Source organism: Lolium perenne, chromosome 3, assembly GCF_019359855.2.
Source record: "Lolium perenne isolate Kyuss_39 chromosome 3, Kyuss_2.0, whole genome shotgun sequence".
NCBI classification, from domain to species: domain Eukaryota; kingdom Viridiplantae; phylum Streptophyta; class Magnoliopsida; order Poales; family Poaceae; genus Lolium; species Lolium perenne.
The window spans coordinates 271,627,523-271,690,147 of NC_067246.2; the positions used below are offsets into that span (position 1 = coordinate 271,627,523).

At 45.5% G+C, this 62,625-nt stretch overlaps 4 protein-coding genes across 8 annotated transcripts; 2 read left to right on the forward strand and 2 right to left on the reverse strand.

Annotated features, from left to right (window-relative positions):
• Window positions 1-6,640: 6,640 nt before the first annotated feature.
• Window positions 6,641-13,227, forward strand: LOC127344546 (double-stranded RNA-binding protein 1). 5 transcript variants are annotated; one of them, XM_071828492.1, is made up of 8 exons: window positions 6,641-7,098; window positions 8,161-8,408; window positions 8,761-9,039; window positions 9,402-9,440; window positions 10,064-10,283; window positions 11,235-11,360; window positions 11,945-12,863; window positions 12,945-13,227. In XM_071828492.1, the coding sequence occupies exons 1-7, from the start codon at window positions 6,849-6,851 to the stop codon at window positions 12,859-12,861; spliced, it is 2,079 nt and encodes a 692-aa protein (XP_071684593.1). In that variant the 5' UTR covers window positions 6,641-6,848; the 3' UTR covers window positions 12,862-12,863; window positions 12,945-13,227. The 5 variants fall into 5 exon arrangements, with proteins under 5 accessions (XP_071684593.1, XP_051226804.1, XP_071684591.1 ...); XM_051370844.2 differs by having other exon boundaries at window positions 6,643-7,098; window positions 9,402-9,680; XM_071828490.1 differs by having other exon boundaries at window positions 6,643-7,098; window positions 9,402-9,680; window positions 11,238-11,360.
• A 1,757-nt stretch (window positions 13,228-14,984) lies between these two features.
• Window positions 14,985-20,824, forward strand: LOC127344545 (uncharacterized). Its single transcript, XM_051370843.2, has 11 exons — window positions 14,985-15,185; window positions 15,703-15,961; window positions 16,223-16,427; window positions 16,700-16,790; window positions 16,906-17,051; window positions 18,468-18,711; window positions 18,790-18,894; window positions 19,267-19,449; window positions 19,536-19,737; window positions 19,863-20,346; window positions 20,461-20,824. The coding sequence occupies exons 2-11, from the start codon at window positions 15,742-15,744 to the stop codon at window positions 20,591-20,593; spliced, it is 2,013 nt and encodes a 670-aa protein (XP_051226803.1). The 5' UTR covers window positions 14,985-15,185; window positions 15,703-15,741; the 3' UTR covers window positions 20,594-20,824.
• A 16,373-nt stretch (window positions 20,825-37,197) lies between these two features.
• On the reverse strand, window positions 37,198-37,912 carry LOC127340057 (uncharacterized). Its single transcript, XM_051365836.2, has one exon. It carries the CDS (start codon window positions 37,770-37,772, stop codon window positions 37,233-37,235), a length of 540 nt encoding a protein of 179 aa, XP_051221796.2. The 5' UTR covers window positions 37,773-37,912; the 3' UTR covers window positions 37,198-37,232.
• A 4,138-nt stretch (window positions 37,913-42,050) lies between these two features.
• LOC127340056 (putative protease Do-like 14) lies at window positions 42,051-49,069 on the reverse strand. Its single transcript, XM_071828493.1, has 8 exons — window positions 48,630-49,069; window positions 48,019-48,165; window positions 47,781-47,935; window positions 47,292-47,567; window positions 47,070-47,197; window positions 44,795-44,912; window positions 44,619-44,711; window positions 42,051-42,140 (listed from the first exon to the last, which is right to left on the reverse strand). Exons 4-8 carry the CDS (start codon window positions 47,475-47,477, stop codon window positions 42,066-42,068), a joined length of 600 nt encoding a protein of 199 aa, XP_071684594.1. The 5' UTR covers window positions 47,478-47,567; window positions 47,781-47,935; window positions 48,019-48,165; window positions 48,630-49,069; the 3' UTR covers window positions 42,051-42,065.
• Window positions 49,070-62,625: the final 13,556 nt, after the last annotated feature.

Here is a 62,625-nt window from a genome sequence, read left to right on the forward strand (position 1 = left end):
CTCTATTTGCACCAAACCACAACCCAAACTTTTTGTTGCAAGGAACACCAATGTTTGAGTTAGCTATTTGCATGGAGTACAAACACCCATAGTTAGCTACTTTAATAAATAATTAGACCGCTGGCCCACTGTCAGTAGACATTGCATCACTTATCGCCGAGCCCCGTTGCCTCCATCATTCACATTCAGCCCCGTCGTCTACCAACATAGTTCTTCCGCCTCGGTCACCTACGTGACTGACGAGGGGGCTCCTCGACAATGCCCACCAAGAGGGGCTTAGGGTTGACGGAATCCTGCAGGTTAGTACGAGACATCAGATACCAAACAATAAAAAGGCGAGATTTATCCAAGTTCGAGGCCCTCGATGAGGTAAACCCCCTTACTTCTGCTTGTTTGATCTTGATTATTGGTGAAAAAGGTTACAATGGGGCAGCTGATAGACTGTGTGGTGATGATCTCGCTGGGAGGCAAGGTTTCTGGTGTTTGGTGTATGCGAGGTTGTATGCGATTGTGAGGATATGATCTGATATGCCCTCTCCTAGCCTTTATATAGGAGGCCAGGTCCCTAGAGTCTGCAAGGATTCGACTAGATTACAACAAGATCTAATCTATCTTTTTCTTAATCGACGCCTCCTTGCCTTGCGTCAAAAATCTGCCACCTTCCATCTTTCAACCGCTACAATCGACGTATTGTTCCATCTTGGGTTGCGGTGATCCTCGTGTGCCCCCTGTTGGGCCATGGGAGGTAGGCTAATGTCGGGTACCCGAATGGTAATGCCCACATCAGTAGCCCCCCGAGTGACTGGCCGAAGCGAAACTCGGGCAGTGACTAAAGTTGCCATCATCCGAGTCTACGGGTGTGTGCTTGCAACCGTGCGTAGACTCAAGTTGTACTACTCGGGAAATCTGATGATGATGTTGATGTTTTTGAATCCTTTCCATCCTCTCATACTTTTAAATCTATCGGGTCTTCAAAAAGGTTCATGCTCGAGAGAAGTCGAAGAACTAAACATACGTAAGGGACTGCTGCAGGTCCCGAGTAGAACGGGTCAGGAAGTTGGAGAACGCCACCGGCGCTGATGCTGAGGTGGATGCTCCCGATCACCATGCCCATCCTCCATATTGGCTAGCCCCTCCTCCTCGTCCACTTGATGTATTCGGCCAGTCTGCGGTATCCGTCCATTGTCATGTCGTAGTTCACCGCAGTTCAGCGCCGTCCCCATTTTGCCCTCCTAGTCGCTGGCGCGCAGCTGCCACCGCCACTGCAACCTACCACTATAATGAGGTTATGTTCGTCCAATTGGTTCGTTCAACCACGATGGCTGCCACATATGTCCTGGGCCCAATGAGCTAATTATTTATCTAACAAGCTAATTACACATTTTGTGTTCTGTGCAAATAATTAATTCAAATGTTGGTGTTTTTTGCAACAAGAAGCTAAGGTTGTGGTTCTGTGCAAAACCGGCACCAACATCTGGTGTTATATGCTAAAACCTCATACAGCCACGATGGTGCTGGAGCTTCTTCTTTTTCTTTAACTTACAGAGAGTCACAACAACTGACTCCACGTACCGTTTCGCCTCTCTCCTCTCCCAGGCGACAGGGCAGGCGACTTAGATCCCATCTACACCAACGCCGGCGCTAGCCCCCTCCCCCTCCGCTTGCTGCTCCGGCGGCAGGAGGGGGAGGGGAGCTCGTTCCTCCGTTCTGTAGTTAGGGCTTGTCTGCTATGGTGCGTCGTTGGGTGGTGGGAGCGGCGCCCGGGCAAATAAATCTGCCACAACTCTACTCCCACACCGATGGCCATCTTTACGGTGGCGTCTCGGAGTTGTTGGCAACGTGTGCTTGTCGATCCTTCAGATCGGCGGCTTGGTCTTCTCGTCGATCTTCAGATCTGGCGAGATTAGTTTCTCGGCGTGTCGCTGGCGTTTGTCGTTTTCTACGGCGGCGCCAGGGGCCGGGGCGAGATGGATGCTCTGGAGCGAGGATGTTGGCCCGGAGGTGGTGGGTCTGTCGCATTTCCCCGACTTCATCGGTGGGATGCGGTGGATCTTGGTTCAATGAAGCACGGGGACGTCCCCCGGTCAACGTGCCACAGCGACATGTGTCTTGCTGCTCGCAGCGGGCCTGTTCATTGACTCACAAAGCCTCTTTGGCGATGGTGCTTATTTGGATCTGGCAATGGTGGAGGTTCGGCGTCTCTTCTAACGTCTGTCTAGGCGGCGTTGGAGTTTGGCGGCGGCCGCTGGCTTCGGCGAGTGCAGGAAACCCTAAGAATGATTATGTATTTTTTCATTTTTTAGGGTTTTACTTGCAAAATTTCCAGGACAACTGTTTTCTCCTGGTCTATCTTTCAGTTTCCACATTTGTGTGTTCATGTAACTTGATTTTCAATAATTGAAATATATGTGGTTGCTCTCAAAAAAAAAAAAAAAAAAAACTTACAGAGAGTCCTTATCCTTTGCAAGTAGTCATTATCCTTTTTCTACCAAACTACTCCACGTATGAATTTTGACGGTTTGGGATTCCATTCTTATAGGATCTTTCAGAGTCCAAGTCTAACAAGTTCCTGAAATCTAGTCCACAAGGCACGGAGTATATCCAATTGAGGCGTGCGATGCGATCAGAACTTGCTCTGGAAAACGAGTTTAGCCGAGCATACTAAGTCCGGCGATCCCGTCGTCGATTGCGGCAGCACGTCTTATCATCATCATCATCGCGGATATCCATGGGAGCCGCTGAAGATGAACCAGGGTGGCCGCTGTTGGCGGCGATCGTGTTGCTTCTTGGCGCGTTTTGTACGATCATTTCGTACACCACGGTGTATCCGGAGCACTTACCTGACTTCTGGGTGAAGCTGCCCGCCGTCGAGGGGCTCGACCGAGCCAGCGCCGGCGCGTCGCGCGCACCCACCTTCAACATAACGCTCCGCGTCGACAGCCACGGGGCCCCCTGGCGCTTGAGAGCCAAGCCGAACGGGACGGGCCGCGTGGTGGTGGCGTACCAGGGCGTGCCGCTCGCCCATGCCGACCTCCCTGAGTTCACCGTGTCCGGGGACATCATCGGCTCCGTGCCCATCGTCGCCACGAGCGAGGGGCTGGGGATGCCCGACGAGCTGTACGACCGCATGCAGAGCCAGCGCCGGCGGAAGGAGCGCGTGAAGCTGGCGGTGCACATCTCGCTGGATGGTCATGGCGTGCTGCTGTGGTGCACGGCGATACTGCACGGGCAACCGCGGGGGCCATTTGTCTGCCCGAAACTCTATGGCCCAACATTTTCCACTACGGATCCTCGAGAGTGGAGTTAGCTAGCTTATTTGGTCTTCTTACTACTCCTGATCTACTGCATGTGAGGTGTGTAGTCTTTTGGTTGAGGATGTATGAACTAATAAGTAGCGGATTATTTTTTGAGTTCTGAAATACGGCTATTTGTAGTTTACGAGTTTTACCTTCTTAATATACGTGTGACTTCAAATCTACCTTAACAAGGTAAATATTTTGTATATGTTTTTTCAGGGTTTAGGGTTGTGCAATTTGTTTTGTCAATGGTTGTCCCAAATCCCAATGAAGTCACCGGCGAAAAAAATGTTTCACTCGACCCCCGCGTCGATCCGCTCCGGGGCAACGAACCCTAGTCGCCACTAGCCCCTCCCCTTCCTTTTCCCTCGCCGCCGCCGCGAAAATGGCACGTGGCCGACGAGGATGGTGGTGGCATGGATTTCACTGCTTCACTGCAATCATGAAGAGCTCATGCATCATCCACGAGGGGGGGGGGGGGGGGGGGGCTGCGGTCGCGGCGTGGTTGTGTTGCCCTGTCGGCCTCCGGCTAGATCTGAAGACGACGGCCCATGCCAGGACAGGTCCCATCCTCTGCCTTTGGATTTGGTCTCGCCGGATCAGAAGTGTGGCCGTGGTGGCTGGGGCTCGGGGCTTTGGCTAGAGGGAAACCTTTCCCATCGCTGGCGGTCACTGCGACATTAGCGTTTCGGACGCTTTCCCCTCCTTGGAGGAGACGTCTGGGTCCAACCCCATCCCCTCCATCCATCCTCGCGGAAGAAAAACCCAAAATCCCTTGGATTGGGCGGTAGCAGGGTTTTGGCTTTGTTTCCTCCTTTGAGGCTTCGCCTTGGGATAGCGGGATGTGAACGAGGTGGTTTATGGGCACCTGGCTGTGGCGTTCTACCATGGTTGGCTCTGGCCTACTGATACGCCCAATTTGCATCGCTATTTTATATCATAATTTACTGTTATTCATTGATATATTTCATGTTTAGAGGTAATAATTCTGTCATTCCATCTATTTTTGCATGTTTGATGATTATTGAAGAATTAACCACAAGAGCTAGGAATCTGCTGGAAAAAGGACCGTCAAGGCACCATATTTCTGAAGACCAACAATTCCAACAAAGATACAGAAAATCATATTTTTCCGGATGACGGAAGAAGCCAGTAGGGGAGGCCGAGATGGGCCAGGGGCTCCAAACCACCCCTAGGCGCGGGCACACCCCAGGCCGCGCCTAGGCATGGTCTGGGCGCCCTAGCCCACTTCTGACGATGCCCCCTCGCGTATTTTAACCCCTTAGGAAACCTAAGATCGGGGGTACGACGAGAGAAATATTTCGCCGCCACTACGGGGCGGAGAACCAGAGAGGGAGAAAAGCTCTCCGGCAGGCTGAAATCTACTGGGGAAATTCCTTTCCGGAGAGGGGAGATCGTCGCCATCATCACCGCCATCGAGCTGGGCTTCATCGGGATCATCATCACCATCATCTCCACCACCAGTATCATCATCACCGCCGTCTCCACGCCGTCCCACTGTAACATCGTGGGTTCAATACTTGTCTAGTTCATAGGGGAAATTTTTCGGTGTTGATTACTCCTTGTAGTTGATACTATTGAGTGGAACCATTGAATTAAGGTTTATGTCCAGATTGTTATTCATCATTATATCACCTCTGATTATGATCCATATGATGTCTCGTGAGTAGTTCGTTTAGTTCTTGAGGACATGGAAGAAGTCATGCTGTTAGTAGTGGAACTATGTTGAGTAATATTCAATGATTTGATATTTAAGTTGTGGTGTTATTCTTCTAGTGGTATCATGTGAACGCCGACTACATGATACTTCACTTTTATGGGCCTAGCAGAATGCATCGTATATTTGGCTACTAATTATGGGGTTGCAGGAGCGACAGAAACCCAAACCCCCGTTAGGAAACCGGTGCACGAGGGATCGTAGGATCTCAAAGTTTAAGACTATGATTAGATTTATCTTAAATACTTTCTTGTAGTTGCGGATGCTTGTAAGGGGTATAATTCACAAGTATGCATTAGTCCAAGTATGAGGTAGTGCATTAGCATAGGTTCACCTACACAACACTTACCAAACCAATGAAAATTATTCAGTTATGTGAAACAAAAACACTTAACGAAATTCCCGTGTGTCCTCAGGAACATTTAGCCATCATAAATAAAACAACTGGCTTGTCCTTTGCTCTAAAAAGAACCACTCGTTGCAATTATTATTACTGTTTTTTATTTACTCGTTCTTTATTTACCTGCAATACCAAATAACCCTGCTGCTAGTGTTTATAGTGAATCCTTGATCGAAACTGCTCGTCATCACCTTGTGCTTCTCGTTGGATTCGACACTCTTATTTATCGAAAGTTCTACGATGCACCCCTATACTTGTGGGTCATCAACTAGCGCCAAGCGTCCAATTATTGATAATTATATTAATAGGTGTGTGGATTTTTTAGGAAAAATCCTGAGAATTATTGCCCAGGATTCTTCTTTTAGTACACAAATTATGAAACTAATTATGTAGTACTCCAGAGTAGAACTACCCACCCACGATAAGTTTCTATCTGGGCTCGTCTTTTGGCTTTAACACGATAAGTTTCTATCTATCTACTACACTAAGCTTTGAGAGGGGATATTCCGCAACTAGTTGCGCCCGCACCCCATTTTTGTTCTGACATTTCCAAGCTTCCAAAAAATGCAAACTAAAATTCTAGACATACATTCTATTGTATCTTGTGCATCTGTGAAATTTCATCCAAAAATATGTCAAAATGTGGCCTACACAAAAAGAACAAATGATGTGTAAATAGTACGTGACACTATTTACGTACGTCTTCTCTTTTTTACACAGGTCACATTTTGACATATTTTTGGATGAAACTTCACAGATGCACAAGACACAACACAATGTATGTCTAGAATTTTAGTTTGCATTTTTTGGAAACTTGGAAGTGTCACAACAAAAAATGGGGTGCGGGCGCAACTAGTTGCAAATGAGAGTTTCCCGCTTTACTATGATAAGTTTGCGTGGCTCTAGTCTTTTTGGTCCTCGCTAGGGCCAATGCCATATTTGTAATTTTTATTACTTGTAGAGCTCTTTGTACACTACCTTAGTCTAAAATATATCTAGATTGAGGCAATTTTAGACATCTATTTATAGATGGAGGGAATATTATTGATAATTATTAATAGATGTGTGGATTTTTTTCGAAAAAATCCCGAGAATTATTGCCCAGGATTCTTCTTTAGTACACAAAAAAATTATAAACCTGATTCTGTAGTACTCCAGAGTAGAACACTAGAAGTACCCACCCACCCACAGTTGTGAAATCATTTCGAGTTCCCAACGCAGTGAACCCACGCATGACACGCCACACTGAAACCGTGAAGCACACACGCAAATTCGCCAAAGAGGCACCAGTACTGAACCGAGGACAGCAGGGAAGAAGCGTGAAGCAGCACCACTTCCCTCGGTAGTACAGGAAGCCGTGGAGGCGCAAGATTTCATCCAGCGAGCAGCGGAGCGAGAAATTCCCTCAGCGACAATGTTCAAGTCGCGGCTGCAGGAGCTGTGCCAGCAGCGGCGGTGGGCGCCGCCGACGTACACCGTCCAGCGCGAGGGCCCGTCCCACACGCCCAGGTTCAGCGCCACCGTCGCCGTCAACGGCGCCGAGTTCCACTCGCCCGACGAGGACGCGGGGGCGCTCACGGCCAAGAAGGCCCAGGACCTCGCCGCCATGGTCGCCTTCGACCACCTCTCCGCCCTCCCGCCCCCTCCTCCCCCGCCGCAGCCCGGTGAGTCAGTCACAGATTATTCCCCTACTTTCCTTCCTGCCCTGCCCGCACGGCCGCGTACTTGGGTGTGGTGCTTATCCTTTCAGTTTCCGTTGGAATACTTCCTTCGGAATTGGATGCCGGTTCAGGATTTAGGAAACATCTAGTTCTTGTCCGAATCAGGTGCATTTGCGTTTCTTTCCATTCGGGGACACTGAACAACAAAGTGGCAGCATCAACTGTATACAGGTTTAAGCCATTTTGCTAGCTGTTGAGATTCTAGTAAAAACTGCGCATTTTCTTTGCTGCTGAACCAGGTTTTCGTTAACTCGAAAAAAAGAAAGATTCACTGCTATTATCATTACAAACAATTTGACACGATCCCCAGTTTCATGGAGCACCACGGCAGGGGTACAAAGCATTCACATCAGTAGATAGGCTCACCAGCACACATTGTTCTTTGATTTGGTATTGATGGGGAGTCACTGCTTTCAATATCTCAAGGACACCCAGATCTTTTTGTAGCTAGCTGATTCCCAAGGTACTAATTTTGGTGATGCTATAATGGGCATAGTAAAACTTGCTCGGTGGATCGTGTACTTAGCAAGTTGCGGAGAGACTCTGTTGAACTTCAGTATAGCATTTCCATGTTTGATTTAATGTGGGAACATAACTGCCTGCTTTTCGGGTAAGTTCTCTGGGCTAGTGAGATTCTTATTGTAACTGGTAGAAACATTGATGATGCACAGGCTCACCTGTTAGTACTAATTCAAAGATTTTGTGAAGCCATTCATTCAACCACATAGAAGTGCCAACAAATATTGTCTGTGTTCACCTAACGTGATGAGATGTTTGTTTGCTTAATGGTCGCACATTTGTTGGCACTGGTCGACATGAAATTTCTTAAAAATTGTTCTTTCTGTTATCTTGATTGTCCTTTACTTTACCTAAGCAGTTATATAAATGTCCCTCGTCCCTAAATGCTGTTCTGAAGTTCTTTATTCCTGCCACTAAAAAGGTTTTAATGCTCTTTCATACGTATTGCTTGTATATCTGTCACACTCACTGTTTTATGCATCGCAGAAACCCAACTTGCTTACAAGTCTCAGTTGCAAATTTATACTCAGAAGAGACACAAAGGTCTGCCTTTATATCACACCATTCAGACTGGTACACCTCAGGCAAGTCTGTTCAGGTCGACAGTGACTGTAGATGGGCAAACATTTGAAAGTCCACAAGACTATCGCACAGTAAAGGAAGCAGAATTTTCTGCTGCAAGAGTTGCTCTGATGTCATTACCTCAAGAATCAAAACCACCAGAGAAAATATCGGTTGGTTCCGCCTATTTTTTACTCTTATGGATGGTTTTAATTTGCACCACGTAACATAGTCTATAGATGACCACTAACATCCTTCAGCAGTTGTCTGTATTATTAATAAACATGTTCATCTCTTACCTTGGACTGTCATAATATTCAAGATCTGAGTGAAATAAGTGAATTAAATCACTGAGTTCATTTACATTGTGTGGATATTAAATTGGTGTATTGATGAAGTGTCTTTTATTGCGAGGAAATAACTTAGTACATATAATGGTTATGAAGTGGATACTGTATTTTCTGATTTTTAGCTACTTGATAAACTTCACAAATTTCTTCTGATAAACTGCTTTACCTTTTGTAGGCTGGATCAACTACATGTACTTCTGCGGCTGGAATCCAGGTTAATTATAAGACTCAATTGCAAATTTATGCTCAGAAGAGAGGCAAAGAGCTGCCTTTATATCACACCATTCAGATTGGTCCACCTCAGGCAATGCTGTTCAGGTCAACAGTGACCATAGATGGGCAAACATTTGAAAGTCCGCAAGACTATCGCACAGTAAAGGAAGCAGAATTTGCTGCTGCAAGAGTTGCTCTGATGTCATTACCTCAAGAATTAAAACCACCAGAGAAAATACCGGTTAGTTCCACCTATTGTTTATTCTTATGGATGGTTTTAATTTGCACCACTTCACTTAGTCTATAGATGAGCACTATCATCCTTTAGCATTTATCTGTGTTATCAATAAACACTTTTATCTCTTACCTTGAATTTTTACGATATTCAAGAACTGGGCGAAATAAGTATATTGAATCACTAACTTCATTTACACTGTGGATACAGTTAAATTGGTGTATTGATGAAGTGTCTTTTATATTGAAATCTGTGAAGAAATAACTTGGTACATATAATGGTTATGAAATGGATACCGTACTTTCTGATTTTTAGCTACTTGCTAAACTTGGCAATTTTCTTCTGATAAACTGCTTTACCTTTTGTAGGCTGGATCAACTTCAAGTCTTTCTTTGCCTGGAACTCAGGTTAATTATAAGACTCAATTGCAAATTTATGCTCAGAAGAGAGGCAAAGACCTGCCTTTGTATAGCCGTATCCAGGATGGTCCATCTCATGTAGCTCGGTTTAAGTCAGTAGTGACAATAGATGGGAAAACATTTGAAAGTCCACAATACTTTCCGACAGTTAAGGAGGCGGAATCTGCTGCTGCAAATCTTGCTCTGATGTCCTTAACTCAAGAAGCAAGCTCACAAGAGCAATTGCCGGTTGGTCCAGTATTTTGCTTATGGGAATTTTCTTACCATGGCCTCACCTATTTATGATAACTAATCTAACCATCTTTACTTATTTTTATAAATAATAAATCCGGTCCATTTCTCCCTAATGAATAGATGTTAGGTAACACATAGGAGCAATGCAAAACTTATTGTCACTGCTACATATTGGAACAGTCTACTGGATGACTTGGCTTTTGTATTGAAAGTTTAAGAAAAACAACCTTCTTAACGGGAACATAGGACAATGGATTTACGGAAGGGAATTCTATAGTTTCTAATATCATAAATAGCCCACTCAGCCAGAAATACTTTGTAAGGTATTTGCTGAATTTGGTAAATACTAATTTGATGGACTGCTCTACCTTTGGTAGGTTCAAGCAATGCCCCATAAGAATCCCCGGCATGAATTAGCTGAGAAAGAAGGATCTCCCTTACCTGTCTACAATACTTTGTCAGATCATTCAAATCATTCCTTTGTCTCCAAATCAACCTTGGACACTCGAGGCGGAAGTTTTCAGGGGGAACCTGAGAACTCTAAGAAGCAAAAACAGATGACTACTGCTGAGCTTGCTTTTCAACATTCCACAGAGAGTAAGTAATTTAAACTGCTGAAATCAAATTTCATATTAGGAACAAACTTTCCACGTGTAGTTTGAGTGTTGTATCAGTGGTTGAGTGTGTGTTAGGTATCAGTTTGGCTCAGATATGGTCTAATGGCATATCAGATTATTTACTCCTTTTAAAACAAAATGGAAAATCCGAATCTGGTTGGCAGTGCTCCCCAATAATCCCACCCCTCAAACAGAAATCCCCTAAAATGCCAGCCTATTACCACCAGCCCCTGCATATGATATCATGTTTTGTACGTCCCTCACTGTGCAAATGTTAGCATCACTAATGAGATTGATCTGACTTCTCTAAGCATAACCTCAATAGCATCCCAACTATTCTGTTTCCATCCTTTCGACATTGGGACCGCCAAGGAGTAAGATACCATTCGTCATGTGATTTGTAATTTGACTGAAGAAACTTCAAAGTTATTCTATGGCTAGTTAGGTTCAGCTGGAGCTGTAGGTGGACCCTTTGGTTAATTTGGTTTACAAATTTGGAGAACTGGAGTACACAATTTGGAATAAGCTTATTACTTTGTTAGGGTTTACTGATCATGCTTGGCAATCAGCTCTAACTTTCTGACTTCTTGTCCTCCTATAATGATTGTGGACGCTTTCTGTTCCATTGGGATCCTTCTGAAATGATGATGATAAACATATGTTGTCATCTCCACCATATTTACTTTCCAGTTTTATTCAATAGATGATCACTTCTGTAAATATTTTGGCCTTTTCCATTATTTTGTTGTTATGCCTTTTTGCTATAGTTTTACTCGTAGCTGCTTTAGAATTGTGCTGCGGTTACTGCTTTATGGATTGTATTTGAAGTATATTTTATATTCAATTGTTTCCTTTATATTTTTCCTATTGAATGCACAACCTCTCTTGGAATTCTCGCACATCATCGCCAAATGCATTTTGTTTCTTTTAGTAGGATCACAGATGCAACAAGGAACTGAGAACGTAGCTGAGAAAGAGATCAAGATTGTTGAACCTGATTCTTCATTGCCCCAAGTATCAGTGATAACAAGTAACGAGAAGAATGACTCTAATGGTAGTGAGTTTTCTTAGTACCTTTCCTTTTGAGCTTTCTTTCTTTTTTCTGCATGCTATTACTTAAACTGTTTGACATGTGATGAAACCTCAGTAGACTTCCTCTGAACCAGTTTCTGATCCACATTGCTGTTTTAAAAAGTGATTTTCGATAGAAGCATATGACCCATATAACATAATTTTTATGTGACAAGTAAATTGAAGAAGCTTTACATACTAATAAGATGCAAATTTTATAGTATTACTGACATGCATTTTTCACAAGTTCTCTGTTCTACCATTTGCACAAGCTTAATTTATGCTGATTTAACTTGGAAGTCTTAGGAGTTTGGACAGTCCACTGACCGTGCAATCATAGATCATGTTTTGGACAGGGTAGCAATCTAAATGAACTTTAATTTTGTTTTTGGTTCTCTCTTGGCTGGATAGGGTTCTTTCTGCATCTGATACATCATCTTGTTTATACCGCACATATACATACTGCAATATGAGCTATGCATGCTTTTGATATCGATGACTACGTTGCTTCTGTTTGTACTTATCTTGATTTTTCCATCCATTGGCTCATATAGTTTGTTCGTTTTGCAGTTGATCATGACTCTTGCTCTGTTGGCTCCATTATTCATCCTCCTGTTGCTGAGAAAACACAATCTCTTGATCAACCTATCCAATATGGCTATATGGAAAAGGATAAACCAGCAGGTCCAGAGTCAAGCATCAGGGCTGAAGCAATGGACTTGACTCCCCAATGCAAGTCTCTCCCGATAGCCTCAAAGCCACCAACTAATACTTCCAACCTTGCATCAACAGTGACAAGTACAAGGCATGCCGCTTTACAATCTCCTGTTGAACCTATCCAGCCAGTCAAGATGGAAAATGATGAGCCAGCCACTCCAGAGCTAAACATCAAGGCTGAAGCAATGGACTCGCTCCGGATAGGCTCAAGGCCACCAGCTAATACTTCCAGCCTTGCGACAGCAACAAGTACAACGCATGTCGCTTTACAGTCTCCTGTTGAACCTATCCAGCCCGTGAAGATGGAAAATGATGTGCCATCCATTCCAGAGCCAAGCACTGAAGCTGAAGTCATGGACGTTACAGAACCAAACGCCGAGGCTGAAGTAATAGATGTTTCAGAGCCAAGCATCGAGGCTGAAAAATTGGATGTTCCAGAGAGAAGCATCAAGGGTGAAGCAATGGATGTTCCAAAGCCAAGCATCAAGAAGGAAGTAACGGATGTTTCAGAGCAAAGGGTCGAGGAAGAAGCAATGGACTCAACTCCAGAACACACTTCTCTCCCCATAGCCTCAAGGCCAGCAACCAACCTTGCGGGGACAGCAATTGCAGTGCCTTTTCCTTCTGATGGCTGTGGTCAGTCGATGTCGACTAACCGGATCCAGGTCTACCCACGCCGCCCTGACATGGTATTTCCGGAAGGGGTGACCGTGCTTCCCTTCAGTGATGACCAGTGGGTGGCCGTCAGCATACCTTTCTCTCAACCCTGAAGGTATTATTCTTACATAACCATCTTGTGTTTATCGGTAACCGCTGCTGTCTGCTGGCGACTGAAGCTGTTTTCTGTGTCCAGATGTAGGTAGCAGCATTGCTGGTTAGGTCCCTACATTGAAGCGAAGAGATGGAGCCGGTGTATGTACCTGCCATGTCGTAGGCTGTATGTAGTTTCAGTTAACTTCCTTTCTGTGTTTGCCTAGTAATCAGGCGAAACGTGCCCGTGTTGGAACTATATGACTGCCAGACTGATGTAGCTTTTGCTATCTAGCTTATGGTGCCTGCTGAACCATGTCACTAAAACCTGAACTATGTAGAAGTTGTCACTTTGAATTTAAGAGATTGCAACTTTATTGGGACCATTTACAGTTTTCATCGTTCTGCTACCTTGCTGAATTCCTCTCTTTTTTTGTTCTGATTTGAGACGTCCACAGTGGCGGATCTAGGTTGATAATATTGGGGGTGCCATAGCTCATATGAACATCATACATTGACTCGAATTTTGTGAAGATTACATTACAGGGATTTGGTGCACATGGGGACTAGTGCCCCCTTTGGTTTCAGTTTTTGAAAACTTCAAAATCTCACACTTTTATGTTTTTAAAAGGTATGGTGTTAAATATGTAGATAGATATGTACCTGAGAAATGTATGCAAAAAAATCCCGGTAAAAATACTTTAAATTTTCGGAAATACAATTTTTTTTTTGACAAAAGGATACACTATTGTAATACTACTTTACTACCATTTACTATCAAAAATTTATCTTTTTTATATTTTTCAAAATACAAAATATTTTTAACGGGATTTTTTTTGCATACAACCTACCCGTAGATATCTATTTATATATTTAACGCCATAATTTTTTTAGACTTAGAAATGTGAGGTTTAAAATTTTCAAAAATCTGAAAGTGGAGAGAGCATTGGTGCCCATGTGTCAAAAGACACTTTCCGGTGTATTTTAGAATAATTACCATCACAATTTCAACAAATTATGCTACCTAGTGTATTATAATTGGTGTAGACTATTTTGCTTTTTTTTGGAGGTGGTGCCATGGTACCCCCACTGGATACATGGGCTATACTCAATGGGGGCATCCGCCCCCACTCAATTCTCACTCACCTCCTAATTAGTTAGGACAAGGACTGATTTGCCCCCACTTAGCAAAGATATTTTCATCACTTAGCTAATTTTTGCCCCCACTAAAATTTTATCCTGGGTCCGCCCATGACTGGATATGCCTCTTATGTTAATGATTGTGTTTCGGTGGATCTAGAGAACTTGGGCACTCACAAGTTCTTGGGTCTTCCTTTTATAGATGTCGTATGTTGGTGACATGTCTTTAGGGTTGCATACGGCGCCTGCATAACGTGTCACAGTATAAGAATTACATCAAACCGCCGAATCCATGACTTTAGTGCTCCGTTTTCCTACATGATTTAAGCAGAATTAAAGAAGGATTATAGCAAACTCGTCGTCTCGCATCCCGCCCCCGTTTGCCACCCTCCCCCCTTCGAGTAAGTCTCTTCTTCATGCTATACGAGTAGGACATACGGGTATGTACGAGTAAGACTATTGGTTGGCTTTCTTATCCGGTATACTCTCTGTTTCTACAAGAAAAAACATGTGCTTTCACTATTTTCATGCATGGTCTAAAAATATTATTTAAGATATTCATGTCTCAGTAAGACGTGCTACATAATGTGACCCAGAGGCTGGTCACCAAGTCGCAAAATAACTAATAGAGTACTACTCCCCTCCTTGTAAAGAATAGGAAACTTCATATAAAAAAACAAAGCAAGGAAAAAATGTTGTCTCCCCTCCTTGTAAATTTAAAGTACAGTACATATGTCAAATCTCTACATCATGACGTGGGGTGGCTCTTACGAGAGGGAATCTACAATTTCGTGGGGAAAAGACCAGCTATCCGAAAAGGGCAACCTGGGACGATGCTGGGGCCACCGAGTCAGCGAGTGACAAAAAGGAAAGAGTAAACTGTAAAAGATAAAGAAAAAGAACTACAGCGAGACTGTCCAAAGTGGCCATCGGAGTGGGACAGCCGTCGCGCAGCCAGCGACGACGACCTCCGGTACCACCCCTGTCATTACTCCGCCGTGTGTACTCCGGTGCGCTATCCACTCTCCAGCCCACCCGCAGAATACGCCACCACTCTCGCCCTCGCCCGGCGGCAAGGTAAGCTCGCAGACGACGCTCCAGCGCTCTCGCCCTCCCCAGTACCCAGCAGCTCGTTACTAGAAGGCGGCTGAGCTGAGCTCGGCTCGCAACGGGAAGCAGACGCCACCCGCTTATCCGCGCTAAGGTAGGAAACTCCCAACCTTGCTCTGCCGTTCCCCCTGGCTCTCTACTTAATTACCGGCTTCAGCTGCTGCTGCTGCTCTCCTTGTAGATTAGTAGACCAGTTCTTGTACTCGCCGCGGATCTAAAGTGGAGATTTGGATTCATCTGCACTAGATATTTTATTTGGGGCATTCCTCTTGTTTTGAAAGACCCAAGAAAATGTGTCGGACACTAATGGTATCCTGGTCGTTGAGTGGCTGAGTGCCTGAGTCAATGGACCATGGACCTAGTGTGGACTGTGGAGTAGTACTAGTTTACTTGGTTTGAGTTCTTTTTTTGCACACAGCTGACAACCGAGTGATATCACTAAATCTCTCTTTGACAAACATACCATCAATTCAGATTTTCTTTCCGCTCTACGAATTCATTAGTTATTCAGTTCTTGCCGTGCAAAATCAAATCTGCTCTGTGTTACATCTTGTAAATGCGCTTTACATTTGCTGTCCTCGGTACTCAGGCATTTTCTTCATGATGCGCAGGTTGGCCATTGCGACAGAGATATTAGGAGATTTTCAGAGATGGTACGCCCCAGCATTTCTTGGGGATGCATTCTTCTGCTGCTATGTTTTGCTTCGATGGGAGATGCAGAGTACATGAAGTACAAGGATCCGAAGCAGCCTGTCAACACCAGAATCAAGGACCTTCTTGGTAGAATGACTCTTGCTGAAAAGATCGGCCAAACGACGCAGATCGAGCGCACGGTTGCGTCTGCGGACGTCATGAGAAAATACTTCATAGGTGAGTTCTGTAACAACAGTTCCTGGATCCCTGTAGTAATGGATGTCGTACAGGAGCACACACTTGTTTGCTGTCCTGCATCGAGAGTAGTTGATTGACGACTAGAAACATGAAATCTTTAACACTGCAGAGCTAGAGCTACCACTGCCAAAACTGCCATGTGGGAAGCTGTGATTATTATTTAACCTTTTCTTGGTCCTTACATGAGGCTATGTTGCAGTATGCAACTTCTTAACGCTGAATTTCCATGCTGTTCTGTAGGTAGCATCTTAAGTGGTGGTGGAAGCGTCCCTGCTCCCCAGGCCACTCCTGCAATGTGGGTCAACATGGTAAATGAATTCCAGAAAGGTGCCTTGTCAACACGTCTGGGAATTCCTATGATTTATGGGATTGATGCCGTTCATGGTAATAACAACGTCTACAACGCCACCATATTCCCTCACAACGTTGGGCTTGGAGCTACAAGGCATCTCTCTGACAATATTCATTTTACTTTATGTAATTGTATTTCTATATGTGAAATTACATGTTTGCCTTGCTCGTAAGCTGGCTAAAATGTTTCAGTGAGCTATGAACATTTCATGTCCATTCCGTACAACTCATGTCCACGTGGAAAGTGGAAACTTTAATTTATTAGCATGCATAACATCCAAACAGGATAAATAAATATGTATAGTTTTTTTTGAAACTAATAAATATGTATAGTTATATCATCTGTTCATCTACTTTGTTTATTAGGGATCCTGACCTTGCAAGGAGGATTGGTGAAGCAACTGCTCTTGAAGTACGGGCAACAGGCATTCCATATGCCTTTGCTCCATGTGTTGCAGTAAGCACAATACAGTGTTGTCTTGCTGCTATCATGTTACATCTTCAGTGAACTGTATATTCTTGGTTCACTAAAAATTATGTTGATCAGTAATGCTTCTTGTAATTTTGTTTAGGTTTGCAGAGATCCAAGATGGGGTCGATGCTATGAGAGCTACAGTGAAGACCACAAGATTGTTCAGCAGATGACAGATATTATCCTTGGTCTGCAAGGAGAGATTCCAGTTAATCAAACCAAAGGTGTTCCTTATGTTGCTGGAAAGTAAGATATTCTTTTCTCAGTGCTAATATAGGAGGCTTTTTACGGTACAATTTACTTGTCCCACGGGAGAGTAGTATTGAGCCCGGAGCAATTTAGGCAGTTCACTTTTTTTTTGCCTCAAAAGGCAGCCTGGTCCACGATCAGGGGTTGGTTAGCTTGATCCTCCACGGCGCAAAATTCAGGTGATTGATCATTGGAAGTGCGTACAGTGTCAGCATTGTTCGATCTGACCTAGGCACAACTGCCTATTCCTTCGGTTCTTGCCCTGCATTGCATCCAGATCAGAACTGCCCCTACTCATGTTTGCATCACCCAATCTGTTCTCGGTACCGCAATTGTATCACTACCACTTAGACTTGCAAAGGCAGTGCTGCTCATGGTCCGCGAACCGATGGCAGCGTTCCGTGCCGTATCTGCTAGAGAAGCAGACGCCGGAGTGGCCGCGGTGCTGCGGTGAGGATTGAGGAGCAGGCGCACTCGATGGCGTGCAGCCTAGCCCTGGAACTCGCCCGCGTGCCTGGCTCCAGCAGCCTCGCCGCGGCGGTGTGCAGCGCTAAGGTGGCTCCGCGGCGGCGCATGCGCATGGGAGGGCTGGCGGCATCATCACCACCACTGCCAACACGGGGCCCTCCCACCCAGCTACCTTTCCGCCGCTTCTGTGACCTGGTCGCCGCGGCTGCCACGCTAGTTTAAGGGGCGTCGGTGGGCCACGACTCGAGGCCCATGAGCCGAGTGACGACGCCGGGAGCAGCGGGTGCCCAATCGCCGGTGCCACCGCGGAGAGAGGCGACAGGGCCAGGGACGGCGGCAGGGGAGGGTGTCAACGGGTAGAGCGTGCGCATGAGGAGCGGATGGCCACGCTGCCGCCGCCCATGGTTCCAGAATTCCAGTCGCCACTCTCCATCTGTGTACTAGAGTGGGAGCGCGGTCGCGGTTGCCAGAGTCAGTGGAGTGGGTCGTGTGCCGCCGAGCGATTGTGGTGGATTTCCGCCGGATGGACAAATTTCGACCTCCGGAAAGTACCCTTCGGTTGGCAGCAATATAACTATTTTGCACTTCGGTGGAATAATACTAGTCGTTTGGCTAACAAGTATTGGCCAATGACAGCCCTTAGATCTGAGGTGTTAGACGGTCTGTGCTCCTCCGTCCCTACCGTAAAAGACCCCTAATATAGTGGCATGGTAGGTGTAAGCCTTAAGGCATGTGCATATGATGTAATGAATCAGTGCTTGGAACTGACAGGTATATTTCCTAGATGAACATTATGTCAGTAATTCAACCTTGCATGGCAAGCAGCATTTCTTTTTAGTGAAATATCTAGTACATTGCTTGAGAACAGTTTAGGTATATAATCAGTATCAGTATCTTGCAGCTTGAATGTTTCTATCATATGTCTCAGCTTATGGCTTCTAACAGGGATAAAGTTGCTGCTTGTGCTAAACACTTCGTTGGTGATGGTGGAACGCATAATGGAATCAATGAGAACAACACGATAGTTGACGAGCGTGGACTGCTAGGCATTCACATGCCACCATACTATGACTCCATTATAAAGGGTGTTGCAACTGTTATGGTCTCATATTCAAGCGTGAATGGTGCAAAAATGCATGCCAATCATGATCTAGTCACTGGCTACTTGAAATCCAAACTGCGCTTTAGAGTTAGTGCTAATCTGCAACTTGTTTAACATTTCTCTGCTATGATCTTAAACTGAGTTCTGAATGGTAACTGATTGCAGGGTTTTGTGATATCTGATTGGCTAGGAATAGACCGGATAACCTCACCACCTACTGCAAACTATACTTACTCCGTGCAAGCTGGAATAAATGCTGGTATTGATATGGTATGTTCTTTTGAGAACACACATTCTTATTTCTTGCTAGCTATGGAAAATATGGTTGCTTATTTCTTGTTAAAAAAGTATTTTGGCCATGACTTATCCCTCTACATGGTCTGAATTTGTTGGCATAATTAATTTTGACTGCATATATTACATCTAAAATCTGAAGCCCAAGATCACCTAAATGGCATATATTCAACATGGATTGCGAACCTTAACAGCAAATATCAGCCATTTAAAGCTACTATATCTCTATTGTGGTACTTCAACTTGAAGTGATCAGTACCTATTAAGTAGCAAGGGTTATATTCTTATCAAAATATAATCCAGACAAAAATTGTCACTTGCAATGACTTTCTTTCAATTCCGTTTCAGGTTATGGTGCCATTCAATTTCACCCGTTACATTGATGATGCGACATCTCTTGTTAACAAGAGTATCATCAGCATGAGCAGAATCGATGATGCTGTGAGTCGTATCCTTCGAGTGAAATTTACAATGGGCCTGTTCGAGAACCCTTTAGCTGATCTTAGCTTCGCAGATCAGCTTGGAAAGAAGGTTGATAGGCTAACACCATACTGCATAATGCTTGTATGCCAATTGTGGAAACCTATGTATATAACACGTAGTTTAAAATTTGACAGGAGCACAGGGAATTGGCTAGAGAAGCTGTCAGGAAATCACTCGTTCTATTGAAAAACGGCAACACTCCTAATCAACAATTCCTGCCTCTCCCAAAGAAAGCTAAAAGGATACTTGTAGCTGGAAGTCATGCTAGCAATTTGGGCTACCAGTGTGGTGGGTGGTCAATTGAATGGATGGGTGGCAGTGGAGATATTACCGTTGGTATGTGCTTTCTAATAAACCTTTGATTGCTCTGCTTTTCAAGGTTTTGTGTAGAAGGAATTTTGATATTTCAGATTCTTACTTACCAAAACTATCATACTGTCGTGATTTAATATTGTTTACAGGAACAACAATTCTTGATGCCATAAAGGCCACTGTTGATGATTCAACATCTGTTGTCTACTCTGAGAACCCTGATGACAGCTTCATGAAGAAAAACGATTTTTCGTTTGCTATCGTTGTTGTTGGTGAGCCACCATATGCTGAAACAGTAGGTGATAATAGTGACCTGACTATCCTAGATCCTGGTCCAGACACAATCCGAAACATCTGCTCGAGAGTTAAATGTGCAGTTGTTATCGTCTCTGGACGGCCCGTTGTCATTGAACCATATCTTCCTTTGATGGAAGCGCTTATTGCTGCCTGGCTTCCTGGCACAGAAGGTCAGGGTGTTGCTGATGTCCTTTTTGGGGACTACGGATTCACAGGGAAGCTTTCGCGCACTTGGTTCAAATCAGTTGACCAGCTGCCCATGAATGTCGGAGACCCACACTATGACCCACTCTTCCCTTTCGGCTTCGGATTGACAGTAAATTCATCACAGCCTGGGTAAATATCACTTACACCCATGCAAATTAAACATTTATATGTTTGACAATGATACTATCCTAATTTAAAACACTTCTTAAAATTTGAAAGCTTTGGTGTTGTTTGCTGTTTCAGGTTCTCGGAAGCCAGAAGTCACGGAGACAAGAAGGAAATAACGGTTTGTGTCGCGTTGAGTTTGGTACTGTCAATGGTGCTGACTTTTGATTTGGGCATAGGTATATTTCAGCGTGGAGCCGCACTTTTGTAGCCATAGCATGATTAATCCCCTTTGCTGGTGATCATTAATCCACGTGGATTATTGTTGGATGATATCCCCGCAGAAGGTTTTATGCTAACCTAGATAAGCCATCGATTGGTAGATATGTTCTTTCATTGAATTATCCCTTGCTCGTGTCTTGTATTTGTTTTTAATCTAGTGAGGACAAAGTTAGATTATGCAATTCCTGTTTGGTAATGAAATACTGAAGTACTCTCCCCCTGTCGTTTCTGATATGAAGGAAGAAGGATCTGTGGCATATACACTCAAGATCTACTATACATATCTTGCTTTTCTATAGAGTTTGTTTTTTTGACGAATTCATCAGACAATCATTTAACCCAAGGACATGCTGAATGACCTTCGGTAAGCCACCTATTGGTCCATTACAATTAAGGGGCAAACCTCATGGTTATTTGTTAAGCTTGCGAGTCTCTTCTTATCCTTCTCTTCCGCGCAATAGTGCACCGTACACGGTATGTTACTTTTCGCCCTATATGGTAGTTTCCTCATATGACCCTTAGTCAAATATTACATGGTCGATAGAAAATTAATATCATAGTGCAAAGGTATAAATTATCTTAATTCATATAATAGTACTACTAGGGTTTATCCATCTTCCCCCAAGAACGGAATGAACTACTCACACATGGAGGCAATCAAGAACATCGTCATAAACTTGTGTATGGAAAAAGGACAATGGTATGAATCGAAGTACAAACCCACAATAGTAATTGAGATTACAATCTAATGGGATGAAGAGAATGGAGGTGGTGATTTGTTGTAGATGATGGTGAACGTGATGATGCCTTGTCCTCCAATGATCCGGGTAGCGGTGTGGATGATGTCCCTTCTTGATCTCCCTTCAGATCTCTTCTGCGACGGTGTTCTGGTGTTTCTAATCGCGTACATGCTTGGATCCTAGATCCGTCTGCGAGAGGTGAAAGTATTTGATGATGCGGTGCTTCCGACGGGTGGTACGAGCGGATGGTACGGGCAAATCCTGCCCGTACCGATACCCGTTAAAGCTACTGGAAGTTTCCCTTGCATTGTCCTTTCGCCCAGGCGTATTATTAAGTACAAAAATATTATTTATCACATCAAAATGCTAGAAAATGACTGTTTTCATTATTGACTTATTATTTAGAGATTATGTGTAGACAAGCATAAAAGGACGCGGTAGTGCAGTGAAATACAAAATCCCTACCACTACTTAATGATAATTTAATGAAATAACGGTAAAAAAAACATGCTAAAAATGCACTCATCAGCCATCATTTGATCTTCTTCACTTTTTTCTTCTTTAAGTCTTCAAGTCACCATATATGGTTTAAGCATTGGCATATGGAAAAAACCTTCAAGTATAATTCATTACTTCATAGGGCTTGTAATTAATTACCAAAATGCACTTCCATTTTTTTTTTGAAATGGAGGTTACCGGGCCGTGTGCATCAAAATGATGCACATAAACTTGTTTATGTAGAGTGTGTTTGGTAGGCCAGGACAACACAATTTTTTTGGAGAAACATGTGTTTGTTAGGGTGTGTCAACCCATCTTAGCTATCTCATCTCATGCGGAAAGGGCTCATCTCAGCTAGGCGCCATGCCTCGAAGCTCGTTGAGCTTCACAACTCAGCCTAGCTAAGTTCATCCTGCAAAATCGCACCACGGCCCGCCCCAGACCCCCCAACCCCCCCCCCCCCCACCCCCCACACACCTCTTTCTCATTCATTTGCAAGACAACCGCTCCCCCGAGCCCGAGGCTGCTCCGTCGGCCAGCCTCCGCCTCTCCCATCGCCACCCTCCTCCTGCATCCCCAGCAACCTGCGCCGCCGGCAGCTAGAGCAAGGGTCGCCGCCTCCGAGCATCAGCAAGGGTCGCGCAGGTGCCCTCCTCATCTCGCGACGGGGCGACCTCCAGATCTCCCGTCAGCCGAGCCTGAGGCCCATGCTCCTTCATCGGCCACCCTCATCATCCCGCAGGCCGCCTTCTGCCTCTCCCCTCGGCCGTCCTTCTCCCTCGTACCCAGCCACATGTGCCACCGCCGAGTAGCAGCAACGGTCACGCCGCCGCCCTTTTGATCTCCCGCCGAGCAGCAGCAATAGGAGCACAACCGCTCGCCGACGCACCACCGCCCACCGCCTACCACCTCGCGCCATCAGCGCTCGACCACCCTCTGATGTGTTGTTCCATAGATAGGAACCCGATTGATTTTTTTAATTCTATTTAGGATTTTTTAAATTCTATTTAGGGTCTTCTGTCTAGCGTAGTTAGGTAGTTCCTCGGTGGTTGGTGGTCTTCTATAAGCCATTCTGGTCTGGTGCATTTTCCGTGGAGCACGTCTTGGTGCTTGACGGTGCTAGTGAAGTCACCGGTGTTTAGCTGTAGTGTCGAGTGCCGTCTTGAAACTTGTAGTTCGTTATGAATGTTCTCTTCTTTTTTTAGGCTTTAGCAGTGTTTGTATCTCTCTAACTGGGAGAGGCATTTCTGGTCCCGAGCTCATCTGAGCTCATTTTCTGGACCGTTTATTTGCGCCAAGATCGGTGGTACACAGAGTATTCTGTTTCGTATGTGTGTTACACGCTGCAGAATTGTGGCCCACCTGTGCATCATATTCAATGTGGTTCCATCAGCTGGCACAAACTGGTACAGATTTGGTTGACCCACTGGACCGTGATCTGTGTCTTCTGTTCCTTATGTGGAAGACGGGCAACGCACACGGCATGGTCAAGGTCAAGCCGCCACGGCGGCGTTGGTGGCCAGGAGCGCCTTCTCGTGCAGCATCTCCGGCGTTGCGTGAACCACCGAGAAGATCTCGGCCGGGCGCGTCTCCGGTCCCCCATCCTGGGCGGCGCCATGCGGGGTGGAGGGCGAGCGTCGGGCCTTGCAGCAGCAGTGGCATTCCGGCAGGGACGGCTCGTGGTTGCAGCTGCAGCGCGGGGTGGAGGCCACCTAGCCCGGCCTCGAGCAGAAGCAGAGGTTGAAGATGAGCGGCGCGGGGCCGCCCGACGGCGGGGCTGGTGTCTGCAATTCCCGATCCAGATCAGATGGTTGCGCCGCGGCCGAGACCAGCAAGGCCAAAGTAAAACCCCATAGTAGCTTGGGAGTAGGAGAGGGCCGACAGAGCAGGGGACGCTGGTGCCGGAACGAGAACGATGTGGCCGGCGGCGCGAGAGAGGCCGCCGCCGCGAGCGGGATGAGAAACACACCACCGCAGGCTCCGTCACAACGACGCTGGATGGAAAACGCATGGCCGTCACATCCTGGCCCACCGTAATATACGCGTATCCTCCTATTCTATTAATTTCTACTTGCCGTAGCAACTTAAAGTATCCTGACAGAGGTAGGTCCCAAGACCAAATGGCTGCAAATTGTTGGTCCATAAAAGGAGCTCATCTGAGCTCGGGATCAGTTCTGGTTTTCTGTCTCTAACTGGTATTCTCAGCCTTTTTTCTCTGTCGTTGTAATCGATGTACCCCTGACTGGTTCAGGTTTATCATGGCATTCTGTTTCAGGCTTATCATGGCCTTCTGTTTAAGAGCATCTCCACTCGTCTCCCCGACGAGTACCCCGAGCGCCGTTTTTCCCACCCGGACGGCGAAATTCGGTCCAGTCGCGACTCCGGTTCCTCGTTTTCGTCCAGATTTGGCCCTTCATCCATCCGGCGAGCCCACGCCATCCCCGGTCCCCCGAGGCGCGCTCGGGGACTCCGGACGAAAGAATTTGGTGTGAAACGTCGTGTGGACCCTCGTAGTCGGCGACAGGAAAGCCAAATCCTGTCGATTTCCCTCCAATTTGCTTGCATATCCCCATTCTCTCCCGCCCAATTTGTGGATAGGCATCTCCATTCCCCACCTCGTCTTCTCGTCCACCACCATACCGCCGAAGGCGAGGAAGCCGTGGCCGTCGAAGGAGTGGCCACCGGGTCTGTCCAACGCACAGGGGGCGGCGGACGAGCTCCGACGCCAGATCAAAACAAGCGGCAGGGCGGAGAGGGATAAAAAAACTCTCCGCGAAGAGGGCGGCGGCGTTCGCCCAGGACGAACAAGCGAGGAAGATCTCCATGGCCATGAGCATGGGCCATGCTCGCGACGGCGGCGACGCCGCCATGTTCCCAGGCCAATGGCCGATGCAAGGTACAAGCAGTTCCCCGTCGACTTTCTCCCCTTAGAGCTTCTCGCCGTCGTCGCCTGCCATGTTCCAAGAGGCCACCTATGGCCAAACGTCCAGGTTCACGCTGTCGCCGCCCGAGCTCGCCGTCGGCAACCTGAACGAGAACCAGTACGAGGGCATCTCGCCGGCCCTGCGACGAGGGCCACTCCCATTCGGTGCGATGGCGGCGCCGAACGACGAGGTGATCCACGAGATGATCAACTCCGGCTCCATGGCCGCCGCTGCGAGCCCGGGGTTCTTCACGCAAGAGGAGGCGAGGATTTGGTACGAGGGCCATTGCACCGACATCCTCCGACCCACTCCGGCCAGTTCTTCGTCGTCTCCGGCTCCTACCTCGTCTTCCTCACCGTCGACTGCCGCCGCTGCGACGTCGGCCGCCGCTTCGACCACGGCGTGTGAGGAAACTGGGCCTTCGGACACCGTTGTGCCAGGCGGGACTGCCGACGCCCCTGTTTCAGTGTAATTTTCCTCCGATTGCCGATCTGTGGCTGATCCTTTTGCCGATCAATTGGCCGTATTTGTAGCGGGACGACAATTTGTTTGAATTTCTACTATGTCCGCCCAACTTCGGGTGGACGACTGGAAATATGGTTCTCCCCACGACTTTATTTCGTACAATCCGGCGGTTGTTTCATCCCGATTTCGGCGTGAAGAGGCCAAACGAAGTGGGGATGCTCTAAAAAAGCTTTCATCTAAAGCTTGTGCAGACGAAGGAAGAAGGTTCTGCCAATCGTACATATGAGATCCCTTTGATTCGTAGAAAGCTTTTTTTTCTATAGAACTTAATTTCTTGATGATTTATCAGAAAATCCTTGGACCGGAAAGATATTCTACGGTCCTGCCTCCATTCCAAATTATATATATATGAGACGTTTTGATCGGATCGGAAATATCATATAATTGTTTGGAACAAAGGAAATACTTTATTTTATTCATCGTAATCATAAAGCCGTAGAGAATACCATGGGCAAGATTCCGGCTCCAGCCGAAGTCCGTCCGCCATGACCACCACCTTAGAGCGCATCACCTTGTCACTGGCATAGTCGCCGAAGTAGCCCAGCGTGCCGCGATCGTTGTAGACCGCCACGTCGGCGTCGAGCTCCACCCGCCCGGAACGGCGCCACTCCGCCGCCATGCGCTCGCGGAGGCGCCTGGAGAGCCCCACGCCGTCGGCCCTGGCCACCACCTGTACGTATTCGCGCCAGGGCTCCCGAGAAACGCAGCCGCGCGGCTCCACGCGCGCCCAGCCGAGGGCGACGCCCGAGTAGGTCAGGACCACCTCGGCGCGGTCGAGGCACGTCCTGCTGGTCCGAAGCGTGAGGTTGAACGCCGGCGAGACGACGGTGCCCGGCCGGGCCATGTCGATGCCCTCGTAGCCGGCGAGACCGACGGAGAAAGCCGGCATGTTGGCGCGCGTCATGTATTCGGCGGGCCCAAGCAGGAGCGCCGTCGCTAGAACCGAAACTATTACCAGGGCTAGATAGTCGCGCCAGCCTAGGTTGCTGGAAGTCGTCGCCGGCGGCGCGTTGGCCAGAACTGGCGCTTCATCGTCGCCCGGATCGGCAGGGATGGCGCGGTAGGCTGCGCGTTCTAGGTCGACGCCCATGCTTCGATCTTGGTCTATTTTCCTTGCTGACCACAACAACTTCTTTTCCTGTTTATCTGGAACTCTGGACCGTGAGGAGGTCCTAGAGCTTTGTTTGTTGTGAGGCCAACTGCTGCACCAATATATCAGGACTCAGGATATATCTGGAACCGATTCCAAACTGCTAATAGTCTGCGAGAGTTCGTAAGATAAACTATCGTACGTGATCTATAAACTGACCTTCCGCGCACGCGTACAGATCTCGAGATCCCCTTCTGTTACTGCCTGGTTCTCCCCGCCTTCTACTCCTAGGAGTCCTAGGTACGTTCGAGACGGCGTCCATCAAAACCTGACCCCAGCTAGTTTCATCAAATCATCATATCAACAGGAAAAACAAAGTTCAAATCTTCAATCTAGGGGGTCTCTCTCTCATCATCCAGCCATGGAAGAACGTCTCGAACAGAGGCATGCTCGGCTCTTCACGGTGTTGGTCATATCCTTTGTGTTGCTCGTCTCGGCGGGCATCACCCTCCTCGCGTTCATGCTCGAGTCGAGTCCACCCGAGTTCTCCGCGACCGTTTCGGGCTACGATGGCCTCGTCCGGAGCGCCGGCGCTGGGGCCACGCCGCCCTCCTTCCGCGTCGCCCTGCGCGTCAAGAACGACAACGTGTGGCGGCACTGCTTCGAGGCGCGCGCGACGGTGGAGTACGACGGCGTGCCCCTAGCCTTCGCCGATCTCGACGGGTTCTGCGTGCCGGCGAAGAGCATCGTTGAGGTGCCCGTCGTTGCAACCAGTGAGGGGCTAGGGATGCCGGACCAGCTGTACATGAGCCTGGAGCGCCGGCGCGAGCGGCAGGAGCGCGTGCCGCTGGAGGTGAGGCTGATGCTGGAAGAGAAGGACACGGTTAGGGACATACCGTCCATGCTGCTGCGCTGCACTGCGATGCTGGACGGGATGCCGGACTTGCCGTCTCGCTGCCAGCTTTTCTTCTTGATGGAGCCAGATAGGATGGTGGGATCGGATTGATCGTGGACTTGCTACCTGCTCATTTCTATACTACGGACTACAGGTGATGTGATTACCGTGTGAACTATTACACTCCCTCCCATATATATAACTTGATGCTAAAATGAATATATCTATGAGTAAAATATGTCTAAATAAATATGTATTAGCATCAAGTAATATGGATTGGAGGGAGTAGTAAACTAATGTGATAAAAGAGGGTAATAATGATGGAGTATTTTCTAAAGTAGGCATTAGAATACAACAATCTTTTTAAAGCACACAGTAGAAGTTTCCCTGGTTGAGAGAGGCGACGAACAATCGAGCAATTTTTGCGACATGGTACTGTTAGTACTGTTCGTGCGCGGTGCACCGAAACACGTTGAACAAACGCTCTTGAGAAATTACTGGTGCAAAATTACCGGTGAAAGATAAATAGTATCAGATAACTAAAGCCTCTCTTGGAAAATTACGTACTGTATAGGTAATGTTAGGAAGCTACTGTGAAGCTAAAGGTTTACACTGACAAATTATTTTTGCGAAAAAATACTTATCGATACTCAAAATTTACTGTTAAATAATTTAACATCAGAAAATTACTACTACCAAATTTTAAGTTTTGCACTAGCAAATTACTGTAAAAAAAAATTGCCAACGCCGAGGATATTGTTCTAGAAAGTTAAAGATTTTCACTCACAAATTATTGTAACTAGTTGAATGCCCGTGTTTTGCTACGGCTCTTTCTCGCAATATTGTAATACAATAGATGTAAAATTTTACGTGTGTCGAATAGAAAGTCATAAGATATTCTAAAAACTCATATATTCTGCCCCATCTAAAGTACACTTTGACAACATATATAACTGACATTGTCAAATATGAAACAAGCACTCGACTAATTATTTTATTTTACAAAAAATCTACTCCTCGATGCTCCTTGGAAAATGTCGTACAATGTTAAGGATATTTTCTTGTTCTTTTTTGTGGTACTTGAGCAAGCGTACAAAAAAATCTCGACAACATCCCGCGCAATAATATTTATCATTAACATGTATAATTCACGTGGAAAAATAAGTGCACCATAGGATAGCCACAGTGCATATTGGATGAACCACTTTTTTTTACCATTCCACGAGAACATAATAATGTAAAAAATTAAAATAACAAGACACAATCTTGTAGATAAATTCCTTTATATTTACTATGTGAATACCCCGTGTGTTTCCATGGAATATCATAATATTTCTTAAACATATGCATTTGTATATATGAGCGTGACGCGGACATATATGCTCTTATGTTTGCTTCCCCTACATGGCAATCAGCGCACACACAAAAGCATAATTCACATAGGCTGACTATATTCCGAATATTAGAAATATAAACCGAAAAGTGTCTTTGGCTCATGGGCACCAGTGCTCCTGCTGTTCAAAAAAATTCAAAAATCATACATATTTGTTTCAGAAAAATCTAAAATAAATCAAGACATAATAAATGACGTAACCTACAAGCGTGTAAAATTTTAATATGAAATTATTTATATCATAGACTACACAAAAAAAGACAAAATCTGTTGAAATTTGTAGATTTGAAATATGCATACCCAGATCCACACGTTTGTTATTTTTGTGTAGGCCAGAATTTTTTGTATGTGAAACTGAAATACGTTTATGGAACAATTCATTGGCTACACCATGATTTTTTTCTATTTTTTTTTGAAACACATAAATGTGATTTTTATTTTTTTTCTAAAATAGCAGGAACACTAGTACCCAGGAGCACCAAATCTCTGTCCAACCCTACTTTAAAATAGTTTCAATCGAAGCTATCATTATTCTACATCTAATACATATAACTATATTTTTTTGACACACCTAATATACTACTGCTAAGCTAATTATGGTGTTAGGCATTTTGCCTTCAGCTTTTTTTTCAAGGTATCGAAAACTACTCCTGAGCTAACAATGATGAATATTAAATGTTGTTACCATAACAGCCAACATAACATCCACTTATATTTTGTATTGCATATTAAAGAACATCTAAGAATAAATATAAGTAAAAAATACAGCCATTTTAAAGTACAATGGAAACAGACACCACACTTTGCACCTCCCTCATTAGTCACCAGCAAATCCTACGCGATGTCAAATCCAAGGCCCTACACAAGCAGCGGTCAACGGAGACCCAACGTCAAGTTACATGCCTCACCACCAAGGACCCCACCCCAAGCGGCTTACTCTACCTCGTCCCTTGTCCATCCGGACTAGCACGCAAGTTTCTGTCCAATCACCCATATGGTGGCTGCGGTTTTTTCATCTCTACCTCACACAAGACATGCGAGGATCTTGAAATCCATGAAGCTGAACCAGGAAAACAAGCATTTCAAAGAAAAAGTCAACCCAAATATTCCACCTTATTTTGGTTTGTTTCATTTATTTATGTAAAAAAAGCTGACATGTCTCATTTCATTTTCTAATACAGGAAGAGGATGCCTTAGTTATAGCGCAACAAAGTAACCAATGTATTTTACTTAGGTGAAGAAGATATGGCCTTTACAATTTGACATGGAGATATATGGAACTGATCACAAGCTTGGTCTCTTTGCCATCTATGATGGCCATCCGGGAGGTAATATGTTCAGTTTTTTTTGAAAGTTCATCCTGTAAAGAACATAGCACATTGATATAAATGGGTATTCACATATATCCTATCTAGTGGTCTATATATGAACACTCATAAACTGCAATGGAAGGGTATACGATATAAAAGCTGAGGTTCCTAGATGATTTATATTACATACAAACTAAATAAAACAATGCTATCTCACCTCAGAAGTTCTAATACTTAGTGCTGGAATTTGGTCTTGGGCCTTAGCCCATGTTCCAATTATCTTGGCCCATGTGGGAATGGCAAGGTGGGACTAAAATTTAGTCCCACATTGCTAGTTGGGAGAGAGTTGGAGTGGTATATAAGGTGGTCTGTTCTAGTCTTTGTAAGTGAGTGAGGAGAGAGAGAGAGCCCTTGCGCACTCCTCCGCCACCCGCCTAGCCACGCACGTCACGATGCGGGTTGCGGGAATATCGCCGAGCTGAGCTTATCTATTTTTTGTTCAAGAAATTAATTGTGTGGTAATTACGAGTTATTAGCGGACGCGTTAACGCAACCGTTTCGTTCCTGTTTTTCTGGATCGTGGACTCGAACGTGGGCTGCATCCCACGACCTTCCTGAACCGCACTATATAAGCGAGGGCACGAACCCTAGCCTGTACGAGACACCATATGCGACCGTCCATTTCCGGTACATTGCGCTGCCACCTTCGTCTTCCTCATCACGTCCTTCGGCGTGCACCGAGCGGCGGGACAGTAGGGCCCCTGAACCTCTCGTAGCTAGACCTGTACGGGTGAGGGGCAATCATATTTTTGGGGAGCGCTTACGCGCGACTAGTGGCAACATCCCGAACGACAACTTCTTCTCGGACATCGATAACCTCAACATGAGCGATAACAACCAGGATCATGTTGTTGTCGCCAACATCGCTGCTGCTACTACTGCAGCCAACGCTGGACGGTACATATATCCGCCCTTCTCGTTTCATATCTTGCTACAATTTCTAGTACTGTTGTTTGGAGTAGATGTGATAGGTTTATCTTATATAGATGCTATTTGTTTATCTATTCTGTTGATCTGTATGTTTAGCTCATCTTCTATTTATGTAGTCATGATTTATCAAGTACTAGTTCGGATTAATTCAATATGATAATTTGCTTATATTTTCAACATGTGCAATGTCTTCTTCTTCCTTCTCCTGATCGCACGCACTGGCTAAATGCAAATTTGTTTTCCACTGTACCCACCTAGATCACATATCAATGAACCATGTAAACCAAGGAAGAACATAGACATGGCGAAGGATAGAGCGTCAGTGAATTAGAGTACCTACTGCCCTAGAAATTCAGAGAAAAAATAGCTGGAAAAAACCATGTATCGATGCGCTCGTCATGTTTTTTTTGCAGTGTATGGCAAGGGCATGTGACTGTCCCGCGTTGATGTCCGACACGGCATGACTATCGCACAAACCAAAGACCGGAGCAATGATGGTGGACATACCAGAGACCTGCATCTACTGCATCTACGTTAGCAAGTTGTGGAGAGCTCACCTCTTTTCACATGCCTTCAAGCATGGAGGGCCTGAATTCCTGAAGACGGTGCTCCGTGTGTGTCCGTGGCATCTGCATGTTTATGAGTATGGGTTGATGTCGAGTAGATCCCATCTGATCCGCCGACATACCGGCAAGCCTCCTATCCTTCTCGGTGTCCATGCATGCAGCCAAAATGACCTGCTCGCCTGCGTCACCTCGCCGGCCGGCTCTTCATGTAGGATCTTCGTCATTAGTGTATCCAAGATATGGTGAGGGAGGCGATAATGACTGCGTGTCATGTCCAAAACCATGTTTCTACAAAGAACAAAACCATTACTCTATTTGAGAAATGGGATAGAAAAAGGTTGAAACTCTCATACTTACGTATTTAGGATTGTTTGGCGAAAGTGAATGTGCCAATACCCAAGAAGCACAAGCTTGGACCAAAAATCGTGGATTGTGTTTTTCTGGGATATGCATTTCATAGCATTTTCTACAGATTTTTTATAGAGAATTCTGAGGTATCCGTTATGCATGTTGGTACAATTATGGAGTCGAATGATGCGACTTTCTTTGAGAACATCTTTCCCATGAGAGACACGTCAAGCTCATCAAATCAGGAGATGCCTAGTTCATCAAGTAGGAGTTAATTACAATTCCTGAACCTATCATTGCGACAGAACACTGTGATAATCCTCTGGAGGATGACAATGAAGCTCCCAAAAGGAGCAAGAGACAGAGGACTGCAAAGTTCTTTTGGTCACGATTTCATTGTGTACCTCGTGGATGATACTCCTACTTCTATTTCAGAAGCCTATGCATCTTAGGATGCTGATTACGGGAAAGAAGCTGTCTGTAGCGAGATGGATTCCATCTTAGCCATTGGAATTTGGGAGGTTACTGGTCGTCCTTATAAGTGCAAACCTGTAGGATGCAAATGGGTGTTCAAAAAAAAAACTTAGATCTGATGGTACTATTGAAAAGTACAAGGCACGACTTGTGGCCAAGGGTTATACTCAAAAAGAAGGTGAAGACTTCTTTGATATATACTCACATGTAGCCTGACTGACCACTATTTGAGTACTACTTTCCTTGGTTGGCTCACATGGTCTTCTCGTTCATCAAATAGATGTTAAGATAGCTTTCCTAAATAGAGCAGCCTGATGGTTTTGTATGGAGATGGTCAGGAAGGAAATGTGTGTAAGTTCTTGAAGTCTTTGTACGGTATTAAGCAAGCACCTAAGCAGTGATATGAGAAATTCGAAAGAACATTAACCTCTGAAGACTTTGCTGTAAACGAAGCTGACAAGTGTATATACTATAGCCATAGTAGGGGTGAGAGAGTTATCCTTTGTCTCTATGTTGATGGCATATTGATATCGGGAACCAGCCTTACTGTTATTAAGGAGGTCAAAGAGTTTGTAAGGGTACATTGCCCCTATGTGTGGTTTTGGTAATTAATGACAACCCCTATGGACTAATGTTTTCATTGAGTTTATATGAAGGAATATTCCATAGGTTCTACTTGTATTCCATGTGTTGGATTCAAGTATGCATGCCATGTAAATAAAGATACATCTTGTGGATTGGCATCAAGATCATCGATATGAAGATATATATGTGATATGATCAAGAAGAAGAAATGAAGATGGAGTTCTTATGTGAAACTCAATATTAGCCATGCTCTATCTTAAGTGAGTATGAGAAGATACAAGGTTGAGTTGGGCAAGTTCAAGATGAGCATGTTGAGTGGATCACATTCTTGAAGCTTGCCGTCCATTTGGTGATAATGGACATGTGAAGATGTGCATCAATGGAGCTTTCCCATCATAGTGTATGGGGGAGCATTTGTGAGTCTTCACTAAGCAACATTGATCAAGTGAGGCATTCCGGCTTGTGTAGAGCTTGAAATGTTATCATCAAGATCAAGCGGGATGCGCAAGGCAAAGGTATGACCTTGATAGGTTTTCCTTTTACCGGTCTCGAGGTGGTTGATGGGAGACCGGATTATAGGATAGATAGCCGCACTATTAAGAGGGGCTTTCGGTTGAGTAACTTGATCACATCGTCTTAGGGAGCTAAATCCTTTGCATACTTTGCATATCCTTATTGCTTCTTCGTGTTTCTATATGTGAGGTTCTTGAGCTTGTTGCTAGCTTTACAACAAGCCCAAGTTCATCGAAAACGGAGTTCACATGCATCTTCTATTGCGTTTTCGAGGTTGGGTGATTTTACCGGTTATTCATGATATAAGGTTCTACCTTTTATATTCATGATAAAATCGCCTCCTACAAATTCTTGTGTTTTCACTTTCCATAGGATAGCATTTGTTCTTATCTCTAAAAAAAATTGGTTTCATTCGAATCGGAGTTCGGGAGCATTTGTTATTTAAAAAAAGGAAAAAAGGAGAAAAGAAGAAAAAGAAGGAAAAGAAAAAAGGGGGAGGGGCAGCCGGCCGGCCGCCCGTCCTGCCGGGCCAAGCGCCGGCCCACCCGGTCGCCGTCCGGTGCGACAACCTGTGGGTCGAGCTGCCCCGTCCGGCCCGATCGCCGGTGGCCGACCGGCCCACCCGGCGCTATCTCCGGCCCAACCGGACCCCGGGCCTGCTCCCTTACGCGCCGCCCACGCGTGGCGGGCGCGGCCGGCTCGCCCCGCCTGGGCCTTTCTCCCCCGCGCGGCCCATGCGCCCCGCTCGGCTGGTAGGCCGGCCCGACCGGACAGGCCACCGGCCTCCTCAGCCCAGCTTCCGGTCAACCGGCTGGGGCGAGTTTTCAGCCTGTTTTTCTTGCGTTTTCTTTGTCTTTTTCTCCCCAACGGTTATTTCTTCCTCCTAACTATAAATAGCCTTCTTCCACCTTGAGCTGGGCTAGTTCTTCCCCTTTCTTCACCTCCATTGTTGGTCTTGGAAGAACTTGCTTCCCCTCTTGATTTCCCCCATGATTCTTGCCCATTCTTGAGGGATCTAAGAGAGGAGATCTAGATCTACACTTCCACCAATCCATTTCTCCTCTAAGTGAGGGGAACTCTTGGGATCTAGATCTTGGAGTCATTTGTTGACTTTCCCCATTGTTCTTCCTCATCTTAGCATTTGTTGCTTGGGTGGGATTTGAGAGTGAAGGACTTGCACACCTCTAGTGTTATTGCTTTGCATCATTGCATAGTGTTGAGCTCTCCACCACGATTAGTTCGAGTGAGAGACCGTGAGCTTGTTACTCTTGGAGGAAGATCTCCTAGTTGGCTTGGCGGTTGGTGCTCCGGTGATCTCTTCAAGAAGATTGTGAAGAGGCCCGGGCTTCTCCTTCGTGGAGCTTGTGAAGTGGTTGTGGAGCTTGCCATCTCCGGAGCGGAGGAAAAGCTAACCATAAGGAAAGGGTCATTATCCTTCGTGGGTGTGGGGGAGAATAGGGTGAGCCTTCGTGGCGCGGGGAATCCTTCGTGGGACCTCCACTCCTCCAAACGTGACGTACCTTCTTGCAAAGGAAGGGAACACGGGAATACATCCTCGTCTCCGCGTGCCTCGGTTATTTCTATACCCGAGCTCTCTTTCCTTGTGATAGCCATCGTGCTTGAAGTACATATATCTTGCTATCACTTGTGCTACATATATCTTGTGCCTATCTTGGTTAGCTCTAGTTGCTATTGTTACACTTAGTTGAGCTTAGCATATTTAGTGTTTGTGCTTGTAAACTAAACGATAGTTTAATTCCGCATTATTACAAGACAAATCCGTAAGAGTTTTTTAATTGCCTATTCACCCCCCCTCTAGGCGACATCTCGATCTTTCAGAGTTCCTATCTCGCTGCTTTGAGATAAAAGACTTTGGAGTAGCTGATGTAATCTTAAACATCAAGCTTCTCAAAGATGACAATGGTAGGATTACATTGCTTCAATCCCACTAACTCCATCAAATTGTTGGCAATTTCATAAAATAGGAACATAAATATGAAAGAAAGCGGAACTTACAAAAGGCAATATTGCAGAAATGACTGCGTATCTGATTTGTGTAACTTGCTTATTAATTGTTCACCATCAAGTCCCGCTGGTGTATGTATTAACTACTACATCATGTCCTCCGCTTCTACATACATATGTACATTTTTCACTAGCAAAAACTGTATTTGATCTGATGGCCGCACTTGGATTTAATTTAGGGTTCAGACGATTCGGTTATACACCATTTTCTCTGATAATTTTTTCAGTTACGTAGTAGTTACTCAAAAGGCTTCCAGTTTTCTTTATTGTATTAAAACAGTTCGATAGATTTTTTACCTCCTAAATGATTGGAGATCAAATATGTATCTCTCTTCCTTAGGTATCCGGAGAAGGGATGTTGATGGTCGCCAATGTCCGGGGATGCACTGGTAGCACGGCGCATGTGAGACCAATTCTTTGATGTTACAAGATTCAGTTATATAGATTGTATATGTGTATGGTTGGTAGGTTGGTACTCTCACAATGGCATGTGGTGCATGACGATGAGTCTCTAGGGTTGGCGGTGGCATGCGGTGCATGTTGACGAGTCCTTGTGTTGAGCGAAGACGGAGTGCAGATAGAAAGGGGTTGCTCGCTACGATAATTCATGTGTGGTTGGTAGGGCGAAAGGAGTAGATGACCATTCATTTGTCTCTTTGTAGTAATCTACTCTTATAATAAAAATTCAGACTATGTTTTTTTTGCGGGTTACATTATCATTGTTATCATTGTATATTTGAATATTCGAAGATACCCTTTACACGTTCACATGAGACACGAGGATTAAATATTCTCATCCTCATAACAAATACTCTCGAGCTCTTATGAGTTATGAGGATACATTGCTGCAAAAAAAAAATTAGCATCTGCACCACCGGCTTGCCGATAGAGTTTTTTATCCCAACCGTTATTGAAGATTTGCTAAACCATTTTTGTATGTTGAACATAGAAGGCTACAATCCAGGGTTATTTCTGGATATTTATGAATATCATAGTTATGACTGTCGGAACAAAGGTGTGGGACTTGCCGCGAAAGAGTAACAAGAAGACCTAGAACTTGAAACCACACAGAAGCACAACAATGTTTATCTTGTTATTGTGTTCGGTATTATCATGTTGTAGTATATTATGATATCCCTGATTTGTTTTTAAATTTTTATAGTAAGTTATGAATTATATATGTGTATTAAGAAATAAATTTGAGAACCTGTGGCAACACACGAGCATTTGTACTAGTGTATAAATAAGGCACTAGTATGTTTCTTGAGTAAAAGGGGAGAGCAATGAAGGAGTATTTTTGTAAAAGTAGGTAGTAGTATATTTCCGTATAAAAGAGATGAGGAAGGATACACTAATTTTTAAAAGTTCACATTAGTATTTTCCCCGATTGAAAGAGGCGACGAATCGATCGAGCAATTCTTGCGACGTAGCGCTGAAACACTGTTGAAGAAACCCTTTTAAGAAATTACTACTGCAAAATTACTGATGAAGAATAACTAATTACTTCGGGATACAAAGTCCTAGTCCTTATAATTTCTACTAGATATATAGTTCTGTGGCATATATATACATTCAAGATCTGGTATATATTCGAATGAAATCATCACACAGAATACACAAGATCATTCCTTTCATCCGTGGGATGCATAAAAAGCTCTTGTAGGAAATTTTATTCCTTCGTGATTCATTAGAAAATCCATTGTTGATCCAAAGATATATATGTCACGACCCGCAAAAAAAAAGATATATATGTCACGGTCTTGACTGGAATTTATCGTAATTGTAAGGCCGTAGAAAATACCATGTGCAAGGTTCTGGCTCCGGCTGAAGTCCGTCCGCAATCATCACCACCTTACAGCGCATCACCTTGTCACGGGTATCGTCGGCGAGGTAGCTCAGCTTGCCGCGGTCGGTGTATATCAGCACGTCGGCGTTGAGCTCGACCTGCCCGGAACGGCGCCACTCCGCCGCCATGCGCTCCCGGAGGCTTCTGGAGAGACCCACGCCGTGGGCCTTGGTGACCACCTCGACGTCTCTCCCCCAGGGCTCCCGGGACACGCAGCCGCGCGGCTCCACGCGCGCCCAGCCGAGCGCGACGCCCGAGTATGTGAGGACCACCTCGGCGCGGTCGGCGCACGCCTTGGTCATCCGCAGCGTGAGGTTGAACGCCGGCGAGACGACGCTGGCCGGTCGGGCCACGACGATGCCGTGGTAGCCGCCGGCGAGGGCGACGGAGAAAGCCGGCATGTTGGTCTGCACTAGGTACTCCACGGGCCCAATCATGACCACCATGAGTACAAGCGAAACAAGTATTGCGATTGGAAAGGCCCATTCTTCTTTGCAAGTCGCCGGCGGTGGCGCGTTGCCGAGGATGGGTGGTTGGTCGTGGTGCGGATCGGCAGGGATGGCGTGGTAGGCCGGCTGTTCCAGGTCTACGCCCATGGTTGTGGTTTCCGAACCACGTGTAAATTCCGAACACTATATGCCTGTCGGCCCGTGGGTTCAGTTCGTGAGCCCAACTGCTGCATGCACGAACATATCGGCCAGGTGACCAGGTCTCAGCTGGAAGCAGTTTGGGACTGGATCCATATCCAGGCAGCAATAGATCGAACGATATGCAGAGCGCGTTGGATGAAAGAGAAACTATGGTGATCGAACGGCCTGTACCTAATTATCTCCGCCTTCTACGTGCGAGACGGCGTCCATGACGCGCATATCGCGCGTCCATGACGAAAACCTAATTAACGGCGTCAGTTAGTTTCATTTCATTTCATCATCAAAAGAAAAGGCTCCAAACTTGAATCTAGGCGACCTCATCACCTCTGAGGTAGGTAACATCCATCCATGGAAGAAAACTTCGCGCAGAGGCTCGCGGGGGTGTTGATCGTTTCCGTGGGTCTGCTCGCCGCGACCGTCATCATCGTCGTCAGTTTAACGATGGACTCCACTACGCCCGAGTTCTCCGCGACCGTCAGCGGCTACGATGGCCTCGTCCGGAGCGCGGGCGCGGGGGCCACGCCGCCCTCCTTCCGCGTCGCCCTCCGCGTCAAGAACGGCAACGTGTGGCGGCACTGCTGCTTCGAGGCGCGGACGACGGTGGAGTACGACGGCGTGCCCCTAGCCTTCGCCGATCTCGACGGGTTCTGCGTCCCGGCGAAGAGCGTCGTGGAGGTGCCCGTCGTTGCCACCGGCGAGGGGCTGGGGATGCCCGACCAGCTGTACATGAGCCTTCAGAGCCGGCGCGAGCGGCAGGAGCGCGTGCCGCTGGAGGTGAGGCTGATGCTGAAAGAGAAGGATACGGTTAAGGACTTACGGTTCATGCTGCTGCGGTGCACGGCGATGCTGGATGGGATGCCGGACTTGCCGTCTCGCTGCCTGCTCTTCTTCTTGGTGGAGCCAGGTAGGATTGATGGCGAGTGACTCGATCGTGCAGTAGGATCGACTATCAGGATATGATCGTGAACTTGTTCTCTGCTCGGCCTTTTCTATGATGTGTGCGATTGCCGTGAATTAGTGAACTCTTATGATCTCTCTCAATAAAGAGTGCTTCCGTTCCTCCTTGTCCATGCATCAAATGTTTGTAAATCCTTCCAGGCTGCACATCATAACTGATTTTTAGAGTACGCAATTTCAGTGTTGCCCAGCTTCTCAAGGTGCTGTTCGCTGCCTCCATCTTCATCGGCAGTGTTCTGGCCGGAAGATTTGTAATTTGACTGATTTACAATTCGTCATAAGTCACTTTTTCTTCCAGTCATAAGATGACATGTGGCACGGACGAAAAAACACATGTTTCGTTTAGATGAAGGCATTTGACTGATTTCCAATTCGTCAAAAGTCACTTTTGTCATAGAGGAAAAAAATCACATGTTTTGTGTAGATGAAACAACAAGTAACAAGTTTTAAATGGGGGCTAGTGGTTCAACTAGCTACCCATATTAGCAAGAAATAAAAGGGTGAAAAGAGACAAAACCCATTTTACATCATTTAAAGTCCAAAGTTACCGTGTTGTTTGTCTAAAATTACATGTTTCAGATCATGTATATACTAGTGTAGTGAATTGTAACTTGCTACATAGAGAATGTGTACAATACAAGATGACAAATTAGTCTATGTAATTTCAGAAGTAAATTTGCAATATTGTTTCATCAATTTTACATTTTCCAGATCATGTAAGTGCTAATGTAATGGGCTGCAAATTTTGCCAGAGTAATGCTACACATACGCGCAGATTCTCTACGGATCGCACCTACGGACTGATGTGGCAAGCAGGCGGTGCATCGGGGTGAGCAATTTCCGGAACCATCCACAGGATTACACCAACTGTATTCAGCCACATCTGTCCGTAACTTTAGTCCGTAATCACTTGTCCGTAGGTGTAGGATTATCGATTTTACCACATAAAGAACAATTGGCACAAAGTACCAGTAAAATCCATGCAGCCTAACGGAAATACGGACAGCCATGTTTAGGGACAGATGAAGGCTATAACAATCGCGGGGGGCTTGCGGAAATACGGACAGCCATGTTTGTAGTTGCCAAAGGGTAGAACTCGAGCTGGGAGGAAAACAACAACAGGTAGTTTTGGAGATATGTCATCCTGCCGCCACGTCTCACAACTCAGCTAAGCCAAGGGAAATGCCCAAATTTGGAAATGGCCAATTGAATCGGTAGTCCTGCTGGAAAACAACCGTGTAATAAAAAAGATGAAGCCAGAATAAACCAGAACAACTACGGAGATAAAATTCGACTATTGTCTAAAATAAATCAGTCGACTGTTCTTTAGCGGAAGTGTAGAAATAATCCGGCAACGTAGCTTCTCTGAAGAAGGTGCAAACTGTCGGCAGCAGCACAAGCCTGTGCCTCGGGCAGGAAGAGGCAGCAGGTTATGCTGGAGCACTTCTGTTTGGTATATGATCCAGTAAAGTGCCTGCCGATATGTGTCTAATCCACGACAATGTACGTCCGAGGTCCAACACACCGGTGTCTGCCTGTCCTTCATATCCGTTACAAAATGCTAAACGAAAGGCGCATACACAACAGTTCATGACGAGACTATCTATGTTGTAGGCTCAGTTAGCTACTTAGCTGCTACCTCCTCTTTCCTCCTAGTGCTTAATAGGCATAACAAAGTTCCTCCTCTGGCCTATTAAAGAAAACGCAGACAATAGATTGCTGTGAGAAAAGTACACGATATATTTGCTAGCTGTGAGACAAGTCTGAAGCAAAGATAGGAGGACTACTAATTTAGTGTCCCCCAAAAGATTAGGCAATGGCTTCACTATCTCCCAAAAGATCAGGAGGCATTTGCAAGACGCGGGTAAAGTATAAGGATTTGACATAAAATCTATTTTTGTCATTTTAAACATGCCCTCCCTTATATTATACAAACAGCACAAGACACCATACATAGTTCAGACCACAATAATAAAGATGCAAAAAAAAGCAATTGTCACTTGCCTGGACTCACTTGGTGAAGTACTGGTTCAAGTGACCATACGGGAAGATACACAAATAAATACAACTCAGTTAAAGCATTTTTTTTGCGAAGTCCAAAAATAAAGGTGAATATTTTGTATCCAAACCGTGGGGTCCCCCCCCCCCCGTCCACCTCGAAAAAAAATATTTTGTATCCATGTAAATCAAGTCATCCCAGGCATTTACGATTTTACGACAAGCTTTACCAAGAGCATTGAGACCTAATTGGTGACACCATCACTAAGGATTAAGGAAGGTCTTGGCTTCCTTCCTAAATGCTGTTCTGGTTCCACAAGAGGTGATAGAGCAGTGTGCCAGAGTGGGTCCTCATCCCAAAGGTAAAAACAATAGGGTGCCATGGTCAATGTGCACGCCGTGCATGGCTGGCTTGCAGATGGTCGGCTGTTGCCTGCTTGACCTTTGGAGGCAAAGAATGGACATGGGAGAGCGGGATTTTTTTCTTGATTATCTGACGCATTTTGGCGTATGCATATATATTGTACATACATGCTCCTATATTTTGGAGCCTAAATTATACTAACTCTGCCCATGGAGAATTTATATACCTAAAACATGGAACAAACAATATGGATCATCTTTAAAATAAGAATTTGCTGAGAAAACCTGTATACCTCTTGCAACAAATTCACCATCTTCAGATACCTTCACAGTCAATTTTTTGATTCTTCGAAGATATCTACGCGGGAAGTATACCTGAATCTGTAAAGCCAACAAGACATATTTCTTATTGATAACATTGTGTTAATCACGATTTCATATAAAAATACAGACATCGCAGATCAAGTAAATCACTATTAGAACATAAAAGTAAGCTTACCTCCACATCTAGATCAGAACTAAGGCCATCTCCGCTGTTCACCACTATGCTCAGCAACATGTTTTCTAACTGATAAACAGTAGCAAAAAAATAAAGAGAAGAATAGCATAACGCAATGCCCCCTCCATTTCAAAACAGATTTCATTTTAGAGTTGCGCACAAGATTAAGTGTTAGTTGGCACAGGTACTAAATGTGAGCGAAATGTCAATATTTCCAGCAAATAGTATCAACAAAGCTTCAGGGGATGTTGACATGCCTCTGCACAGAAAAACTAGTAGAGGAAGAGGTCCTGACTGGAATAGCTGAGAGGAGACCAGAGCAACAGGTACTTCCATATGAAGGCAAGCTGGCATCCAACAAAGATAGGATCATGAGACTGAAAGATGCAGATGGAATTTGGGTGGAGAGTGCAGAAACATCGGAACAAATGGCCTCAGATTTCTTCAAGGTGTTGTACACCAAAGACCCTGATGTCAACCCCAATCAGCTGCTAGCACTCTTTGAGCACAAAGTCACGCGGACGACAGTCTGATCTAATTTAAGGAATTGGGCCAGCAAGAGTGTACAACACATGCATCGTTGAATTTGTACAAGAAGTGCACAAGTCAGCTCCACAGCATCGGCAAGTGTTCTGTCCCCTATGGTGAAGATTGCCCAGATGTGACGCAACTAAAGAATAGAGATCAATCATACTTTGCCAGAGACCAACTCAGATTTCAAGGAGAAATATCTAGGGCTCCCGATTCTGAAGAACACATGAAAGGTAGCCAACTCTAGCCGATCAAGGATAAATTCACAAAATGACTGGAATTGATCTGAGAAGTACTTATTTGTACAGTGGAAAGAAATTTTTCTAGAAGTCAGTTGCTAAGGCCCTTATAATCTAAATTATGAGGTGTCTTCAAATGTCTGCAGATTTCTCTGATGATTACATGATGATAAGGAAGTTATGTGGGGAGACGAAGAGAGACACCACAAAGTTCATTGAATGTCGTGATAGAACATGATCAAACCTAAATGTTATGATGGCCTACATGAGTGAGGGGCTCCTGAAAAGAAATGTTATTTGAAGGAGAACCTAATAGACATGGTGTTTGCTACTGCCGCATCTCCAGCTTGGTGGGGAATAGAAGACGGATTTGCGCTTCTGAAGAAAGGCCAAATCAAGAAGATAAGGGGATGGGAAGAAGGTACAAATCATTCCTGATCACTGCATTCCACGAGAAAGTTGGTTTACTGTGTTGGGTTTGCACACTCAATCATGGCTATGTTGGGTTCACCAGCTGGCAAATTAGAAACCAAGCAACGGAACACTCCTCTGCACTGCTTGTTCCAGAGCATGAGGTGGAAGCGATCACCGATCAAGTTACCCACCTGAGATGTAGAAGATTTTATTGGTTGTAACTTTGAAAATTGCTTGCTTCTCTGTACAAAGTGTGTACAAGCTTTACTCTTAAGGAATTTCTGAACATCGCCAACAATGGAAGTGATAGATTAAGAGGGGACTGCAGCAGGAAGATATGGAGCACCATCTGGAACACGAAGGTAAAGCGGAATCCTTGCCTCACATATAGCCATCGACTGTCTAGCACCAGAGATAAAAATGGGCACGAACCCTGGAATTGGACAATCTTTAATATGTGTGGTCAAGGTCCAGAGACCCCAACATGCCACGGTTTGGTGCAACAAAGTCATGGACCCTTCTATCTGCATTACACAAAAAGTGTGTGATTTTCCTTCACAGGAAACCTTCAGGGAACTGCTGCTGGAATGGCTTACTATTCTCCTTGCAGTTGTCACTGAAGAAACGAGATGCAAAATCATAATGATGATTTGGAGGGCATGGGATCTGGGAAATGACATTATGCATGAGTGACAAAGGTTGATTCTCCTGGCCGTGTCCTCGATTGAAAAGAATCCATCCAGATTGTCAGAAATAAACAGCAGGGACACAAAAAGGGAAACAACCACTGTATGCGGAGGCAAGGTGGCAGATGAAACAACAGACCGTGATCCGAGGGTCATGGACAAAACATGATTCGAGGTGGATTAAACTGAATACTGACAGATCCTTTGTTGAAGCCACAGGCAGGGAAGTGCGGGGATGGTTGCAAGAAATCATTGAGGAAATGTATGCTCTTAGTAGGGCAAAGTATTCAGTTGTGCGCATCCAGATGTAGCAGAGATTGTCGCGGTAGTTGTGCAGCTTCGACACCTGACCAAACTCTATGTAGGGTCGGTTGTCATTGAGACCGAGTCTGCTTCCTTCTGTTTCACAGAGCATTGCCCAGGAAAATGGTGCACCGATCATGATGATGTACTGCTAGCAGGAGACATAATCTGCTGCAGTTCTTCTCGGAGTGAAGAACTACCAAAGTTTAAAGAGAGAGCAACAGAGCTGCACAGGAACTAAGAAATTTTGCCAGAACACAAGGAGTCGATGCTTCTGCCAAGTGTGCCTAGAGTCGATGACCTCGGTTGTTTGTAACAAGTGTAATAGTAATGTTAATTTCGTCTGTTAAACTCTCATTTCCTTCAAAGAAAATCATTGTCCTTCTATGTAAAGTTTCCTTTTAATTAATTGGGAAGGTCAGGCATCAACAAGTGCTAATTAGCTCTTTTCTTGATGGCATCAGCGAAGGGCAAGATAAGAAAAATTGACTTAAACTGAATACGTATTGAAGGACAAGAATTTGGAGTTAAAATGAAGAGTCTGAAATACATGTATTCTAAAATAGTGAGAGTAGAATGTAAATGTCACAAAAAAATGATATCTATTCATTCTACCTAAACCTAACAATAATAAACATCTAGTGCACCAAACCTCCACAACAGTAGAAACACATTTTCCATTGAAACATTCAACAACGTCCCCAAGTCGAATTCCACATCTTTCGGCAGGAGAGCCTGCTGACACCTGATGTTGAATTGCAATAACTAATCCTTAGTACAAATGAGAAAACAAGCAAACTCAGGAAAGCGACAACAAACAGTATTTACCTCGTTAACAATAAGACCCTCATTAATCTTATATTCAATCAATATATCCTCAACTTGAACAGGGTTTAGAAGGCTGATGGCAAAAAGTTTCAATCCAAGGTGTGGTCGACGGATGCGCCTATACAAAAGAAAATTTAAATATAGAAGAACAGTATCTAATCTTTTATATCTAAAGGGAGCCCCCCTCCCCCCCCCCACTACCTTATTTCTCTCGACATGCAAGGTTTGGACCTAAGCAATTCTTCCACCTCAGCAAAAAAACTGCCACCATTTTCCACCGGAAATTGTCCACATTAATTTATATTTTATTTGTGCAACAACCCAATCGACAAGAAAATTAGTGACAAAACCCAGAGTACCCACGTATTCATTGCCGCCCAGTCTGTAACGGAAGAACTTCATGGGCGTGGATTACTAATCCTCCTCAGTGCGTTTTAATGTCCTCCACGTCTCTCTATCTTCCATCATATGCCTTGAGGAGATGCAGCCACTCCTCTTAATTTATACCCACGCCTCAGCATATCCCCTTTGCCTTTGCAGGTTAAGCTGCATGTTGCTTCCATTACCTCATAGCTATCCTCTCTGGCCAACCGCTCTTCTCTCAATCGCCGGCATCTGTATATAAGAAGAGGTGCTCAACTCCTGCTCCTTGACATCGCCGGTCTGGTGTATTGATTACATGTTGACACATTTGCCTTTCATACCCGCAACAAATATGTTTGGTGCCTGTGATCTGGAGGTATTATTTGCTTGCTGCTGATATGTTTGATGAGATGAAAATGAGGTCAAGAGGGTGCAGTGCTATTTCTGGCATCTAAATTATGTATGATTATTGATCAGAACTGAGAACTGAGAGGCATAGTCTTTTGTCTCTTCGTGGAAGTGGTTTTTCTCTCAGTTTCTTCGGATAATCAGAACTGAGAACTGAGAGGCATAGTCTTTTGTCTCTTCGTGGAAGTGGTTTTTCTCTCAGTTCTTGGGATGATCTGTTGCATGAAAATGCGAAACGATGTGCGGCTATGAAACGATTGAATGTATTGTTCTTAAAAATAAATGATCTCGCTGCTGCCTCCTTATGAACCTCTATTCACCGAGTTTAAAGACTTCAGTCTTTAGCATGTCAAGATCACAAAATCACTTCAATCAACTTTTACGCGATGCCCTTTAAAAAGACTTAACTAACGCATCTAGCTGTCTGTTTTTTTACTTCTGGAAGTAAGTAGCTAGATAAGTTCAGTTTACTTATAACTCATTGATCTGAAATATTGATCCTTTACTTATAGGCTTATAGCATCTAAAATTTATTTTTTCTAATCCTGATCATGTGGATGATTGTTGTCTTCTCCGTCTTCATGTATCAATAAGCAAGTTGTTGTCGTCTACCGATGTTAAGCGTTTGAGCTAGGGAGTGATTTAGTGCTGACAAGAAGGGTACCAGCCGATTCCCACCCTAACCAAACGTTTTTACTGCTGTTTCCTTTCTATCGATCCAAACACTGACAGTACAATCTAGAAAGAAAAACAAAATGACAGGATCAATATAGCATGTACAACTCATATTTTAAAAGACATAAGCTGATCCCACGATTTTTTGCATTCTCCTACACACCTACTCAACCTGATATCGTTAATGATGTTATACTTATGAAATGAGTATATAAATATTCAACAAACTCATACTATTTATGTGTTCCATGAACTCCAATGCTTATTTTACCTATATATATATTTCTTATTTGCTATTACAAAATTGACCGTGTTCAAATGTACCACAAAACATTTTGTTCTTCGAGTGGTGAGTAAATATGTTGGGGCACTCTTGAAATCTTAAAATCATGTTGTAGTGACCAGAAATACCTAATTAACATTTTCATTCACCAATTTCATAATAATACTCATGTATGCTTATCCAAAATTTTCCGCAGAAAAGCACGGGGTATCATCTAGTTCTTTAACAATAAGACCCTCATTAATCTAGCCTCATTTTACATGATTTTTGCTATATGTGTTATTTACTAAGATGACAACCTAGGACTCATCAAGGTTATGTTCCCAGCCTTACTTATACATGATCTTTTCTAAATAAATATTTATGGATTCAAATATAAGAATTGTACAAACATGAACATGAATTGGATGGGAAAAGAGAAGAAAAAAAAGATAAAACAGACCACTCCAAATATAATTTTTGTAACTTACTCTACTTTTTAGAACAAGAAATAAACAATAAGAACGAATTAGCTTGAGTAGAATAGAACTGAAAAGCAAAACATACCCAAAGTTTTTCCACAGATGAAAGCACTTGAGTAAAATTGAAGAAGGTATAAAAGACCCTTCTGGACAACTGTCGATCATTCCCACAACCTTCCCGTCTAAGTCAATGACAGGACCTCCGTTATCATACTACCACATTTGAATTGGTAATATTATTAGAAGTAGCATTCGAATAAAGCACTAAAAATACAGTAGCTATAACTCGAGTGGAATGTATGTGTACCTCACGGTCTCGATGTGGACCTTCAATGCACATATGGTGATTCCGCTCATACACGTCTGGATTCGAATATTTCACTCTACCATGATGTATCAGTAGTTTGACAGATTCATCTCTTCCAAGCTCAAAAATGTCTTGAGCACATTCCACTTTATCGATAAAATGGGGTAACTGAATAGATTGATGCATTTTAACCCTGAAGAAAGCAAGATTATAGTGCTTCTGGTGGTAGAGCAGGTGGCCCTTTGCAACGGCGCCACCCCGCAAGTGGACAGTAACCTGAAACAACAGTAGTAAGAGAATGGCTACCAATAAAGACCAACTTCTGATCATAACAATCCTTTCGACAATACTTGTAATGTTTTTTTTAAATGTTTCTAGACAATAACAACATAATCCATGCAATTTGCAACTAGCTATGATACGTGCCACCATAGTAGATAACTTGAGAGTTGAGACAGAACAAACCAAAGGTTATTAATAGATTATTACCTTGACATCAGAAGCTTACTCATCTTTGCATAACCAAGCATCCGGTGATGGGCGCTTTGTGCGAATCAGATGTGCAGTCGTCACAACGGTACCAGTTCTCTTCTCGCTATCCAAATCAATCCAGAAACCAGAACACCATGCTAGCGGCTCACCATCTGCAATTTCACGCATATATTAGTAAGAAACATAAAGTTTCCACAAAAATAGCCAAATTAGATGAGATGGGATGTTATTATACCGAATGATGATGAAAGCCCAACAATAAATTGAGCAGCACGAAGCACTATCTTCTTCGAAGATTCACGGATGTGAAGAAGTGTTGGATCATTAACCAGGCAATTTGGAGGTGTAAGCTCACAAAGCATGGGCATTTTCATCTGGCGTGCTACAAGAAGACCAACACACACAAAGTAAACACCAATATGCACACACAAAAAATGCAGCATTGCAAGGATGATGCATTGCGGTATTGCACTACAAATCTACATTGGACTTTCCAGGATATGCCTTATGCCCCCACATATGCCCGTCAAGATGTGGTCTCGGTGACACATGGAGTGGCATGCCATCAAACTCAACTTGGTGGAATCATAGTTCTTCAGTGTTTTTTTCTTTATCATTTTTTGTAAATATTGTAATGTAACCTAAAACAATGTCAATGAAGCCATATCCTGGAAAAAAAAGTTGGTGGAATGAACATATCCTGAAATTTCTAAGTTTTTTTTTTGTAAATTTCCATTTTTGGACTTCAAAATGATCAGTAACACTGTCTTCTGCTGGCTAGATGGTATATGATGAGAAAAGAAACTTCAAAATATGACTGAAGATCGAGGGACTTGAATCGCTAACCTATTTTCGCGTAGTACTCCTCTTGCATATCCCTATACTTGTCAGATATCGCACTGTCGATGGGTTTGCTTATTTCAGTGCCATCAGGCATGTAAGGCTCGCGAAGCGGAGAGCTGACTGCCGAGGAGCAGGAGCCATCATCCTCATCCTCCCCCCTATTTCTCTTCTTGGGCCTCTTCTCCAACATATCCCTATCCTGGTTACTTTTCCCTTTCTTGGAGGATCTCTCTGATGATACTCGCCGGCTAATCACATCAAGCTTGGCCTTTTTCCTTTTCCCGCAGCCCTCCGATGGCAATCGCTCGCCGCTCCCATCAAGCTTGTTCCTTGCCGATTTGGAGCGCGAAGATTTCTGCTGCTCGCGCCCCCTCGACCGGGTCGTCATCCCGAACATGGCCGCGGCGGTAGAAGTCCCACCCCTGTTCCGCTTCCTGCCGCGGCGGAGCTCCAATCTTTTTGAATAGGGAGCTCCAATCTTTTTGAATCGGGGACGGAGGCGGCGGATGCAACCTCTATGAGTCCCAATCGCACTCCGGCGAGATCTCCTGGAAAGTGGCGCAACGGCGGCGCAACAGGATGTACGAGCGGTGCGAGGGAGGAGCGAAACAGAGGAGCACGATTCGGTGCTAGAGGAGAGCGATGCGGTGTGGGTTTGCACCGGACCAGGTGCGGCCTAGCTAAATACCACGCTCCACGTGGACAGAAACCACTATCAAAACACCTCTCATTGGCCTGTGGGGGTAATTTTCCTGGATTGTCGGGGGGTCATATGGAGAACCAGTTAATAGTTAGGGTGCGTCTAGCGGGCACCCGCGTGCCCGTCGGTAGTCTCGGGCGGTCAGCAAATTTAGGAAAGTTCCTGCTCCACTCGTCTTCCAAAAATATCTCATCCCCGCCGGAAATTACTCTCTCTGCTGCTCGACCGAACTCCACCCCACGCACGTGTTCCTCAACCGCCGCCGCCACACCAGCTGCTCCCGCGCTGGACCCTGCCGCCATGGGCCTGCACATCGCCGCCCTCATCCCCGGAGCCTCCCTCCCGTGCCACCACCGTCTCCTGCTCCCAGTCACCGTGGAGCATCATTTGGCGACCACGATAGAATCCTCGCACGCGCCGCCCTCCGCGGTGACCGCGCCTAGGCCTGGAGCAGCAAGCGGAGCAGCAACACGCGAGGGAACGGGGTCAGGCCGGTGGGGATCTAGGAAAGAGGAGGTCGGCGGGGCTCCTCCGGTGAACGGGAGCGGCAGAGGAGACTTTTGGCAGCCGGAATCGATGATGGTAAATGTCTTGACTGGAAGCAAGAGAGAGAACCAGGAGGGGGATGCGGTGGGAGGAAAAAGAGAACAAGGAGAGAGAGGAGATTGGCCCGCGGACACATATGCCATGCCGCTCCTTTCGACCCAACTCCCGCTCCAACACATGACCTCAGTTCTGGAGCGACCTCCCGGTGTGGCGCGCCCCTCTCCCTACCTTGAAGTTGCCTAAAATCCACATATAGGTGGGAAAAGTGTATTTGACTCATGGGCACCAGTGCTCCTGCTGTTTTAAAAAATTCGAAAATCATACGTATTTGTTTCAAAAAAAATCTGGACATAATAAATAACCTAACCTACAAGCGTGTAAAATTTTAATATGAAATTCTTTATATTGTAGACTACACAAAAAAGACAAAATCTATTGAAATTTGGAGATTTGAAATATGTATATCCAGATCCACACGTTTACTATTTTTGTGTAGCCCAGAATTTTTTATATTTGAAATTAAAATTTTGCACGTTTATGGGATAATTCATTGGCTACACCATGATTTTTTTAATTTTTTTAAAACACATAAATATGATTTTTATTTATTTTTAAATAGCAGGAGCACTAGTGTCCAGGAGCACCAAATCTCGGTCTCATATAGGTGCCAATTTGTTGCCTATAATTACATAATAGTTGCTAAAAATGCTAGCTTCTTTCCTAAAATCATATAATAATTACTGGCCAAAAATTACCGCAGTTGTAATTTTCACTATATGCACTATAGTTACCAAAATTTGAAATTGTGTGTCGGTGATATTAAATTTCCTAAGGTGTTGCGAATGGGGGGGGGGGGGTCACCATCCACACCGATGGCGGTCGATGTTTCACCAGATGTCAAGAGCGGTCCTCGAAAAGGTCCATAGAGGCACTCGAGAACTCAAGGGCACCAAGTTGCGCTTTCGACCACCTAAGTTGTGTTAAGTTGATTGTTGATCACTAGAATTCCACCGTCGGAAATAAAATTGGCATGTCAACACCAAAGTTGCGGTCGTGAAGGACCAAAGTTTCTTTGAGGCACTAAAATCAACTTAACACCTTCGCAATAGAGGTGCAACTTTACAACTAGTGATAGGCACTTCACATTAACTAAAAGCTGGTAGTGCATCGAAAACAACTACACATGTAACTACAGGTCATCGGCTTTGCCATGATCCAATTTAGAAGGTTTGGTTCATTGTGGCTGCCTCCACGCCCCACGAACTCGTGCGACTGTCGCTTTGGCGCGAGGCACATAAGGGGCTGCGTAGGGATTACTCGTTGGTAAAGAAAGAGGCATGAGAAGAAACAAAGATAGAGAAAAAAAGGAAAAATACTTGGGTGTGAGAATTGCACCATTGGACATCAAAGTTGCTTTATCACGCACAAAAGTTGCTTTATCATGAACCAAAGTTGCTCAGTTGGGCATCAAAATTGCTCCGTAGGGCACTATAGTTTCTTCGATGGACGCCAAATTTGGGTCGTCATGTACCAAAGTTGCGTCGTCGGGTACCAAAATTGCTTTATCGGATGCTAAAGTTGCTCCGCATGATTCAAAAATTACATCGTCTGGCACCAAAATTCTTTGGCGCGAGGCACACAAGGGGCATAGTGGAGAGATTGACCGGGTCTATTCCTCATTTTTTCTGATATGGATTACTTGTTAGGAAATAAAGGGACGGGAGAACAAAATAAGGACAGAGGACAAGAGGGAAAAAAATTATTGGATCGTGCTCATGATTTGTCGGCTACAAAGTTGTGCACCAGAATTGCACCATCGGATACCAAAGTTGCAATGTTGCGCACCATAGTTGCTCTATTGGAACCAAATTTGCTCCACCAAGAAGCAACTTCGTTGCGTGAAGAATATATTAGATTCAGAATATCAGAAGCAACTTCGCAACCGCTATAGGAAATTTCAGAACAACAGTAGGCAACTTTATAATAACTAAAAGCAACTTAGAAATGTTTGGAAGGAAGAAACAACTTTGGTGCCCCACAAAACGAAATTGATTCCGACGAAGTAAATTTGGCAACGAAAAAACGACTTTGGTGCAGGACGAAGCAACTTTGATCCGAAGGAAGCAAATTTCAGACAATTGATTATCACAACACATAGTAATTGCTCAATTATCTCAATTTTTTGCCTCAATAACTCTGAGTGGCATCCTTGGCCAAGTTATCATCTGGAAAGTAACTTGATAACATCGGTAGACAGCTTTGTACCACCGGACACCAAAGTTGGGCCATCGGACATCAAACTTGCTCTTTTAGGCACTAAAGTTGCATCTTCCGGCACCAAAGTTGCACCGTCAGATATCAAACTTGCACCGTCTAGCATCAAATTTGCTCTTTTGTGCATCAAAGTTGCGCCGTTTGATATCAAAGTTGTGGGATCACACAGTAAATTTGCTCTTTTCGGCATCAAAATTGCGCTTTTGAGCACGGAAGTTGTGTTTTCCGGCATCAAAAATATCTAGCAGTAGAAAGTTGATTTGTCGAGCACCAAAATTACGTGATGAGGCACTAAAATTCCATTGCTGCATTGGAGCTAGGCATAAAATTCACTTTCTTCTTTGGAGCTTGCCCACTATGGAGCAGTAAGCTACAGCCTCGATCTCGCGAGATCTAGTCTCGTATCTAAGCCAGGAACCAAGAAAGACATAATACACAACAAACTGAAGTGATGCATAAACTGAACAGGGATTATGTAGCTTCAGGAGTGAAACAAGTCGGCAAAATTCAGTCAACCAGCCTGCATCCCATGGAGCGAGAGGCCGGCAGCGCGATTCAGAGAAGGTACATGGAGGGGATTCTGTTGGAGCGAGAGGTCGGGGTAGGTGCAGGCGGCGCGCTGGGTTGGTCAGCCGGCGCAGGCAGCCAAGGCGCTGGTCCACAGGGAAGGGAACCGGATGGCGGGTGGTGCGTTGGGGAGCCGGCGTGGGGCGTGCTGCAGTGTTCCCTGCCGGCGCATGGACCGAGTGCAGCACGCTTGTTGGGTGGTCCGCCGGCGAAGGAAGTCAGGGGTGGTGAGGCGAGCCTGAAATTGGCGATAAACGGTGGCGGAGTGGGATGTCGCCGCTCGCCGGAGCAGCATGATGACGCGGGAGCACCAAAATTCGAAGGAGACCGGGGTGAGAAGCAGCGCCGGAGGAGAACGGTGGAGGGTTTGGCGGCGGCGGGAGATATGCGCCGGTGGGGAAGATGGATGGTTAATTAGGCGGCGAGAATCCGTGGCAGAAGGTTGCCGAAGGGATAGGGAGAGAGGTTTGCTGCTACGCGCGTGTGCTCGACTCGTCCAACGAGAGATACTTCCCCTCAGCTCGTTTTGTTGTTTAGCGTGTGTGCTTAGGATGTTCATCTGGCACGCGCCCGCTCCGAAGAATTTGGGTAATAGTTAGGGGGTTCTCTTTTCCAAAGGGGTTTATGTGGACTTCTTTCACTTTTCGTCTAGGTCAAATTTTTAGAAATCTACTCCATCCGTTCGAAACTTGCCACAACTTTTTATGAGATGGAGGAAGTAACTACTAAATTTATAGAAAAGAGTATCAAAATATATGACATCAAATCTGCATATAATAAAAGTGCGTGTCAAGACAAATCAAGGTGTCTAAAATGTTGTAGTAACCTTTTTATTCATACAATTAATCAAATCTTAAAAAAAAAATTGAATGGTCATCTCGGGATAGGTTTCCCACCTGAATTTTCCATTCATAAAAAAGACTAAAAAACCAACTGTTTTCAGTAGAAGTACTCGAGGGAGGAAATAGAGAGAATAGAGGGGTTTAAGGGTTAGGGGCGGGGAGCAAAACACTCGTCCCATGAGTCAGTGTCACCATGGATAGCTTCTGATGCTCCGGCGCACCACCGCGCGGCATCGCGGTGACAAGCGGCCAGGAGTCGAGGGAGCGATGGGTTGTCATTCTGAAAATGACCTTGTTCCGGTGCTTCCAAATATATATGCTAGCAGCAAAGGATGATGAAGGTAGATGCGGAGGCGGGCAACGTGTCGGCCGCCGCGGGAGCGGCGTATTCCAGGAGGTGGCGGACGTCGGCATCACGTAGGAAGCGGCCACCGATTGTGTCCCAGAAAACCACCGCAAACAAGCAGCCGAAGACGATGTTTGAACATCAATGAAAAGTATTACAATATGTCTCTTACTTATAAAAATGTTAAATTTAACTGTGCTAGCCTTTTATTTTTCCCACCAAAAGGAAAAGTGCCACAACAACAAAATACCACGTTAATTGGTGAAAAACATGTTCAGCTTGCCACGGTCGGTGTATATCAGCACGTCGGCGTTGAGCTCGACCTGCCCGGAACGGCGCCACTCCGCCGCCAATGCGCTCCCGGAGGCTTCTGGAGAGACCCACGCCGTGGGCCTTGCTGACCACCTCGACGTCTCTCCCCCAGGGCTCCCGGGACACGCAGCCGCGCGGCTCCACGCGCGCCCAGCCGAGCGCGACGCCCGAGTATGTGAGGACCACCTCGGCGCGGTCGGCGCACGCCTTGGTCATCCGCAGCGTGAGGTTGAACGCCAGCGAGACGACGCTGGCCGGTCGGGCCACGTCGATGCCGTGGTAGCCGCCGGCGAGGGCGACGGAGAAATCCGGCATGTTGGTCTGCACCAGGTACTCCATGGGCCCAATCATGACCACCATGAGTACAAGCGAAACAAGTATTGCGATTGGAAAGGCCCATTCTTCTTTGCAAGTCGCCGGCGGTGGCGCGTTGCCGAGGACGGGTGGTTGGTCGTGGTGCGGATCGGCAGGGATGGCATGGTAGGCCGGCTGTTCCAGGTCTACGCCCATGGTTGTGGTTTCCGAACCACGTGTAAATTCCGAACACTATATGCCTGTCAGCCCGTGGGTTCAGTTCGTGAGCCCAACTGCTGCATGCACGAACATATCGGCCAGGTGACCAGGTCTCAGCTGGAAGCAGTTTGGGACTGGATCCATATCCAGGCAGCAATAGATCGAACGATATGCAGAGCGCGTTGGATGAAAGAGAAACTATGGTGATCGGACGGCCTGTACCTAATTATCTCTGTCTTCTACGTGCGAGACGGCGTCCATGACGCGCATATCGCGCGTCCATGACGAAAACCTAATTAACGTCAGTTAGTTTCATTTCATTTCATCATCAAAAGAAAAGGCTCCAAACTTGAATCTAGGCGACCTCATCACCTCTGAGGTAGGTAACATCCATCCATGGAGAAAACTTCGCGCAGATGCACCCTCGGCTCGCGGGGGTGTTGATCGTTTCCGTGGGTCTGCTCGCCGCGACCGTCATCATCGTCGTCAGTTTAACGATGGACTCCACTACGCCCGAGTTCTCCGCGACCGTCAGCGGCTACGATGGCCTCGTCCGGAGCGCGGGCGCGGGGTCCACGCCGCCCTCCTTCCGCGTCGCCCTCCGCGTCAAGAACGGCAACGTGTGGCGGCACTGCTTTGCGGCGCGGGCGACGGTGCAGTACGGCGGCGTGCCCCTGGCCTTCGCCTCCGACCTCGACGGGTTCTGCGTCCCGGCGAAGAGCGTCGTCGAGGTGCCCGTGGTGGTCAGTGGTGAGGGGTTGGGGATGCCCGACCAGCTGTACGCGAGCCTTCAGAGCCGGCGCGAGCGGCAGGAGCGCGTGCCGCTGGAGGTGAGGCTGATGCTGGAAGAGAAGGATACGGTTAAGGACTTACGGTTCATGCTGCTGCGGTGCACGGCGAAGCTGGATGGGATGCCGGACTTGCCGTCTCGCTGCCTGCTCTTCTTATTGGTGGAGCCAGGTAGGATTGATGGCGAGTGACTCGATCGTGCAGTCGGATCGAATATCAGGACATGATCGTGAACTTGTTCTCTGCTCGGCCTTTTCTATGATGTGTGTGACTAATTGTCGGATCTGATATAATCGTGAACTCTCATGATCTCTCTCAATAAAGATTGCTTCCGTTCCTCTTTGTCCATGCATCAAATGTTTGTAAATCCTCCCAGGCTCGCACATCACACTACGGGAACCCGCCGAGGGGCCGATGGCCGGCGGCCGTCGGCACAGCCTGCCTCACCGTCGGCCCACGCCTGTGCCGACGGCAACCGTCGGCACCTTGCCGTCGGCACAATATGGCATCGGCACAGCCATAGGAGCTGTCGGCACACGTCTGGCCGTCGGCACAGTCGCTAGCCCGACGGTGGGACGTCGCCGTCGGCACAGTTGCCGTCGGCCCCTTCGTCGAGGGCCCCACAACGCCCAAACGGCCGTTAGCCTAGCCCATCTTCTGTGCCGACGGCCAAGCCGTCGGCCTAGTCGCCTCGCTCGGACAGCCAGCACCTGCCACGCGTCCCCTGTCCATCTTCTGTGCCGACGGCCAAGCCGTCGGCCCAGGTTCATCGGCCCAGCCGCGTCGAAGCAGCTCCGCCCAGCTGCTGGCCACCACCTTCCTGTGCCGACAGCAGCTCCTGCCATTTGGCACATCCAGGGGGCTATGCCGTCGGCACATACCATGCCATTTGGTTTTCCGCTTTATTTTCTGGCACAACACAGCAAGCATAGCAAAAATAGCAGTAATATACATTGAAATGCATCACAAATGTTGCGCAGCACATAATCATCATCGTCATCATATCAAATGTAGCAACAACATCATCGTTATCATATCAAATGTAGCAACAACATCATCGTGATACAAATATGTGGCATGTAGCACACACGATCATCATACATCGTCGACACATGGCACACACGATCGACGCACACCCGCTAGACACCTAGCTAAGGGAAACTAAGATCAGGGGGTCCAACCAAGTTCCTGACTCGTAAATTCAGGCGTCCGGGCTTTGTCGAGGTAGACCGAAGTAGAACCATGGCCTGAACCATCGCCAGCTGGAGAAAACCCTGAAGCACCGGGAGAATGGCGGCCGGGGTGCATCGGTGTGCCCTCGCGCGACGAACCAGGAGAGGGTCAGTTCCGCGAATTTCCCGTGCCCTACGTGTTTGACAAGAGTTAGCATCTTAGACATGCGAAAGGAAAGCGGTGAAAGCATCTTAGACAATGGTTAGGCACAGGACTTACCGGAGTCCGTGCGTAGTATGTGGCCGCGAAAGCTTCCCTCGATGGGCACAATGGAGTCGGCCCCGGCCTAGCTGGCTCCTCTTCCGGAAGTGCGATCCTCTCTCCAGTCAAGAAGAACGTCCTGAGCGCCTGCAAGATAGTTTAGATGTCAAGCGCTGCAGATATAAAAAAGGGGAGGTGGGACTTGTCATGTCTTTGAACCATAAAAGATTGGAACTTACACGACTCGTCGCCTCCTGGTACTCTTCCCAAGCCGCTCTCTTGAGGTCCCACTCTGCTACAACCGTCAAATACTTCTCATAAGTGGCCGCGTAGGCGGCCTCAAAGTTAGCCTACAATTTCCAAGAAAAGGAGTGATGACCCACAAGTATAGGGGATCGCAACAGTCTTCGAGGGAAGTAAAACCCAATTTATTGATTCGACACAAGGGGAGACAAAGAACACTTGGAAGCCTTAACAACGGAGTTGTCAATTCAGTTGCACCTGGAAACAGACTTGCTCGCAAGGGTTTATCAGTAGTAACAGGTTTATAGCAAGAGTAGTGAAATAACAGCAGCAGAGTAACAGAGACAGCAGTAGTGATTTTAGTAAACAGCAGGATTAAAATACTGTAGGCACGGGGACGGATGACGGGCGTTGCATGGATGAGAGAAACTCATGTAACAATCATAGCAGGGCATTTGCAGATAATAATAAAACGGTGTCCAAGTACAAAGCAATCAATAGGCATGTGTTCCATATATAGTCGTGCGTGCTCGCAATGAGAAACTTGCACAACATCTTTTGTCCTACCAGCCGGTGGCAGCCGGACCTCAAGGGAAACTACTGGATATTAAGGTACTCCTTTTAATAGAGTACCGGAGCAAAGCATTAACACTCCGTGAACACATGTGATCCTCACATCGCTACCATTCCCTCCGGTTGTCCCGATTTCTGTCACTTCGGGGCCATCGGTTCCGGACAGCGACATGTGTATACAACTTATAGATAAGACCATAAACAATGATTATCTTCATGAAACAATAACATGTTCAGATCTGAGATCATGGCACTCGGGCCCTAGTGACAAGCATTAAGCATAACAAGTTGCAACAATATCATCAAAGTACCAACTACGGACACTAGGCACTATGCCCTAACAATCTTATGCTATTACATGACCAATCTCATCCAATCCCTACCATCCCCTTCGGCCTACAGCGGGGGAATTACTCACACATGGATGGGGGAAACATGGCTGGTTGATGTAGAGGCGTTGGCGGTGATGGCGGTGATGATCTCCTCCAATTCCCCGTCCCGGCGGAGTGCCAGAACGGAGACTTCTGGCTCCCGCGACGGAGTTTCGCGATGTGGCGGCGTTCTGGAGGGTTTCTGGCGACTTCGACTTCTCTCCTGGCGTTTTTAGGTCGAGGCGAATAAGTAGTCCGAAGGAGGGCGTCAGAGGCCGGCCGAGGGGGCCACACCACAGGGCCGCGCGGGCCCCCCCTGGGCCGCGCCGCCCCATGGTGTGGGGCCCTCGGGCCTCCACTTCAATTGCCCTTCTGGCTCCGTTAGTTTCCTGGGAAAATAGGGCCTTCTGCATAAATTCCGAGGTTTTTCCCGAAAGTTGGATTTCTGCACAAAAACGAGACACTGTGAGCAGTTCTGCTGAAAACAGCGTTAGTCCGTGTTAGTTGCATCCAAAATACACAAATTAGAGGCAAAACAATAGCAAAAGTGTTCGGGAAAGTAGATACGTTTTGGACGTATCAACTCCCCCCAAGCTTAGCTTATTGCTTGTCCTCAAGCAATTCAGTTAACAACTGAGCGATAAAAGAACTTTCACGAACACATTTGCTCATATGATGTATATATTCTCATGTAATGGCTAATACTTAAACAGTTCATAATGAGATACATGCAAATAAGATCATCTAACAGCTATGTCAATCATGAAGAGGTACCAACAATTGATAATAAGCATCATGAATCATGTATATAAGCAGGATTGCGATGTTCATAAGAGAGTATGATAAAGTGGTATCTCGCTTTTTGTATTTGATTGGCAAAACATAAATGCCCGGGCACCTCTGGAGTTCATAGAAAGACTAGAAGTAGTGATTGTCAAAAGATAAATGCATCAAAGTTATACCACAATCAATCATATTTTGAGACAAGCATATTATACTAAGAATGACAGTTGTGCTCTCAAGATAGTGCTCAAAGAAATAATGGAGACACAACATAAAAGTAAAAGATTGACCCTTCGCAGAGGGAAGCAGGGATTAACATGCGCTAGAGCTTTTCATTTTTATAAAGACAGGAGTAAAATTATTTTGAGAGGTGTTTGTTGTTGTCAACGAATGGTAATGGGTACACTAACTACCTCGCCAACCGGACTTTCAAGAGCGGCTCCCATGAATTATTGCATATTTATTTGGCACTCCTTCCAACCTTTCTTTCACAAACCATGGCTAACCGAATCCTCGGGTGCCTCGCCAACAATCTCATACCATGAAGGAGTGCCTTTTTATTTTAGTTGTATTATGATGATGACACTCCCCCAACCTTTGCTTACACAAGCCATGGCTAACCGAATCCTTCGGGTGCCGTCCAACAATCACAAACCATGGAGGAGTGTCTATTTAAGTTAATTAATTCGGGACAGGGAATCCCATTGCCAGCTCTTTTTGCAAAATTATTGGATAAGCGGATGTGCCACTAGTCCATATGAGAGTCCGTCAAAAGTAAATGACAAGGTTGAAAGCTAAACACCACATACTTCCTCATGAGCTATGAAACATAAACACAAATTGAGAAGCATTTTGAAGGTTTTAAAGGTAGCACATGAGAATTTACTTGGAATGGTTTGAAATGCCATGCATAGGTATTTATGGTGGACACTCTGGAATAACTTGGTTTTCATGTGTTTGGAAGCACGAGCAGCGTTCCCGCTCAGTACAAGTGAAGGCTAGCAATAGACTAGGGAGCGACAAATCAAGAGAGCAATAATTGTCATAATCATGCTTGCGGCAAAATAAATTAACGGAGGCATAAAAGTGATACAAGAACTCTGAAGCAATATAGATCATCGAGGCTTAATTGACTTTTTGTTCAGTCATATGCATGCGTGAGCATGTGCCAAGTCGATATAAATGAATTATTCAGAGGAGGATACCACAATGCCATACTTACTTATGAATAAAACAATGCAAACAAACATACATGACATGCTACTCATATTAATAGATTGGAGCTAAACATGAGAGATCATAAACTACTAGACTTTCTCAAATAACATATACCTCACATGAACCAACTAAGCATGCTCACATGGATGAGTATATGTACAAAAATGAAAACAAATAGAGTTCATACCAGCCTCTCACCACAATCAGATTGTCGTAGATCGTCATTATTGCCTTTTCACTTGTGCAGCTTGGATAATATGAAATGAAAACCACGCTCCAGCCACCGAAGACCATTGAACTCATAAAGAACTTTACAAACCAGAGAAGAACAGCAAATATTTTTGGTGTTTTCAAATTAGAAACAAGAACAAGAGGAAACAAACAAACAAAGCAAAATCTTTTTGGGTTTTCTTATAGCAAACTAGCAATAGCAAATAAAGTGAAACAAATGCAAGAAACCAAAGCAAACAAATGGTGAAGAGAAATAACAGAAATATTTTTGGTCTTTTTGTGTTTTGGGAAGGAAACAAAGCAAAAACAAGAAATAGCAAACTAAAAGAAACACAGAAAAGCAGGATGACAGAAATCTGCCAAAACCTGTCAGCAGTACAGAAATCGATTTTAACAAAAATCTTACGTTGCTCAGATCGAAAAGTGTTCAACTAATGAAAGTTAGATAATAACCTGGGGAACCTGCACAAAAATTGGCAACTTAAAATGACGCTCTGGCTATTTTTGACGATTTTTACAGTAACGTTCCAGAATCTGTTTTCAGGCAGCACTTCCCCAAATATCATCTTCCTCTCATTAGAAAACCACTCAAGCGAACAAAACAAGTATGTACAAGTATCCAGCAATCATAATATGCAAAGAATGAGTGACGCTGGTATACCTCCCCCCAAGCTTAGGCTTTTGGCCTAAGTGGAGTTCAACCCCAACGAGGGTCGTTGTTCCTCGCCGGTGGGTAGTCCATGGAGTAGTCATAGTAAAGCTCCTGCGCAGAAGAAAAGCGTGGAGGCTCCGCATATCCACCGTGTTGATGTGAGGAACTTGCTGCATCGGATGATGAGTCGAGGTGCTCCTCGACCTCCGTGTCGTCCCTTGCATGTTGACCTCCTCTCTCTATGTGTGCATCCAGTGCACCTTCTGTAACCGACCAATCTCCCCTGGAATCAAGGTTAGATAAAACAGGCGCAGGCAATCTTACTAGTTTCTCAGTTTTCTTAGTTATTCTCCAAACTTTCTTATAAAATATCATCTTATAATACAGGTTACCCAAGTTGGAGGAATCTGAAACAAATTCATGTTTAATCATAGAGGCTATATCAAGTTTTTCTATGGGGAACGGAATATCAACATGATGAGGTTCTACATTATGAAAAGCTAATAAACGAGAGGCGATGAGACCTCCACAAATTCCACCTTTCTCACGGTTAGTAGCAAGTCTATAAGCTATTAATGCCCCCAAATTATAAGACCTACTATTTTGCAGTGCTGCAGCTAGAAAAGCCAAATCCGGGATAGAAAGTTTACCACCAATCCTTTTAGCGAGAACACACTTGGTAATAAAATAGGCAAAGTAGCGGATAGCCGGGAGTTGAATACTAGTGATTTTACCACTTTCACCTGAGAAACTCCTTCCATCGCAAATCATCTTGTAGAGATCCGAGAGTTCTTGCGGTGATCCCTTTATCTTCTCACATGATCCCCATTGCGGTACTCTAATTGCTGCACAAAAAGCACTAAATGGCAAGTTGACAGCTTTATTGTAAATTTTATACTGGACCGTGGGGTTAGATCGCGACCAATTGAACTTGAAGTCCTGCACAAAAGACATAGTTAATTTCACATATTGTCTTGGCTCTCCTTCAACAAAGTCACTCAGCCCTGCACGAGAAATTAGAGTTTGAACATCTTCAAATATCCCCGCGCTTCTCATGAAATCCGCGCACGGGTAGTAAGAGGGGTATACTCCCTCTTCACGATTGACCATCATAACTTGTTGGACTTCCAATTCTTGCTGGTTCAAGTGATATCTATTCCACTCCATTTTCTGAAATTTCAACAACCAATATAGAAATTTGATTTGGTGACAAATAATTGAGGGAAACTACCATAGGAACTTGCTAGAGTACTAATCATGCATCAAAACTAGTTTCTACCACTTAGAACAAGCATGCAAGCTCACTAAACATGTTACCTACAGCAGCAAAATATTCAAGATATACTCAACCAAACGAAATTCTACTTGGATGGGTGGAGGAGTCACATACCGAAGAGCAAATGTGCCAAATTTCAGACAGAAATCTGGGCTGAGCAAAGAGATCAAAAAATCTGGAGCTCTGGAGCAAAAACGCGAGAGAGATGAACTTGGTACGAGTTTTTTCGGGAGAGAGACTGTTCTGGGCGAAAGAGATGACAAAGTGGGGCAGAGGGGAGCCCACACCACATGGTGGCACGGCCACCTCCTTGGCCGCGCCGGCCAATG

Bases quoted from the DNA above. Each gene is read 5' to 3' on its own strand.
- LOC127344546 (XM_051370844.2), top strand. From the start codon at position 6,849: ATGTTCAAGTCGCGGCTGCAGGAGCTGTGCCAGCAGCGGCGGTGGGCG. The intron at 8,409-8,760 runs GTTGGTTCCGCC...TACCTTTTGTAG, and splicing joins AACCACCAGAGAAAATATCG to GCTGGATCAACTACATGTAC. The intron at 9,040-9,401 runs GTTAGTTCCACC...TACCTTTTGTAG, and splicing joins AACCACCAGAGAAAATACCG to GCTGGATCAACTTCAAGTCT.
- LOC127344545 (XM_051370843.2), top strand. From the start codon at position 15,742: ATGGTACGCCCCAGCATTTCTTGGGGATGCATTCTTCTGCTGCTATGT. The intron at 16,791-16,905 runs GTAAGCACAATA...AATTTTGTTTAG, and splicing joins CCTTTGCTCCATGTGTTGCA to GTTTGCAGAGATCCAAGATG. The intron at 19,738-19,862 runs GTATGTGCTTTC...TATTGTTTACAG, and splicing joins CAGTGGAGATATTACCGTTG to GAACAACAATTCTTGATGCC.
- LOC127340057 (XM_051365836.2), bottom strand. From the start codon at position 37,772: ATGGTGGTCATGATTGGGCCCGTGGAGTACCTAGTGCAGACCAACATG.
- LOC127340056 (XM_071828493.1), bottom strand. From the start codon at position 47,477: ATGCATCAATCTATTCAGTTACCCCATTTTATCGATAAAGTGGAATGT. The intron at 47,198-47,291 runs GTACACATACAT...CAAATGTGGTAG, and splicing joins GTCCACATCGAGACCGTGAG to TATGATAACGGAGGTCCTGT. The intron at 44,712-44,794 runs GTAAATACTGTT...ATTCAACATCAG, and splicing joins AGGGTCTTATTGTTAACGAG to GTGTCAGCAGGCTCTCCTGC.